Here is a 62,256-nt window from a genome sequence, read left to right as displayed (position 1 = left end):
TGCTTGAGCTTGGGGTCATTGAGCAATCCTCTAGTGGGTGGTCCAGTCCCATTGTTCTAGTACCCAAACCCAATGGCTCTTGGAGATTCTGCAATGACTTTAGGAAGCTAAATGAGGTCTCTGAATTTGATGCCTATCCCATGCCAAGGGCTGACGAATTGATAGAAAGTCTTGGGCCAGCAAGGTATATTACAACTTTAGACCTCACTAAAGGTTACTGGCAAATTCCTCTGTCTGAGGAATCCAAAGAGAAGACTGCCTTCTCTACCCCTGAGGGTTTGTTCCAATATGTTACCATGCCTTTTGGGCTACAGGGGGCCCCAGCCACATTCCAACGGGCTATGGACAAGGTCTTGAGGCCTCATAAAAAATATACTGCTGCATATCTAGATGATATTGTAGTCTTCAGCTCAGGCACTTAGGCAAGGTTCACTGCCAATCCAGAAAAATGTGCCATAGGCTTAGAGGAAGCCAAATATCTTGGCTATATTGTTGGCAGAGGAGTGATAAAGCCCCAAGTAAATAAAATTGAGGCAATACTAAATTAGCCCCGTCCCACTACTAAAAAACAAGTTAGGACATTTTTAGGTATTGTGGGATACTATAGAAGGTTTGTGCCAAATTTTGCCACCCTTGCAGCCCCACTTATTGATCTAACAAAAGGGTCTAAGCCTAATACCATTCACTGGACTCCTGACTTAGAAAAAACCTTCACTAAGTTTTTTTTATTATTATTCAAATCTTTATTTTTACAATTTTATTAAAAATTTACAAAAATATTGTACAAAAGGGATGGGAATATAAATACAGATTCAACAATATATGCACCCCTAACTTGGATGGCTCAGAATAAGGACCGTAATTCCAGACTGACCAGGTGGTTCTTAGCTCTGCAGGAATATAAATTTAAAGCATATAAATTTAGAACACAGATCTGGGAGAAAACATCAGAATGCGGATGTCCTTTCAAGGGTCCATTGCCTGCTAGGAGGAAGTGTCCAGACATACGGCCTGGAGCCGGGGGGAGGGATTGACATTATGGAATAACTTTATGTAAACGTATCAAGTAACATGCTTTAAGAGACTCAGTTAGAACTATAGATTCCTCTTAAATTCAGTATACCCGCAAAAGCAGTGAGTGAGTCAAGTGTCTAAAGCGTTAAATTAATATTGCCAGCAAACTCTTAGGCTATTGCATTACTGCACCTTGCGTTCAAGGACTCTGTATTATTGTTGTACTGCACCTTTGAGAAAATGTCAGTAAAAGTTTCAACCAGTCATTTTGGACTCCTCTCCAACGCATCACTACACCACATGGAATAAAAGTTCACTTATCCCTTGAACTGGCTTGCATGTATCCCTATCTCTCAATGTAAAACATTGATGCATACACTTTCCTATAAAATCCTAAAGTGTCGTCATAACTTTCAAGATCTGAGTCAACAGTAAATGTAATATAAAGCAATTTTACAATTTACATTCATTATTATTATTATTATTATTATTATTATTATTATTATTATTATTATTTTTTACTTATCATGGAAAATACGGCCCTTTCTGGGTTTAGACTCTCTGAAATAAAAAGATACTAAACAGAGGAAGTCCCGTGTTTCCCAGGTCATCTGCGCTCACAGAGAAGGCAGTCATGTCATTGACGGACACATTGAGCCGTGACTCTTTGTACTGGCCGGGACTTCATTAGAGATGAGCGAACTTGCCGGATTTATGGTTTGTACGAACCAGAAATCCGGCAAGTTGGCTCATCTCTAGACTTCATGTGTTTAGTCTCTTTTTTTTCAACCAGCACAAGACTAAAAGCTGCTTACAGGAGACTGGACCTGGATTACAGATGAGTATAACTTTGCTTTATAGCATGATAACTAAAAAACAAAAAATGAATGTAAATGACAAACTTTTTTAAAGTTATAATGACAGGAACACTTTCAGGTCTATATTTTTCTTGCCCTTTATCTAGTAACACTGTGAATAATTGTTAAAGATTAGAAAATTATCAATATTTTCTCCCTTATGTGATTATAGGAATAAAATAGACATGTTGACATAATTGTAAGTTTACCTCACCAATTTCTTTTTTTTTTTTCAGCAACATTTTGCTCTGCTTTGAATACCTGGTTAAAATAATTATGTTATATGTTCTATATGAATTATTTTTCACATTATTTTTCAATAAAATTTATGAATTATTTTTCTAATAATTAATAAATAATTTCTCAACTACCCAGATATTGATTGGGGTCACGGTTCAGCTAAAACCACAAAGGGGAGGGAATTTCTTAACCTCCTGCAGGATAATTTTCTGGGCCAGTTTGTGGAGGAGCCAACTAGAAGTGATGCCTTGTTGGATCTGGTTATTTCTAACAACGCTGAGCTGGTTGGGGATGTCACTGTCCATGAACACCTGGGTAATAGTGACCACAATATAGTGACTTTTAGCTTAAAGTGTAGAAAAGAAAAACATGTTGGGAGGGCAAAAACTCTTAATTTTAAAAGGGCCAATTTTCCTGGGTTAAGGGCAGAACTTCAGGGCATAGACTGGGAGCGGCTGCTGTCACATACGGATACAGCTAATAAATGGGAAATCTTCAAATCCACATTAAATAACTGTACTGCCAAATATATTCCTATGGGTAACAAATATAAACGGTTAAAATCCAATCCCACATGGCTTACAATGGCTTAGAAGGGCTATAAATGAGAAAAAAGGGGCATTCAAAAAATATAAATCAGAGGGGTCAGCTGTAGCATTTAAACATTACAAAGAAGTCAACAAAACCTGTAAAAATGTAATAAAAGCAGCAAAAATTCACAATGAAAGGCAGGTAGCTATAGAAAGCAAAAGAAACCCCAAAAAATTCTTCAAATATATTAATGCAAAAAAACCAAGGTCAGAGCATGTAGGACCCCTGAAGGTGGTGAATAATGGTGAAGGGGAATTAATAACTGGGGATCAGGAGAAAGCTGAGTTACTTAATGGGTTCTTCAGTTCTGTATATACAAAAGAGGATGGAGCTGTGGTGGGTGGGGCCAGTACTGAGGTGGGTGGGGCCAGTGCTGCTAACACATGTAATGTACTGAACTGGTTTACTATAGATATGGTCCAAGATAAATTAAACAAACTCAATGTAACCAAAGCTCCAGGGCCTGATGGATTGCACCCCAGAGTTCTTAGGGAACTCAGTTCTGTAATTTTTCTACCCTTGTATGAAATATTCCGTGATTCTTTGCTTACTGGTATTGTGTCGAGGGACTGGCGTAAGGCAAATGTAATGCCGATCTTCAAAAAGGGCTCTCGAACTTCCCCGGGTAACTATAGACCCATAAGCTTAACGTCCATTGTGGGGAAACTATTTGAGGGGCTTATAAGGGACTACATCCAGGAATATGTAGTGGCTAATAGTATTATAAGTGATAACCAGCATGGTTTTACTAAGGACAGAAGCTGTCAAACCAACCTAATATGTTTCTATGAAGAGGTAAGTAGAAGCCTGGATGGCGGCGCGGCTGTGGATATCGTGTACCTGGATTTTGCAAAAGCGTTTGACACAGTTCCTCATGGACGTCTGATGGGTAAGTTAAAGTCTATCGGTTTGGAAAATTTAATGTGTAACTGGATTGAAAACTGGCTTAATAATCGTACCCAGAGAGTGGTGGTCAATGATTCCTACTCCGAATGGTCCCCGGTAATAAGTGGTGTACCCCAAGGGTCAGTACTGGGCCCTCTTCTGTTTAACTTGTTTATTAATGATATTGAGAATGGAATTAACAGCAATGTTTCTATCTTTGCAGATGACACCAAGCTTTGTAGTACAGTACAGTCTATGGAGGATGTGCAGATGTTACAGGATGACTTAGACACACTGAGTGTTTGGGCGTCCACTTGGCAAATGAGGTTCAATGTGGATAAATGTAAAGTTATGCACCTGGGTACTAATAACCCGCATGCATCATATGTCCTGGGGGGAGTTACTCTGGGAGAGTCGCTGATGGAGAAGGATCTGGGTGTACTTGTAGATAATAGACTACAGAACAGCATACAATGTCAGTCAGCTGCTTCTAAGGCCAGCAGGATATTGTCATGCATTAAAACAGGCATGGACTCACGGGACAGGGATATAATATTACCGCTCTATAAAGCCTTGGTGAGGCCTCATCTGGAGTATGCCGTCCAGTTTTGGAACCCGATTCATAAAAAGGATGTTCTAGAGCTGGAGAGGGTACAAAGACGGGCAACTAAACTAATAAGGGGAATGGAGCATCTTAGTTATGAGGAGAGATTAAAAGAATTACATTTGTTTAGTCTGGAGAAGAGACGTATAAGGGGAGATATGATTAATTTATTTAAATATATAAATGGCCCCTACAAGAAATATGGGGAAAAGATGTTCCAGGTAAAACCCCCTCAAAGGACAAGAGGGTACTGCCTCCGCCTGGAGAAAAAAAGGTTCAATCTCCGGAGGCGACAAGCCTTCTTTACCATGAGAACTGTGAATCTGTGGAACAGTCTACCACAGGATCTGGTCACAGCAAAAACAGTAGAGGGCTTCAAAACAGGGCTAGACAAGTTCTTAGACCAAAATAATATAAATGCATATGTATAGAACCTATCACCCCTTCCCTGTATCCATCCCCTCCTTGGTTGAACTTGATGGACATGTGTCTTTTTTCAACCGTATTAACTATGTAACTATGTAACTATGTAACTATGTAATAATCAATAATCAATAAAACTCTGTTTTGTTTTTTTCTTTGGGGTTTTGTGATTTTTCTATTTAACACTGGTTGGGTATCTGCATTTACTATGATAAAAACAGACCCGACAAAGTAAAGAATAAAGCAAAAATACAGCTGCAATTTAAAACCAACCATAATACTAGATGTAACCTTTTTACCAATATAAATTACAGCTGTTCTGCTTTTTTTAATTATACAGTATAAGGCCATGTTCACACGACGTAAGTTCCGCAGTAATCAGGGCCGTTTTTGCAACAAGCGAGATTAGTACGAAACTTATGTTGTGCTGAAGGCTAATGGGAATCCCGGCCGTATTGTATACACAGTACATACAGCAAGTACACTTACTTAGGCTATGTTCACACATGTGTTGTAGAAATCATGGCCGTTGTGGCAAATTGCCACAACGGCCGTGATCTATACAGCACACAAGTTGTATGTGAAAGCATAGGATCCTGGCTGGAGTGTATACACATAGCTCCAGCTGCACACTCCATTGTGTGCATGTGTGCAGTAGGGAGTTCTGATGTGGGCGCGCACGGATGCGCCTGCATCAGAACTCAGCGGCGCTAAAGATCATCCGTCCGGTACTGCAGTACTGGCCGGGATGATCTTTTCTGAGACCAACCGTTCCGTAACCCGGCCAGGTCACGGAACGGCTGGTCTCTTACAGCGTCTGAAAAAAAAAAAACAGTGTGAGAACATAGTCGTGTGTGTGTGTGTGTGTATATATATATATATATATATATATATATATATATATAAATAATAAAAAAAATTATAATAATAAGTCAATACAAAACGTAGGATGATACAAGAAGAAAGTTTATTAGAAAATACTAAAAAGAATCTAGAAAGTCTAAAATACTAATAACTACAATTTCCTAAAGTTACATTTTCCCTTCACCTATGAGATTGTCTTTTCCTTAAAGAACTATTAGCATTCAGCTGTTTCCATTGTGCCGTCATCTTCAGTTGTACTGTAAAGAGAGAGACAGGTTTATTAAAAACCCTGATATCTCCAATGTTCTGGGATGCAATAAAGGCCTAATCACCTATATATGTTCAAGATAAAGGGCCCTATTACACCAACAGATTATCTGACAGATTTTTTTTAAGCCAAAGCCAGGAATGGATTTGTAAAGAGGAGAAATCTCAGTATTTCCTTTGTTACCTGCTCTCTGTTTCTAGTCCATTCCTGTCTTTGGATCAAAAAAAATCTGTCAGATAATCTGTTGGTGTAAAATGTGTAAAATGTGATATTACGAGAGATGAGCGAGTAGTACTTGATCGAGTAGATATTACGCCGTTCGATCTACTTGTTTTTGATGGAGCATCCAACCAAATACTCAGTAAAAATGTGTTTCCCTCCCATCTTCCCTGCCGCCTTTTTTAGACAAATAACTATGCAGCAGGGTGTGACAGGCCCTAGGTGCACACTGGCAGCTCAAGAACAGCGTCTACATTCATTGGCTGGCTTACTCATGTGACCTCCAAAGTATAAGAACTTGGGATTTCCTGGTCGTTGTCAGATGCCATTTTGGACCTAGATTGGGAGAGTGTGTGGAGCAAGGAGAGTTAGGTTTTAGCAGATTTTAGGCAGGAGGGACCCCCAAAGCCCTTCTAAGGGCTACAACTATACACAGCACAGTTTTATCACTTGATTTACAGAGATTGTATCAGCGACTAGCAGACCATCAGTGTGTTCTCACAGACAGGCAGCAAAGCATGATGGGAAGAATAAGCTGCATTTGAACTACGTCCTCATTCAGTGATATTTTAGCAGGTTGTGCTTTTGGAAAGAGGATAACCCCACCCCACATAATGTCCTATACTGTATATATTAGTAATCCTGACACACCATGGCGGCTATCACTACCGCTACAGTCCCTCAAAGAGATTACATTGCAGTTAAATGCAGTGACTCACAGGTAATGTCTTATCTGATTGCTTCTTTTCACTTTTTTTTCTCTCCTCCTTCCAGCCCATATAGAAATGACGATTTCTTCTTGCCAGTGGACCCTGAAGGAACTGCCAGACAAACAGATTAAGTTTTGCAGTATTCCAGCACCTATCGTGCCCAAACAGTAATTTTGTCCCTTTTGTTGTCCTAAACAGCAAATTGGGTACTTGGGTAAGTGGATTCTGGGTGGATCTAGATGAACTGGGCAGACGTGGGGAGTGCCCAAATTTCATAGGTAGGTCACTCCAGTTGGAAGAAAGAATTACCCAGTAGATATTTCCCTAATTACATAGGTTCCACCGAGTAGCTAAGTCTTTCTAGGTCGCCATGTTGGATGGATCTCCCTGTTAGTATGTCCCCTGCAGATTGCATCTACCCTTAAGGTAGCATACCCCCTTTAGGTAGGCCCTTCAGTAGGCACTATCTCCCAATGTATGTAGGTTCCCTCGTAGTTTGTATGCGCCATGTAGATATAATCTATTATACAGTATCCCTCCGCAGACACCCCCTTGTGAGTATCCTCTGCCTACTTCAGACTGCTACAGGCGGAATATGATCATTCATAGAGTCTGGCGATGTCAGCCTGTGCTTGAAAATTTTTTTTGGGGGGTAGCCTGGATTGTTAAATGCTAGAAGCTACTACTAGAGCTGTCAAAAATTGACTGCACCGCACAATGAAAAGTGATGGAAAAGCCATTCCTTATTAATACTTATCACTTGGGTTAAAAATCCTAAAACACCATTACTTATCACTGGTCATGGTATAGACCAAAATTAAGCTAAGCAGATTTCCCTCAATCAATGACAAAAATTGTCTCGTACTATGGATGAGGGAGTAAGTGTTTACATATTAAGGCACATATATTAGGTTCTAGTCATAAACTAACAAACCGATAAAGAAGCAACTGAACCTCAAAATGATCTCAACATGAAAAATCTTTATTAATTAAAAACACGTGTGAACAGAAAGAAACAGGAAGAATGCGATGGATCACAACTGAAAGAATGTTAAAAAACACAATGACAACGAACATACAAAAAACCCTAAAACACCATTACTTATGACTGGTCATGGTATAGTCGAGTGAGACCAGATTTATTATAAATGTATACATTGGGAACAAAACAATACATACTGTACATAAAGAATACATTATTATAGAATAAATTAATGACATTACTGTAGACTATTACTTATGGTGAGGTGCAGTCTATATTTGACAGCTCTAGTAGTAGTTTCTTACTATGTATTGGGATGTGATCTGTGAGGATTAGCACTTAGTTATTATTACATTGTTGGTACCAGCTTATTTACTATGGGTGAATTGGTAAGTTGGACACATCATTTCCACTGTCTCCCCCTAGTGGCCTGGTGGTCGGGGCTTTGGACAACCACCCTTGTTGCACATAGTCCTTCCATGTGTCTTACTGTGCCACAGTCCTGCTACTGTGATACACCAGAGGTCAGTGCACAGATATCAAGGTCCACTGTAGGCTCCTCTGGTCTCTCCATGGGTCAGTACAATGCTGGTCCTAGCAGTAGCTCACAGCAGATGGTAAGGAGCGTATGGATGATACAATTATTAAAGGACAAGTGCCATGAAAAACTTTTTCCCAGTAATTAAAGCACATTACAAAGTTATATAACTCTGTAATGTGCTTAAATCACCTATCTACCTCCCTTCCCTGTCTTTTCCCCCCTCCACCCCCCACCAGGAAGTGTCCTAACTTACAGAGACCTAATGACTGTCTTCACCAGCACCAAGCTCTTCTCTCAGCTCCTTCTCCTGTTACACCAGCCTCCCCCTCCCCTGCCTTGTCAGGTGACTCAGCTTGCTCAGCTCCCATTGGCTGAACAACTGCAAGCCATCCCTTTAATGGGGAGGGGGGGGCTGGTGTAACAGGACCTAGAGCAGCCCTCCTGCTGATGACTCATCCTCACAAGAAGGAGCTGCCTGGTGACGGTGACGACAGTAATTAGGTCTGTGTGAGTTAGGACACTTCCTGGTGGGGGGTGGAGGGGGAAAAAGACAGGGAAGGGAGGCAGATAGGTGATTGAAGCATATTACAGAGTCATATAACTTTGTAATGTGCTTCAATTACTGAGAAAAAGTTTTTGTCCTTTAATTAATTCTTACAACCCAGCGATATGTATAATGTGCTACCTATGTGACTATATAACCATGAGGTTGTAGTACTCACCCATTACATATGAGGCCTTAAACCCTCTAAACTCATAAGATCCATTGCTAACAAAGTTCATCTTTAGGATATTGGTTTCAGTTGTAATTGTTTTGGAAAGTCGAGTACCACAGAGCGGACCGTATTTATAAACATCATCAGTCAAAAATAAATAGTCTAATGGGCACCATTTGAGATACTGCACTTCAAAATCAGTATAGGTAAAACGAATCTGTAAGGATAGGAAGCATACATGGTATTGTTATTGTAATACAGCAAATCTGATCACATTGTAATCAATAGCAATTTATAATGAGGCAGAAATTACTGATGCATTTTGTTTTGCTTTGTCAATTCATATTATTATACATTCTATATAATTACATATGTTATGAGAGAGAGACAGAGAGAGAGAGAGAGAGAGAGACATAGGAAGTCCACCTGCTGGCTTAGGATTATGTGTGATTCAGAACGTTACCTTGCTCCCTATATTCAGCACATTGCACACAAATCCCACCTGAGCCTCATGTATCTCAAAAGCAGAAACTTTAATAAAGTAAGGCCATGTTTACACAACAGATGTTTAGCATACATCACGGCCGTTGTTGCAATTTGCAACAACGGCCGTGATTTATGCTAAACGTTTTTTGTATTGGAATACACATAGACACATAGAGGGAGATTTATGAAAGGGTGAAAATATACACCTGGTGTAAATTGCCCATAGCAATCAATCACAGCTCCTCTTTTAGTCTACCAGAGCTGAAAGCTGAGCTGTGATTCGTTGCTGTGGGCAGTTTACACCAGGTGTATATTTACACCCTTTCAAAAATCTTCCCCAAAGTGTATGTCAGTTTTGCAGCTGCTATCCATTGAATAGTGGCAAGACAAAAGATGTCAGTTCACACAATGGAGCGTGCGGCTCCGGCCGCACCCTCTATTGTGTGCAGCAGTTAATTGTGATGCGGGTGCCTGCATGAAAAATAAAGAGAGAAAGAAAAAAAGAAGACAACCTTACAGAGAGTAAAACTTACAATGTAATTCTCAGGAGCTCTGATTGTGTAGGAGCAATTCAGATTTGGGGCATAGTTATCAGGATAACCAGGGGAAGTAATAGTGCCTGTGAGATTGTAGAATGTTCCTCCACATTGCACTGTAGGAAAGATCATTAATATAGTGAATACAGTACAAGGGTATATACAATAGATTTTAAACAGATTTAAAATCTTTAGTTTTGGTTGATTCCTACATTCATGAAGTCTATGGATTTAAATTTATTTTCTTAAATGGAAAAAGAAATATCTGGCATTAAAGTATAACTGTCATTTAAAACTGATTTGCAGAAATCAATAGTGCAACTCAGTAATAGGTTTAATTAGGCAAAAAGCTACTTTTGTTCATTGTTTTCAGAAGGAGCCCTTCATAATCACAGTATTGTTGGAAACACCATTGGCTCCACTTGAATGTTTTCAGAAGCTTAAGTTGCAAATTAACTTGCCAATCCATCAGATCGGTGCTCTATTATAATGGTCTGCTGCAGACCATCTTAATAGATTGCCGAGCCGGGATCAGCGTCATTCAGATGCTCAGCCACGGCCGGCTCATTAGAATGGATCTCCCCTCCGCGATGCGATCCCCCACTAGACACCAGGGACAGGGGCCACCACTATTTAAATGCAGCTGTCAGATTTAACAGCTGCATTTGAATAGTTAATTAGCAGCTTGTATTGTAATGCTGCGTTTACACTTAACGATTATCATTAAAATTTTTGCAATAACTATTGCATTTGAGCAATAATCGTTCCGCGTAAACACAGCAAATAATCAAGCGACGAGTGAGAAAGATGGGCTTAAGCAATCTTAAAAACTATCGCAATAACGATTTTTCTTACGAATTTTCTAACTATTTTTCTAACAATTTATTGGCCTAAATGCTGATCGTTATTAAAACCAAATCGTTGCTTAAAAAATCATTAAACGATCGATTTGGTGAATTATCGCTTCGTGGAAACGCAGCATTACATTGTAATGTAATATTGGCTGAAATTATTTTTGTAATTTTTGAGCAAAGAATAAATAGCATAAAAAATGACCTTAACCCCTTCCCCCCTGGGCCACTTTTCAGTTTTACACTTTTTTCACTTTAAACTTTTTTCCTCATTGTGCTTAAAAGGCCATAGCGCTTAAATTTCTTCACCTACAGACACACACTGCCCCTTATTTTTTGCAACCAATTGTACTTTGCAATGACAGACTTAGTTTACTAAAATATGCAGTAAAACTGGGAAAAAAATATTTGCGCAGTGAAATTGCAGGAATTGCGCAGGAAACTTTTTTTTTAATCTCTTTAAAACCTTTTAAAAAAAAAACTAAAAGGGGTTTAAAAAATGCTCTATTACCATCCTTAAGATTCTTTTATCTTTTGGTCTATGGGACTGTGTGAGGTGTCATTTTTTGCACCATGATCTGTACTTTCTTTTGCTAGCTTGCTTGTTTATATGCAACTTTTTGATAACTTTTTATCACTTTTTTTTTTTTTTATTAGATGGGAAAAGGGGGGGTGATTTAAACTTTACAACCACCGATGGGCTTTGTAAAGCTTTTAAATGCAGTTGTCAGTTTTGACAGCTGCATTTAAATTGCTAATTAGCCGGGTGTAGTTACTGGCTAACAGCAGCAGTCCCAGGTATTACCCCTCTCTGAATCCCAACCCACCACAGGACTTACAAGTACGTGATTAAGTGGGAAGGGATTGACATTTTTTTTTTTACCAGTTTTGACCATTTTCCTCCTACAGATGTAATTGATAACTGCTCTTATCTTACATAATTAGAAAGCCCAGTGTTTCCACCCCCTCCCTTCCATCCAGAAAAACACAGGTGACAATCCAAACAGAGAATTTTTTACTTTGGTCAGAAAAAAAAAAAAAAATCCAAGTCATGAAATATTTTTAGTAAAATACAGTATTTGATCAGAGTGCGGTCCAACCCTTATGGGACATTGTGTTTGCTGGAGTGCTGTACACACTCTGTGCTGTACAATATGGCACTTCTGATCTATATATTAAATGGCTGATACTATTTCTATGGCCCTTCTCAAGTTTAACTACATTTACTTTAATAAGAGCTTCAGTACTGGGAAATGTTAAAGACACAACTATCTACACAATTGTATCTAGATCTCATTTAAAGTGGTTGTTGAGCTGCAGTAAGGTGGTAGTTTACCTGAGTGATATTCAGCACGGAAGCCTCTCCCAGCAATACTGCTGTCACTGGAAAACTCAATCAGTAGGTGGCTAGTAGATGCAATAACAGGCCAAGGTGTATCAGTCCCACAGGCTCCCCTCCAGACCAAGCGGCTATAATCCTTAGTTGGACCATCATAAATATTAATATAGTCTGATTCACAATAAGGAGATGACTGGAGATCAAAGTCAAGAAAGGTTACTGCAGCCTAGAAATAATAAGAATAAGAATAAAAAAGTTGAAAAGAGTTGAAAATTCCAGGAGAGGTATCCAACATTATAGATAGACAACAATGCCGGTTATATCTAGAGATATTAGAGGAATGTTGTGAACATCAACAATAGCAAAACAGAAATGCTGGTGTGCACTCTCTGATCTTCAAAAATCTGGATTTGTTTATTTCCATCTATCTCAGGAAGATGTTACTTTATCATTGTTTGAGCTTTTCTTCCTAATATACTAGACGTAGTGATCAAATATAGTCCTGTCTAGAGATGAGTGAACTTTAATGTACAGTTTGGGTTTTCACTGAACCGAACTTCAACGAGCTGCTCATTATACTTACATGTATGCGCTCCCCCAGGGTAATTTTTCTCTGGTCCGGTCTCGTCCGGTTGTCTTCTCCGGTGAAGGCCTGCTCAGGTCGCTGCGCTGTCCTGTCCCAGTCATCATTTGATTGGCTGAGCAGGCTGCCACTCTTGTTTTAGGAGTGACAGCCTGCTTAGCCAATCACAGGCTCACTGGGAATAGAAGGCATCATGGCCTGTGATTGGCTGAGAGGCCCCTCAATGAATGTGACTGGAAGGGACCAGAGAGCAGCAAGAAAACTCCAGTGGAGCACGGAACTGTGAGAATAAAGTTTTTGTTTTTTGAGAGGTGCGGTCTGAACTTTGCAAAAAGTTTGATCCGGTAGCGGACTAAACCTTTTGCAAAGTTTAGAACGAATCTGGGTTTGGAGGCTTGGCTCCCTCATCTCTAGTCCTGTTATCTTTCGGTCCTCCTCCTATATAGGCAAACAGATGCTATAACTTTAGTACCTCTCCATTTGAACTATGAAACTACTGTGATAAAGTGTTGTTTCTGCTCTTTAATGATCACACACCATACTACTGATACTATAAGAGGGGAATTTAACAGACTTTGTTGGTGAAAAATAGAAGATAAAATCGGATTGGTTGGTATCAGCAACTGCTCCACTGTTCTTCTGCAGAAGGTTTGTAAATCTCCTTTATGTCTTAATACCATGATGACATCTGTTGGACAGTCTCTTGTGCTGAGTACACTGCTGTCTGTAAGCCACTATACACACTATCTCTCTCTCTCATACATTTCTATGTCATTATGAAAAGAAGTGTGGTTGTCAGTAATTCTGCTTCTTTATTACTTTACCTGCCCTGATGGTACTCTTATAAGCCAAAACCAGTGGGTATTATCTGGGTATTCTGATGGGTAGTTGGGTGAGGTCACATATCCCTGTTTTTCATTAAGTAAAGTTGCAGGGACATCTATAAGGGAAATGATATAATTGTATAGACGTTTTAGATTTTGGAAAGAAGCTCCTGAATAGAACTGCAGAAACTGCAGGAACTTACCACAGTCATACAAACGGTTGATTTTAGCCACATCCAGAGGGCTTAGTCCAACCCTTTGTCCAATTGGGACGTTTGGGTCAGGTTTGGGTACAATAGTGGCATTTCCGTTGCTACTGAATGAATACCTGTCATACACAAGAGGAAAGAACAGTTTAGGTTGTTATAATAGTTTTGGCCTTCATAGTAACACACATTATTGTTTGTTAAAAAAACACACGTACCCATTATAATGCATCACGGATCCGTAGTCATACGGCAGGTCTAGATTGTCGGTGTCTGCCTTGTTATAATTATACCACTCATCTATAAGATAAGACCTCTTTATTAGACTGGTCAATGTAATGATGACACCAAATGCATAAAAGAATATTTAGGTATAGTTTCTTGGTAAAAGTGTTACCTGGTGAAATATTCTCATACATGACGGTAATAAAGTCATCCCGGTCATTCCTCACGTGTTCATGCTTCAAGCCCAGAGCATGGTTTATTTCATGTTGTATAATTCCTCTATACATACAGCCAGTAGAGTCTAGTGCAAGGTTCTGACCTCCACCTACTCGTCCCATTGATGCCCTACACCTAAAAAAAAAGGGAAAAATTACATTATGTTACAAGTTTAGAAATATTGCTGGTAATTCTTATGTAGATTTAGTATATAAATAGTAATAGTAATAGTAAGGGACAAAACCCTGCAGTGAGTGGGGAGTTAGCTTCTCGGAGTGTTTGGGAGCCGCATCGGGAGATGGCAGCTGTCAAGTGAGATGAAAAGATCCTCTTGAGAAAGAAGGACGTATCCTTTGAAACGCGTCGAGGAAGAATCTTGCCTCCTGTAGCGATCCGTACAATCTGTGACGTCACAGAAGGATTCCCATCCGGGATTCCTGCAACTGGGGTCTAACGCGCCACCGGCCGGGGCGCGCACCCTATCTGGATAACATCCCGGTGTAAAGAACTGGAAAGGAATTAGCGACTAATAAATTCACCGAAGGAAGCCACACAAAGGAAGTCACACAAGGGAAGCCACACAGGTCTACAAACAGGGAGGACTACAAATCCAAGCCAGCATCTACACGCACTAATGGTGAGTGCCTTGGTTTAATATCCTGCACTGGTTGTACTATGCACTAACATTGGTGCCTCCTGTTGTTGTTTTTATACTAGTACTAGCGCGGCACGGCACTTTTTTATAGATTTAGTATATGTTGTAGGTGTAGAGTTGTGTTTTTGCCTAACCTGCTGCAGAGCTGGAGGAGAAAAAGGGTTAATTGTTTTTTTCTGTATGTTGTGCGTTAAGCAATCTTAGGTGCTTATTCTTACTGTCCTATCTTTTCTCTCTCTCATACACACTTAGCACCATAACTCACAGGAGGGTTTAGTTTAGCCCTTGGAAGAGGAGGTAGCTTTGGTGGAAGGAAGTGAGCAGTCTAGACTTGGCATTCAGTGTGAGAGGATGCAAAACCGAACTAGTCTCTGCAGAAGTTAAGCCAGGGCCTGGCTTTGGCCAAGACCCCTGACAGGGATTAAAGACTTTGTTTATACAAGTAACTAATATCAGTATGCAGTGCTAAACTCTACTAGAGAGAAGACACCAAGGAACACATTGCCCACACCAGGAACCTCTCTAAAAAGTTACTTGAAGCAAGAGGAACTGACTCCAGAAGGACAAAGCTACTGTGAAAAGGCCTACGTATCCTACTGTGCAGCACAAGAAGACTAGGAAACCTTGGAAGTCTGCTACACCCAGATAACTGATAATGGGGGCTTGTATTACCCTCCTAGAATGGGTAGTCTGCACCTAGGGGGCATAAGGCGGTTCAGAGCCACCATAGGCCTCCGTGTATGAGTATCTTCTTATCTCTTCTGTATCTACACCTGTTCTGGCAGAGCACATTCATAGCTCCTCTGGAATCTCCTCTTTTTTCCTCTCTTTCTCTACAAAGCACCTACTAGTACAAGCACTGGTTCAACCTAACTTTCAGCACCTACGTTCTGTGTGAGGAATTGCACTGTTTTCACCACATGTACTGTTCATCTTGAGCTATTATACAGTAACCTACTACATTTTTACTAAACGCATGGGACTCCAGTCTGCTCTGTTAGCACCTGCGCCTTCACACCACCGTATACTTAGGTTATTTCCTCTTTCTGTGAGGGGGGTACTAACAACTTGGGGTGGGTCTACTACACTCCAGGCTACCATTACAATTACCCAAGAGACCCTAAACAACCCTGGAGGTTACCGACTACAGGGGCAGCCAAAGACCATCAACGTGTGGTCCCAGAGGCATAGCAAAGTTGCTTACTTCAAAAAAAAAAAAAACATGTGGGGAAAATTTGGAGATTATGTTGGAAAAAGTAGAGAGCCTCAGATGAATTATTATTGCTTTAGCTTACAATAAGATTTTTCTTACAATACAAGATTTTTCCTATTTTTGTCTATATTATATATATTAATAGTTCATGGCATGTGCAATAACTGCCATAATATTTAATCAAAATGAATACCAATCATAATAGTAGAGCTTACCCCTCTGAAGACTTAATGTTGAGGTAGTCGGTTTCTGTTGTCCGAGGTATCAGTCTCACACAGGTGAGTGTTGTATATTCAGCCATGCTAGACTTAATCAATTTGTAGTGCAAATCACCTAATGTTTAAAAAGTAAAAAAAAAATATATTCTCTGCTTGACAGTTTGTATGGTTAATAAATAAATAAATAAATATATATATATATATATATATATATATATATATATATATATATATTATTTAAATTTAACAATAAGGAAAAACTTACTATAGTTTGATACAAATGTGTAAGGCACATTAACCGTCCCATCTTCAGATTTGGGCCAGTATCCTGAACGATCCTCATATTTGATAGCACTGCGTCTGCTTGGGAGCAGCATGTCATCAATCCGGACCATCATGTTTTCCTCTAAATGAAGAATAGATTGAATAATAAAAATCCTATTTATATAACAAATACTCATGATATCGCCTACAGAATGTTATCATGGACAAGAGAGATGAATCGATGGTTAACTATGAACTTCAAATTAAGGGTACAAAATAAAAACTACCGTCCTATATAATACTGCTGTACATTTTATTCTGCTGTATACTTTTATTTAAAAAATCTCAAGCCTTCCAGTACAGCTGCTGTATGCCCTGCAGGAAGTGGTGTATTCTTTCAGTCTGACATAGTGCTCTCTGCTGTCACCTCTGTCTTTGTCAGAAACTGTTCCGAACACTACAAGATCCCTATAGAAAACCTCAGTTCCTGGCACAAACAGAGAGCACTATTTTTGACTGCAAAAGATATACAGTACCACTTCCCATCAGGGGGCCATTTACTATTTTAGGCCATGTTCCCACTAAGTAAATATTGGCAGGAGACGGCGGCCTCACTAATAATGATCATGATCAGAGATGAGCGAAAAAATTTCACAAGCGATTTGTGACCAAAATCGCTAAATATATTGTCCGCAAAGGCAGCTGCCAAAGTTAGCTTACAGTACTGTCACTAAGTGGGAGATAGTCACTAGGTGTGCATAAAAAGTGACTGGGTGCAGGTTTTGCATTATAGCAGGTCACTGGGTGTACATTATACCAAATCACCGGGTGTGCATAACAAGTAACTGGGTGCTGGTTGTACATTATCCCAAGTCACTGGGTGCTGTTAAGACATTTTGCATTCCAATAAAAAAATTTGTTTTATCGATTGTCGAGATATGGCCAGTGTCAGCGGCCAAGGTGGCCCAGAAGACTCGAGGGAGTGGTGATTGGTAGAGATGAGCGAACCTGCCGAGGTTTCGGGTTTGTATGCCATAGGCTGTATCCCAGTTTTCCAGGCGGTCCTCCGGCTGTATCCACCCTCTTCACGGAGGCTGCAGACAGCGGAATCAGACGCCGAGAGTTCAGGTTCATATGATACCGAACCTCGGCAGGTTTGCTCATCTCTAGTGATTGGATGTCTGAGACCCAATTTGAATTGTCAGTGCATCAGCAAGAAAGCTCATGGTGAGCCTAGCAGATTAGTTAGACTCTGGATTTGGCGGATCTATTAGAGGAATCTCCTGAGAAGCAGAAATTTGGAAGAAGCAATGAAACTCCCAGAGTTGATATACCACAGAGCAGTGAGGAGAGCCAGGCAGGGACAGCTTCTAGATGCAGTACCGGATTGTATTGCATGGCCATGGAGAAAGAAAGCTTGGGAGAAGACAAGTTTGCCCCAGATTACTATGATGATGATGTCGCAGACCCCACATCGAAAGACATCACAAAAGACCTGGCACTCAACAGGTAAGACAAGCAGGCAGTATCGGCAGTCTAAAGGAGGCAACTAGTGTGACTGCTTGGAAGAATCGCCCACCGGCAACAGCAGTGTTGCAGTTCTTCTGTCTTGGTGGTGGATAAGACCGTTCCGCCATATGTAACATCTGTGATCATAAAATGGGAAAGGATTTTGGATCCAAACCCAGGCACCACTTCTATGTGTCAGCATATAGAGCACCACCACCCAATGACTGGAAGAAACAGGACCCTCAGGGCACGGGCCAGTCTTAAAGTAAAATCCCAAATAAAATATTCATCCACCTTATATCATTTTTTTTTTGTTTTAACATACTAAGTATTTTCCCTCTTATGCCAAAAAGTTATAGGATAATCCTGTAGCAAATACCCACAGTCAATTTGGATATATAGCTCCACTTCCTCCTCTCTGAATCTATCTCCACCCAATCTACCCATAGGCCCCGTTCACACTGAGCAAGAACGTCGTCACACTGAGCAAGAATGTCAGAATTCCGCGGCGGAGCTTTCTGCGGTGGAATCCCGTGTGCTGTTATAAGTGAAGGAGAGGGCGCACGCACTTCCGCTTCCTCCCCTCTCCGTTCAAAGAAATGACATCTTATTTCTTTGAGTGAAGAGCAGCGCAATAGCCCCTCTCCTTCACTCAAAGCAGCAGACTGAGCACGGCGGGATTCGACGGCAGAAAGCTCCGCCGCAAAATTCCGAAGTTCTTGCTCAGTATGAATGGGGCCATTGGCAGAAAATGTCTATATTACTACAAGGGTATTTATAGCAACATGGTGGCTCAGTGTCTGTCAATTACTTATTTTGTCAAACTCGTGTTTTTGAATCATTTATCTGTTGTAGGACTACAAACCCCAGCACACATGTACATGTTAGGAGTCCTGGATTACATATGCATTACAGTAGCCATCCTACAGGTGGTGGGGTCTCAATGACCCAGGATTCTGTTGCAAGTTTATCTCATCTCAGAGATAGATAGATAGATAGATAGATAGATAGATAGATAGATAGATAGAATGGTGACTGACATGAGGTAAAGTAGCATCTCTCCTCTCCATATAAGGCTCCGTGCACACAGAGCAAAAGTGGTGGAATTCCACCAGCGTCCTTGTCATAACGACAGTCTATGCGAGGTTCGTGCGGCTCCTTTTTCCGCGCTGAAGAATGAATTCTCCGCCGCGGAATTCCGCCACTTTCACTCCATCTGCATGGAGCCTTACAGACAACAGGATCACTGCCTGAGCACTGTACAATAATAACAATATAGGGGAGATATATCAAAGCCTGTGCAGAGGAACAGGGAAACAGTTGCCCATAGCAACCAGATTGCTGCTTTCATTCTTATAAAGGCCTCTAACATGAAACCTAGAATCTGACTGGTTGGTATGGGCAACTGTTACCTTGTTCATCTACAAAATCTTTGATAAATCATCTCCAATAGTTCCTTTATTTATATATCTCCAACCTATACTGCAGTGCTGTACAGAGATTGTAGTCACTCATAGTGTTTGATAAAAATCCATGTAAACATAGGGGGACATAAATGCAGCTGTTATCCCAGGACCCCAAGACTACAAAGCAACATGACTAACCTTTGTGCCCCCAACACACACACACACACACACACACACATACACACATACACACAACATAGACCAACAAAACACAACAATCACTGAGCTCAGATCAGTTAAAAAAAAACTTTAATGGAGTACTCATTAAATAGTCTCCACTGATTGCCCCCAACAAAATTTGTAGCCAAGGGGTGCCTCTCAGTGGGGAGAATACCAAACCACCCCGATATGTAGCTCCTCAAGTCCCCACTCTGTTGAGAGCATTGGGACATAAAAAGGGAAATACCAGGGTGGCCCCTTTAAGTCAAAATCTAACTCTCTTGCGAGTATAACGACATAAGAAAAGGGTTACCAAGGCTAGACATCCATCCACAGACAGCTGTTTCGGGGTATTTGCCCCTCGTCAGCGTGGAGCCGGATTCTGGCTAGCAGGGGCAACGAAAAATATACCAACAAAACACAACAATCACTGAGAGAGGGAGATCAGTGAAAAAGGGGAGTGACAAAAGCAAAGTGGGAAGGTCACTCTCCCTCTTACCTGTTCACTTAAGCTAGAGACAGCTCAAACACTCCAAGAGATAAATGCATGGGTTGTGTCTTAAAATTTGTTAAATTAATAACCCAGTCTTGATATGTATGCGTGTCTTGGAAAAAGTATGAGGGCCACATTTGTGGTGTCCGACTAGGGGTGTTGCAAAAGTCTATACTTATTGTGTTATTATGGTGAGGAAAGTAGTACTAAAGTTTGCCATTAGATGTCGCTATATTATGTATGTGTATATGGAAGCTGCACAGCTGAAGGATTGCAAAGGGTTATTGTTTTCTATGTGTCACCTGAATCTGTAGACCAGTAGGAGTCTAGCTTTCTTTTTGCCTATCATCTCCTCTCTTTCTTCTTCTATTGCACTCTTTAACCCACTCACAGTGCACCTAACACGCTGGGGAGGAAGTAAGACACATGGGTGAAGGAGGAAGTTCTTTTCGTTCTGGACGTTGTGGAGAGGGGCACACACTAGATAGCTCTCCACAGTGGTCCTGTCTGGGCTCTGGCCCTCTGCCAGGTCCCCGTCCCTCAAGTCAGTCTTAGCTAGTATCCCGCATGGGAAGGACGCAAGACAGCACACTTCTACAAACTTTTTCACTAGTTACACTCCAAAGTACTATGCATTGTTAAACTCCTCTTAGGAGAGGACAACCAGAGACAACCTCAACCCATGCCGTGGACAAGGAGAAGTCACAGAGCAGGACAGTATTCACAATAGAGCCAAAGAGCTAGGAACTCATCTGGACACAGCAAAGTTGCACTAAGCCTAGGAACTCTGTCTCGCAGCGCGGGTGTTAGCAGGGAACCCTTAGCATTCCACTCAACCCAGTTAACAAGGTCTGGGGCCTGTGTCACCCATTAGGAAGGGTTTTTTAGGCTTTTCTCTGTTCCACTCTTTATCACATGGAAGATGCTTTTGTGGGTGGTCTTTTCCAGTCCATTTAAGTTTATCCCAATTGACTAGGTGTTCATTTCCATTTTTTGGTGGCCTATATAGCTCAACTGTCAGATTACAGTAATTTTACTTGACATGTTAAAAAAAAGAAAAAAAGCTCTGTCTGTGTCTATTCATTGGGGGCTTTCTTTCTTTACTTTTATATTTTAAAGATAAAAGGAAGGTCCCGCTATAGTAACCCCCCTCAACTTTGTATTTTGTGGAGTGGTGGGGCGGTGCCAGTGACAGTTTTTTTTTTTATTGGAGATATGCTTTACACACATTTAGGCTGGGTTCACACTATGTATATTTCAGGCTGTATTTGGTCCTCATGTCAGGTCCTCATAGCAACCAAAACCAGGAGTGGATTGAAAACACAGAAAGGATCTGTTCACACAATGTTGTAATTGAGTGGATGGCCGCCATATAACGGTAAATAACTTCCATTATTTCAATATAACAGCCGTTGTTTTAAAATAACAGCAAATATTTGCCATTAAATGACGGCCATCCACTCAATTACAACATTATGTGAACAGAGCCTTTCTGTGTTTTCAATCCACTCCTTGTTTTGGTTGCTATACAGCCTCAAACATACAGCCTCAAATATACGTAGTGTGAACCCAGCTTCATAAAGAATACAGAAAGACACAAACATCAAATAATAGCAGAAATAGCACTAATAGAGATCTTACCATATTCACCGGCGCCAGGAACAGGAGTCTGAGAAAGAGACATTTACAATCAATAGTAACATTTCAGTAAATGTGTAACAGACACAGATCTATACAAAAAATATTTTTAAATATATATTGTATATCGTGAGAAAAAAGATAGATAAAACGAACATGAGAGAAGATAATAAGATATAATATATCTTACCTGTAATGGTGGAAGCACAGGGACACTTGTCACAGGTCCCAATGCAAAGAGTAGTAGGGCAAGGAGGTGCATCTTCTCCCCTATGTTGTAGAGATATCTGTAGAATATTGGAGGGATCGGCTGCTTTCCTAGTTGAGTGATAACCTTAATGTCAGAGAAGCCTTATATACCTGTAACTGATACAAATCCATCCAATCACAAGGCAGAAATAATAACATCTGTAATGGTCAGAAGAAACGCCTGTGGCAGATATATTATTAATTATCTTTATAAGAGTAAAGAAATATACTGCTCAAAAAATAAAGGGAACACTTAAACAACACAATATAACTCCAAGCAAATCAAACTTCTGTAAAATTAAACCACTCACTACGGATCCATTTACACAGAAAGATTATCTGACAGATTATCTGCCAAAGATTTGAAGCCAAGGCCAGACTATAAACAAAGATCAGGTCATAAAGGAAAGCTTGAGATTTTTCCTCTTTTCAAATTTTTCCGGGTCACAAAATGGCCGGTCTCAGAAAAGATCATCATGGCCGGGTACTGCAGTACCGGCCGGATGATCTTTAGCGCAGCTGATTTCTGATGCGGGCGCATCAGTGCGCGCCCATATCAGAACTCCCAACTGCACACAATAGGGCATGGGGCCGAAGCCGCACTTCCCATTGTGTGAACTGACAGGGTTTTCTGCGGCCGCTATTCAATGGCCTCAAAAAACTGACATGTCAGTTTCTCACAGCAACGTTAGGGATCCTGGCCAGAGTGTATACTATGTGTATACACTCCAGCTGAGATTCCCTCAGCCTTCAGCACAACCTAAGTTCCGTACTACTCATGGCCGATGCAACAACATCAGTGATTACTGCGGAACTTACATTGTGTTAACATGGCCTTAGGAAGCAAAATTGATTGACAATCAATTTTACATGGTGTTGTGCAAAAGGAATCTTAGGAATTTACCTGTTGGGACCTTGGCGCAGTCCTCGCGTCATACGTTGCAAACAAGACTGCTCTTTTGGCCATAAATTGTAAATATACTGTGTTTGCATTCTGAGCTGTGTCTGAACTGTGTCTTACTCCTTCTGTTCTGCTAATTGTTTTGCCTGCCCCACTTGTGTCTGCTCTGCTATTTTTCCTCTGGTCATGTAATGGTTAACCTGGTCTTGCCTCAGTGATTGACAGCTGGTCCCTCCAATCAACTTCTGGACCGGGTTCCTTGTCTTCTATTTAAAGCGACTATGTACCCACAATCTGACTCCCCCAAACCACTTGTACCTTCAGATAGCTGCTTTTAATCCAAGATCTGTCCTGGGGTCCGTTCGGCAGGTGATGCAGTTATCATCCTAAAAAACAACTTTTAAACTGGCAGCCCTGTGCTCAATGGCCAAGGCTTAGATTGTGTATGCATTAGCCTGGCACAACCACTCTGTCCCTCCTCCCCACCCTTCTCATTATTAGGAATGTCCCAGGCAGATTGTCTCCTATTCCTCACCTGGGTCAGCACGGCACATGGGCTGGATCATTAAGGCACCTGTTCAATGTTCAGACAGGAGAAAATGTTCTAGTGACATTCCTAATGATGAAGAGGGTGGGGAGGAGGGGCGGATGGGTGGTACAAAGTTAGGGCACAGATACTCTAAGCCCCGGCTTTTGGCACAGGGCTGCAAGTTTAAAAGTTGTTTTTTTAGGACAATTACTGCATCACCAGCCAAACGGACCCAGGAAAGATCTTGGATTAAAAGCAGCTATCCGAAGGTACAAGTGGTTTGGGGGGGGGGGGGGTCAGATTGTGGTTACAGTTCTCTGTGTTTGCCTGTACCTTCCCGGTTATTGATTTAGTCTTTGCCTGCTTGTAGATTCTGTTTCATGGTATCTCCTTATTAGTGATGAGCGAATAGTGAAATATTCGAATATTCGATATTCGTATGAATATCTCCCGAATATTCGAATATTTGATCGAACATTCGATCCCATTAAAGTCTATGGGAACAAGTATTCGATTATTGAGAAACATCTATTCGACCACTTGGAGGTAAAAACCGGAAGCTGGGGGATCCAAACGCTTATTCAATATTTATTCTGCGAACTATTCGATAATACCTTACTATTCGATCGAATATCTATTTGATCGAACAGTATTCGCTCATCACTACTCCTTATTCCTATTTTGTGTCTTTGATCTCTCTTGCTTGCTGCCGGCCCCTGACCATATTACCTGTTTTTTCACTATGCCTTTTGGATACTGATTTTGTATTTTTGCTGCCCGACCATTGGGACCCAGATTGCTGACCATTATTATTGTGTTTGTTCGCAGATAGCGGCAAGTAGGCAGGGACAGTGGACTGGGCTGAGCTTAGGGTACACTGTCCATGTCTCTACTGCATCTCCCTGTGACCTAAATCATGACATGTAATAGAAAAAAGGTGGAAATTATTGGCAATTAGCCAGACACACTCAAAAAATGAGTGGTTCTGCAGGTGAAGACCACAGACCATTTCTTAGTACCTATGCTTTCTGGCTGATGTTTTGTTCACTCTTGAATATTGGTGGTGCTTTTACACTCGTGGTAGCATGAGATGGACTCTACAACTCACACAAGTGGCTCAGGTAGTGCAGCTCATCCAAGATGTCACATCAATGCAAACTGTGGCAAGAAAGTTTGCTGTGTCTGTCAGCATATTGCCCAGAGGTTGGAGGCGCTACCAGGAGACAAGCCAGTACACCAGGAGACATGGAGTCCCTAGGAGGGCAACAAACCAGCAGCAAGACCACTACCTCCATCATTGTGCAAGGAAGAACAGAAGGAGCACTGCCAGAGCTCTGCAAAATTACCTCCAGCAGGCTACAAATGTGCACCTGTCTGCACAAATGATTAGAAACCGACTCCATGAGGATGGTATGAGGGCCACAGGTGGGGGTTGTGCTCAAACCAGCCCAAAATCATGCAGGACACTTGGCCTTTGCCAGAGAACACCAGGATGGGCAAATTAGCCACTGGTGCCCTGTGCTCTTCACAGATGAAAAAAGGTTTACGCTGAGCACATGAGACAGATGTGAAAGAATTTGGAGATGCTGTAGAGAGAAATTTCCTGCCTGCAACATCTTTCAGCATGACCAGTTTGGCAGTGGGTCAGTAATGGTGTGGGGTGGCATTTCTTTGGAGGGCCGCACAGCCCTCCATGTGCTCACCAGAGGTAGCCTGACTGCCATTAGGTACCAAGATGAGATCCTCAGACCCCTTGTAAGACCATATGTTGGTGCGGTTGGCCCTGGGTTCCTTCTACTGCAGGACAATGCTAGACCTTATGTGGTTGGAGTGTGTCAGCAGTTTCTGCAAGATGAAGGAATTAAAACTATGGACTGGTACGCCTGATTCCAAGACCTGAATCTGATTGAGCACATCTGGGACATCATGTCTCGCTATATCGACCTGTCCAGGAGTTGGCGGATGCTTTAGTCCAGGTCTGGGAGGAGATCTTGCATCAGACCATCTGCCACCTCATGAGGAGCATGCCCAGGCATTGTTGGGTGGTCATAAAGGCATGTGGAGGCCACACACAATAATGAGCCTTTATTTTTACTTGCTTTAATCCCTTCAAGACCAAGTCCATTGATGCACGGATGTCCGTGTCAAATTAATGCAATGTTCCTCCCTGCCTTCTAAGAGCCATAGCGCTTTTATTTTTCCACCTACAGGGCTGGTTGAGGTGTCATTTTTTTGCGCCATGGTCTCTAGTTTTTATTAATATCATACTGGGGTAAAAGAAAAGTTTTGATCACTTTTTATAATTTTCTTTTATATATAATTTTTAAAAATTAGCAATCCTGTAATAATAATAATGTAATATTGAAATAGATTGGACAATTACGCACACTGCACACTATATATATAATATAATATATTTATTCATTTAAAAAATATATATTTTTATTATGGGCAAGGAGGTATATTAAACTTTTATTGGCAGGGGGGGTATAAGGGTTTTTTAATACTTTTAAAGACTTTTTTCATTACACTTTTTTTCATTCTTATTATACAGTATAACATGCAATCATTAGATTGCAGGTACTGATCTATGCCATAGCATAGATCAGTGTTATAGGCGATCTATGCATAGATCCTGTCTGAGACCAGACTCTATACATAGATAACCGATCCAACAGGAAAGAGGTAAGTGGATTACCCCTACCCATCGGTACAAGCGATTGGCACAGGAGTTTGTCTTGTCATTGAGTACCTTAAATGCCGCAATTGCTATAAATCGCTGTGTTTAAGGGGTTATTGAGAGGCAGCTGCGAGATCGCAGCTGCCTGTCATTATGCTGGCTCCCAGGTCACTGATATGTGCGGAACCGCTCTCACTGCCATCAAACCCCTCACAGTCAGGAACGTATATGTACATTCCTACTGCACGGGGTATGTGCAGTAGAAATATATATATATATATATATATATATATATATATATATATATATATATACATATACATACATTACACCAGAGTTGAATCAGCCTGTAGTGATTTTTCCACATAAACTTTTGTGTGACTCCTACTAAATTAGATTTTTATTGATGATTTTGTTGTCAGCACATTCAAGTAAAAATACATTGAATAGAAGTAACTTTATATGGCTATGTTCATACATCATTTTGTGTGTGTGTGTGTGTGTGTAAAGAACGGACGCTGATTGCAATGGCCTCAGCGTCCTTTCTTTACTGCAGGGGCGGCATTGCATTGAAGTCAATGCAATGTCGCCCGCTGTGTTCACATATCGTTATTCTAATGCCCGTTCTTTAGAACGAGTATTGAAACAATGAGCCTGTCAAATATTTCCGGATGCTGTTCACTGAACAGCATCCGGAAACAGCAGCGGTTCACACAATGCAATGTGCAGCAGCGGCCGTACATTGCATTGAAGTAAACGGCTAATTGATGTGCGGTCACACTCGACAGTGTCCGCAAATGAATAGTAACAAAAAAAAAAGAACATTCCTGCAGTCGATAGAGAGGTATCAGATGCAGGTACGGGCTGAGTGAAGCCCGGCGGCCGGCTGTTTAACAGCACACCACTGTTCCCAGCACACCTTTCTTTGACTCTTATGCAGCTAATAGAAAAATTATTTCTTTATGACATGTTCTATGTTTTTTGTAACACTCTGTAGTGCGATAGTCCTGCAAGTTCATAATTACAAGATATTTTAACATTAAACAAAAAAGCCGAAAGTGTTGCTATGGTATGGAAACCACTTCCCAAAATACTGTGTGCAATCATAACCTGGAAGTCTTTTAGTGGAAATTAGATCAAAAAAGTTTGTTTGCAAGGAACAGTTTTCACCTCCCTTTCGTAGATTTTCCACATTCACAAAACCCACAAGAAAAGAACTTATTTTTCTAATTTACTTTTATAATCTTATCTGCATTGTGGTTATATACCAAAAATCTATACTTTTGAAAGCCCCCTTATTGATTTGATCCAACTGATATTTTTTTCTTAATATTTCAGTTTCTTCCTTTAACCCTTTGAGGACCAGGCCCTAAATGACCCAGTGGACCGCGCAAATTTTGTTCTTTGCGCTTTCGTTTTTTCCTCCTCCCCTTCTAAGAGCTCTAGCACTTTCAGTTTTCTATCTACAAGGCCATGTAAGAGCCATGGCCTTGTTATATATATATTTTTTTTATGAAATCCTTTTTTTTTGGCAATTAATTATTAATAAAATGGGCCTATTGTGAAGCTTAAAGCGCTTTTATTTTTACACCTATGGGGCTGTATGGGGTATCATTTTTTCCGCCATGATCTCTAGTTTTTACTAATACCATATGTCTAAAGATCGGACGTTTTGATCACTTTTTATAGATTTTTTTTATATATAATGTAACAAAATCGGTAATCCGCGCATATTTTTCCCTCTTCTCGTGTATGCCGTTCGCCATTCGCAATGACGCTTGTTATATTTTAATAAATCAGACAATTACGCACACTACCGTATATTATATGTTTATTTATTTTTATATGTTTTATTTCTAAAATGGGAAAGAGGGGTGATTTCAACTTTTATTGGGGGAGGGGCTTTGGGGTAGTGTATTAGAGATTTTAACTTTTTTTTTTTTTTTTTACACATTTTAAGTCCCTATGGGGGACTTCTACATACATTACTTTGATTTTTACACTGATCATTGCTATGCCATAGGCATAGCATTGATCAGTGTTATCGGCGCTCTGCTCATTCAGCCTGCCTGTGCAGGCTCAGTGACCAGAGCGCCGATCGGACAGCACGGAGGCAGGTGAGAGACCTCCGGAGGTCCGTTTTAACGATCGGGACACCTGCAGTCACACTGTGGGGTTCCTGATCGGTAAGTGACAGGGGACTCCCCCTGTCACTTACACTTAAACGTTACAGCCGCGGCGTTTAAGGAGTTAATGGCACGCTACAGCGTGATCGCTGCAGCGTGTCATTAACGATGAGGTGCCGGCTGCTGATTGAAGCCGGCCCTCACCTCCTATGAAGCGCACTACGCTATGGAGTGCGCTTCATAGCTCAGGACGTACTGGTATGTCCTTGGTCATCGGGGCAGAGACTTCCAGGACGTACCGGTACGTCCTAAGTCGTCTAGGGGTTAAAAGGTAACCCAGAGAAAATCTTTTTCTTTCAAATGAACTGGTTTCAGAAAGTTATATAATCTTGTACTTTCATTTAAAAATCTCAAGTCTTCCTATACTTACCAGCTGCTGTATGTCCCACAGGAAGTGTTGTTTTCTTTTCAGTCGGACACAGTGCTCTCTGCTGCCACCTCTGTCCATGTCAGGAACTCTTCAGACTAGGAGAGGTTTTCTATGGGGATTTGCTGCTTTTCTAAACAGTTCCTGTCTCGGGCAAAAATGTCATCAGAGAGCACTGTGTCGAACTAAAAAGAAAACACTTCCTGCGGGACTTACAGCAGCTGGTGAGTATGGGAAGACCTGAGATGTTTATGGGGGGTGAGACTTTTGGCATATTTTTTAAAAACTTTAAAAATGTTTTACACTTATTAGGTCCCCCTGGGGGAATATGAAATGTAATCAGTGCAGGTAAGTCTAACTTCTCCGGCAGTCAGGCAAAATGATTGCGACCCCCACAATGACATTTCGGGAATCCTGATCAATAAGTGACGGTCTTCTCCTGTTGTTTACTCTTAAAAGCTGCAATTGTGCCATTATTAAAGCTATACAGTATGGTATGTTGTCTTTTAACGGTTGTGACTCTCATGTACAGTATCTTGATCAAAAGTATGCTTAAAAAGTCTATATTTTTGGTCATAATGCATTCCAAACATACTTTGGCACGTTTTGGGAAATATTTCCAATATGTTCACCAACAATTATCGGTGTAGTCATATTATAACTGCCTTAAATTAAGCCTGAAAAGATATGTTGGTGGTGGATCTGAGTGTAACCTAGACCAGTTACAAAAGCCATTAGACAGTGGTGACAGGCACATGGTACATGGCACACTAGGTTACACTGGGTAGTCAGGTGAGGCTAAGGCGTTACTTGGGTAGCAAAATTACCCCTAAAGACAGAAGGGACTTTTCGTGAGACCCTATATCCCTAGAACTATCTAGTTCTTCTAGTTTCTAATTTGCTGTTGTATTTCTAGTTGTATTTTATTTATCTCTTCATGCCAGTGCCAATGAAGAGGTCGAAATAATTTCGACGCTGGATTCAAAGCGCAGTTTGCAAAAATTTGTTTTGTTGACAAAGCAAATTTTTGCAACCTTCATTTAAAAATTAAAAATAAAAGTTTTGTTCACCTTTTCAGACTCGCACATTGTCCTCCTTCTGGGGTTTGCCATCTTCAGCCATCTCCAGCCCGCTTAACCATTAATTGGCTGAGTGGGCTGTCACTTTTGTGTCTGGAGAGTGCCAGCTCCCTCAGCCAATCACTGGCTGCAGCGGTGTTTCTTCGTCAGTAATTGGCCATAATTGGTCACGCTCACAAGGGAACTGTCCCGACTTGTGGGCCAAGATCACACCAAAAAGCTTATGACTGAAAGAATCAACTCATAATCTGATATCCATTTTAATACACTCAAAATCCATGGGCCAGAATAAATACCTCAGACAAGCCATTTGCTATTTAAAAAAAAAAAAAAAAAAGGATATACAGTACAGGTCGTATGGAAACCACTTAACACTCACCCACTCTCTCATACTACTGTCCAGGCCACTTATAAATTAAAAAAAAGCACAAGAAAGTGCTTCCTTGTCTCACCCTTATCTCACTTTCACACATTCAAAAACAAACTTCTTACAGTCAAAGGTTAGTTTAAAGCGACTCCGTACCCACAATCTGACCCCTCCAAACCACTTGTACTTTCGGATAGCTGCTTTTAATCCAAGATCTGTCCTGAGGTCCATTCGGCAGGGGATGCAGTTATTGTCCTAAAAACAACTTTTAATCCTACAGCACTGTGTCTAACGCCCGGGGCTTACATTTGTATATGCATTAGGCTTGCACACCCTCTCCGTCCTTCCTCCCCACCCTTCTCATTATTAGGAATGATCCAGGAACATTTACTGCTGTTTGAGCTTTGCACAGGTGTAACGATCCAGCCCATGTTCATTATGCACAAAGCTGGGGAATAGGAAACAATCTGCCTGGAGTATTCCTAATGATGAGGAGGCTGGGGAGGAAGGACAGAGAGGTTGTGCCAGCCTAATGCATATACAAATGTAAGCCTCGGCTGTTAGACACAGCGCTGCCAGATTAAAAGTTGTTTTTATGACAATAACTGCATCCCCTGCCGAACGGACTCCAGGACAGATCTTGGATTAAAAGCAGCTATCCGAAGTGGTTTGGGGGGGGGTCAGATTGTGGGTACGGAGTCGCTTTAAATCTCATTACACCAGGGACAGTATCTTGGGCTAGCATCAGTGGTGTAGCTACCATGTAGGCAGACCACACAACTGCTACGGTGCCCAGACATACATAGTAAGCCACTGACAGGAACCCGGCAGCAAAAGATTGCAAAAGCACCCCCCCCAAAACCACACACACCTACTCAACTCTGACCTGGCGCAGTCCCCTGCCGGGAAGCCAGGTGGGCGAAGGGACCCTTGAGGACACTGCCAAGCCAGGTGAGTATATGAGAGGAGGGGGGGGGGGCTTTACAGAATTCATAAGGCCCCATACAGTTTTTTGTTATAGGGCCCCGTAAATTATAGCTATGCCCCTGGTCAGCAGCTACTACAAATGGAAAAAGAAGGCAGAGTGCAGTTAGAATAAAAATAATTCTACTTACTGGTGTTATATATTGTTCCCAGTTGATCTGTGGGTATGGTCCACCTCAACGACTGTTCCTCTAGGAATGCAGATGAGATGCTGGACTGATCTTAAACTGAGAAAAGCCAGTTATTTATAAGAAAAATTGCCTGGTGTTTGCCATACAAAAGTGTTAATTCATAATCATCCAATCAAATCAACCGTTAGTGTATCAAAAATAGAAATAATGATTTTTACGTAGGTAAAATAAAGCTGATTAAAGAATTCTTAACCATACATAACTCTATTAATAATTTTGCCTGTCAATATCGAAGAGACATGACTTTAAGTGGGCGAAGGGTCAGACGATGGCTCATAGGGCATTTACATCATATTTCATCTAAAAAATTCCCCTTTTGTTTGAACATGACCGACGGTTTTATTTCCCTATTTTACTTACATCGTCACCTTTTATTAACACACAGTTACGGCTTGCGACATTGTTTCCAATTTATCTTGACATAAAATTTTCACTTATTATTAAAAATATATTTCTGCAAAAGCCATGCTCATATTAACCCTGAAAATTATAGGTTCAATACCTAGAGTAAGGCTATGTTCACACTATGTATTTTTGCACAGTGAAAAAACAGCCGTGATTATTACAAAAAAATACATTACCCTGCCATCTATGGGATCTTGGCCGGAGCGTATACACATGGTATATGCTCCGGTCGGGATCCCTAAGGGCGCCGCAAACAACTGACATGTCAGAAAACCCTGTCAGTGCACACTACGGAGCAGTGGGGAGTTCTGATGCGGCCGTGCGCAGATATACGCCTTGAGGCTAGGTTCACACTATGTAACTGTGCGGCTGTATTTTTTATGCGGCTGTAAATGTGCGGATGAAACTACGGCCGTGGGAAAAAATAGACATGCGGCTCAAAACATACGGTCATTTACTTGGAAATCTGGTTCAATTAAAAATAACAAATAAAATCTTAAGAAAGTGATGCAAACACCTCTGGATGCATCTGGGAAAGCAGGGAACACAGTTTACATGAATTGCTATTACCAGGGTTTGCTATCCTCTGCACTAATGCCGATGTCTCTCATGGTTATTAAAATAATAAATAAAAATAAAAATATTATTAAAATAGTAAAACACATTTTCGTTGTAATAAAGTCCCTTAAACAGGGGGGACCCTATGCGGGTTTTTTTTAAAATAAATAAATAATTAAAAAAACCCCGCATAGGTTCCCCCCTATTTTTATAACCAGCCGGGTTAAAAACCAAACGACAGCAGCCTGGTAACACCAGGGTGGGAAGAGCCATTGGTTTAGGCCCTCCCCAGCCTAAATCTTACCAGCCTGCTGCCGCCCGTTCCAGGAGCGCCAATTTTGACGCTCCGGGACCACTGGCACCCGGCTCTTCCCAGTACCCTTGGTGGCATTGAGTACTGGGGTAATAATAGGGGGTTAGTGTTAGCCATTTTATACCGGCTAACACTAGGCCCCAACTTAGTAATGGATTCCGTCTATTAGACGGCTTCCACTACTAAGTCTATAAAGTAAAGAAATAAAGACAAGACACAAGTTAAAAAAAAAATTTATTCAAATAAAAACACCCCCACACCCCTCATTGACCATTTTATGAAAAAATAAATAAAATAAAAAAAACGCTGGTCATCGACGTAGTCCACGGAATCCGATGTAATCCCCGGGATACCGATATCTGAAAAACAAAAAGGGAGAAACACACAAAAAACACACAAACAGGAGCACAACACCCATCATTGTGAGCGGTGTTGTGCTCCTTACAGTATGCAGCCTCTTTACAGATCGCTGCTTACAGTCTGGCCCCCAAGGGGTTAAGGGAGGATGTATTGCATCCCCCTTAACCCCTTGGGGGCCAGACTGATGTCAGACTGCACCCATCCCAGCAAGGAAGGGGTTAACTGACTCCCCCTTCCTTGCTGGGAGGGGTGCAGTGCTGGGGAGGGGGTGGGGAGAGCTCTAAACTCACCCCGATGTGTCCTCTTCGCTGGTCCGCAGCACAATGAAGTCACTGTACTGCGGACCGGCTCTTTATATGTGCGCTCAGCCGATCAGCCAATCAGCTGAGCGCACATATAATTCTAAATGTTTCTTCTAATAATGCTATTGTGATAACATAATTAGAAGAAACATTTGATGTTTTCATTAAAGTTAAGTGATGATTAGTACAGAATGCTCTTTTGCCGGCAATATGAATTAACGGCTTATGGAGCTTCCTGTACTAATTAATATTTAATTAATAAAACACATTTTCGATGAAATAAATTCAGTTTCGTTGTTCAATAATTTAATTCTAACGAATCTATCATTGTGCAATTAAATATACTGTCAAAAAATAAATATATATATAAATATACATTTATTTATATATATATTTATTTTAACAGTATATTTAATTGCAAAATGATGGATTCATTAGAATTAAATTATTGAACAACGAAAGGCACTTTATTACAAAGAAAATGTGTTTTATTAATTTAATATATTAACTATTAGAGGCATCGGCATTCGGCATCATTGCCGGCTATTTTTGAAGTACTCCGTACGGACCGCCTGTTAATCCACGGCCGCGTTTCCAGCCGCAAACAATGGTCTTGTTCATTTTTTACGGGTCCATTTACGATCGGGCCGTAGATTCATACATAGTGTGCACTGTCCAGCCGTATATCCTATACTTTCCAGCGTACGCATGAACCACCAAAAATACCGCCGCACAATTACAGCCGCAAATACAGCCGCACACTTACATAGTCTGAACCTGGCCTGAAAGATTATCCGGCTGGTCTCTGAGAGATCATCCGGTTGGGTCACGGAATGGCCGGTCTCTTACTATGTATGAACCTAGCCTAAAACTGTATAAACCAACATCTGGATGTCTCCATCTTCTGTGGTGTCCTCTGATTTCGCTGCAGGGAGCAGACCTGAAACCAATGATGATTGGCCGGACCATTTAATTGCCACTGTCAGATTTGATAGAAGCATCTAAATGGTTAAATAATCGACATGGGTGATCACACCATACCGGCTATTAGTGGCAGTCCCCAGCTGTTGAGTCCAGAGCTCGCTCCATTCAGTGTTGAGCATGCTTGTCTTGTATCACCAAAATATAACCATTGACACATGGAATGAAACTTCCAGCATTGTTTTTTTTTTTCCGTTTGCTATGCCTATACAGAGGAATAAAGTTGAAATGTATATCTTTAAAGAGTTTTGAAAGTAAAACACCACAACAAGGTTCTGCTTAGGTTTCATCTTTTTGATTTTGTTTTAACTTTAATATTCAACTATTGTGACTAGAGATGAGCGAAACGAACCTGGTGAATCAAGATTCACTGCAAATTGCGCTGTCAATTTGCTTTGTTCTGTGAAGTAAATTCCTGATGATTCGCTAAGGAAATTCACAAAATAAAACCCAACACAATGGTGGCCTCACATGCTGTCTGGAGCATCACTGGGCAGGAAAAAGGGATTAACCATGTTCAATCAGCTGCAGGCCCCTCTCTGATGTGAGCACCTGCCTCTCACCTTCTATATAAGGTGGTTCTGTAACGGAGGTGACCAGTCGGCTGTGTGTGGAGGAGAGGGCAAGATTGCAGCAGAAAGCTAGAGCAGAGCAGGGAGAGACTAACAGAGCAATTTAGCAAATTTGAGATTGGTCTCATGACAATTTGAATTATCCTGATCTGCAGAGATGGGGCTGCGCAATGGTAACTGCATCTGTTGCTGTTTATGGACAAGATGGGGCTGTAAGGGGGACAACAAGATAGGTTATTAGTGGGGAGGAATGAGTGTGGGGATGGACTTATGGTGTTGTCAGGACGGGGAGGTAGGGATGAGACGAGACAGTGGGCCCTAAGTCTGAACCCACCCATTGTCCCTACCTACTTGCCCTAGGCAGCCCTAGGCAGCCGCAGACAACCATGAAGACATGCCCTATACTGTATAAATGTAAAACAGAACAAGACAGACAAAAAAAACACAACAAAGGAGAGTCAACAAGCCAAATCAGAACCAAAAGGTAAGGCAGGAGGTCAGGTAACAAGTCGAGCAAGCAGAGGAATTAGGAACGGTGATTGCAGGAATAGACAGGGGGAGCTGGGATCAGGGCATGAAATTTAACTGCCATCAGGGAAGAAACTGGCTCTGCTTTTATTTATGAGGATAAATCTCCATTGGACCAGCACTCTGATCCTCAAGGTTCCGAACAGGCAGAGCCATGTGTCAATAAAAAAAACACTGCTCAGCTGCAGCGATCAAGGCCAGCAGTAAGCAGTATAACTTTTGCAATGCCAGGAGGCTGAAAGGCAAGCGGGTGTGTCAGCCAAAAAGCAAAAACAGGCTCACTGCACATTCCTGACCGGTGTGTTTCATAATAATTTGTTAATTTTTATTATGTTCTTAAAGGGAACCTGTCACCCCCCCGTGCCGGGTTGAAGGCCGCCCGACCTCCTGCTAGAGCCCTGGATACTTATCCCATCTCACCAAGTCCCACTCCTGGAGCCGGTCCTGGGATGGAGATATCCTTGTCGGAAGCCCGGCGCGCTGCAAAGATGAGTCCCATAGAGAATAAATGGAGTCATTCTCTAGGGGCATCGGACTCATCTCTGCAGCGCGTGCTTCCGACAAGGATATCTCCATCCCAGGAACGGCTCTAGGAGCTGGACTTGGCGAGATGGGGTAAGTATCTGGGGCTCTAGATCGGGGTCGGGTGGCCTTCACCCCGACACGGGGGGTGACAGGTTCCCTTTAAGTTCTTTAATTTTTAATATTAGAAATACATGGCAATCAACCTGTCCATTTATCAGCTTTTCTGTAGGGTGGGTGCTAGCGTAGTACTGTCTTATTGTGATGGCGGTAATTTCCCACTTATCTCCACATAGGAGATGTTCTTCACCTCTTGCTTATGTGGTGGACCCCTATAGAGATTAACAAAACTACAGTAAGTTTGGTGTCACAAAACGGTGAGAGCTCAACATTTGACTTCTGGTGGCCAAAGAAGATTGATGCCGCTTGCGGGGCTGCCTTAAAAAAACAAGGAAACAGCCCTAGGGCTACATTCATTTTCTCCAGTCAACTTACTGTAGTTTTATCCATCTCTAGACACCATAGGATGGCCTCCTTACTAAAAGGGGTATTATTATTATTTGAATACAATATGGGGTAATCCAATACTAAGCAGAGTATTATTATTAAATGGAATACAATCCTGTCAGACCCCACAGTATACTACACAGTGTAATATGCCCTAATGAGATGTGTGTGGTTTGTAGCTTAGTTAATTATGGATGAACACAGGGTTCCTAACGTTCTGGATAACCCAATGGATAATGAACACTTTGTTACTTTTAACAGAAGGAACATATCAGTCTCACACCACCAATTCAATCAAATTTCTCCTTTCCCCTGGCTGGATGCACCTTACCTGATTATGGCCCAGACTTAGAAGGGAATTATTTTGACCCTTGGGGGGAGATCTCGCCATAAAGCCCCATCAGTCAGATGTTAGTATGTTAAAAATAAAAATAATCAATTCATGTAGATTTGGAAAAATAAAATATTGTAAATGTAGCTTGCGGTGGCTGATTAAAGAATTCATCAAGAATTCAACCATACGTATTCCTATGAATAATTGTCCTGACTTGTAACATCATCATAATAAAGTCTGTGATTATTTTTATTGAAGACACAAGACTACAGTTGGGTGAGGTATCAAATGGCGGTCAACATGACTGTCTGGTGGTTTTATTTCCCTGTTCTTTTCCCAACCTTGTTCCTTTTTTTTTTAAGCACACATTTGCAGCTTGCAACATGCCTAATGATTTATCTGAACATTAAGTTTCCACTTGTTATTTAACCCCTTAACACTCCCGGAACGAGCCCTTTCTGCAGCCCCTGGTCCTCCGTTGCTATGTGGGTATTAGCTGGTGCGGCCAAAGCTGACAGCTGCATTTAAATAGTATCTGTGCCCCTCTCCCTGGTGTCTAGTGGGGGGATCTCCCCCTTGCAATGTGATCGCGGAGGGGGAAATCCATTGTACTGAGCGGGCCAGGGCTCTGCATTGGAATGACGCTGATCCTGGCTCGGCACTTTATGCATCTGGTCTGCTACAGACCAGTATAATAGAGCAGTGATCTGATGGATCATTGCTCTATTATATACACAGCATTGATTTCACTGGGACATCAGTGCTGTGTATAAAGAAGTCCCCCTGAGGGCTCCTAATTACTGTATGTGAAAAAAATAAAGTGTTTTTATTAATAAAAAATTCCCTCCCCTAATAAAAGTTTAAATCACCCCCCTTTTCCCATTTTATAAATAAAAAAAAAATAAGTAAATTAAAAAACTAACATATTTGGTATTGCCGCTTGCATAATTGCCCAAAATATGAAATGATCACATTCCTGATCTTGCACGGTAAATGGCATAAGCGCAAAAACCCACAAACCTGCAAAATTGCACTTTTTTTTTTTTACATCAAATCCAGAAAAAATGTAATAAAAAGTGACCAAAAAGTCGCATATAAGTAATCAAGATACCAATAGAAAGTACAGATCATGGTGCAAAAAATGACACCTCACTTGGCCCCATAGAACAAACAATAAATCGCTATAGATAGAGCGATTTTAAACACATTGTGGGAGATTTATCAAACATGGTGTAAAGTAATACTGGCTCAGTTGCCCCTAGCAACCAATCAGATTCCACTTCTCATTCCTCACAGACTCTTTGGAAAATGAAAGGTGGAATCTGATTGGTTGCTAGGGGCAACTGAGCCAGTTTCACTTTACACCATGTTTGATAAATCTCCCCCATTTAGTTTTTTTTAAAGGTCTTAATTTTTTAAAAGCCGACAAACAATATAAAAGTTATGCAAGTTACATATGTCAATTTCAACATAGGGCAAACTGCGTAAACACGAAACCTCTTAAAATAAAAGGAATTGCGCCTTTTTTTTTCCAATTTCACTGCGCCTATAATTTTTTCTTGGTTTTGCAGCAGATTTTATAGAAAAATTAAGTTTGTATTTGCAAAGTATAATTGGTGCTCAAAAAATAAGGGCTCATGTGGGTGTGTAGGGGAAAATATGAAATTATAGATAATTCCTTGCTTCTGTCATAAGGCAGTTCTGTAAGCTAACATGTGGGGCCCCATGTTTTGTGAATTGGCGATGCTACAAAGCAAATTTAATACCCGATTCGCTGCGCACTGTGCTGTGCGCTGTGCACACCTTTATTCAACTTCATTGTTAACTTTGCATCTGGAATGACTTTATTCCAGATCCAAATTAAAATACAGGTATATACACAATGATGCAGCACACCACAGGCGTACACGTGACCCGTTTCGAATACATGCGCGTTCTTGATCATTGACAACAGAATAAATACACATGTCTGCTAATTTACAAAGTGCAAGATAAGCAACTGGTGTGTTACACATTTCAGGCTGCGTTCACTCTACGTATATTTCAGTCAGTATTGTGGTCCTCATATTGCAACTAAAACCAGGAGTGGATTAAAAACACAGAAAGGCTCTGTTCACACAATGTTGAAATTGAGTGGATGGCCGCCATATAAGAGTAAATAACGGCCATTATTTCAATATAACAGCCGTTGTTTTAAAATAACAGCAAATATTTGCCATTAAATGGCGGCCATCCACTCAATTTCAACATTGTGTGAACAGAGCCTTTCTGTGTTTTTAATCCACTCCTGATTTTGGTTGCAATATGAGGACCACAATACTGACTGAAATATACGTAGTGTGAACATAGCCTAAAAATGGTGATGTCCATACCAGAAAAAAATACTACATAACAATGCTAATGGAAATATAATATATTAAAGATTTATACTTTTAAATGCAATATAATAATCAATAAATCGCAAGAGATGTTTACACTAAAATCTCACATATTAAAACTATTTTTATTGACGGACCATTTAGCAATAATGAAAAAGTAGCTCTCTAGTGTATTCATGCCCACTGGCATGATATGAAATGACATGATTAATAGTGGATGTAAGATATTGTACCTAACCAAAAAACGCATAAAAAAAACGCACCATGTCAGAAATGCCAATCTGAACAATGTCTTTATATGAAAATAATGAAAACCACAGGAAAATGTGTGTTTTCACACTGACATTTTGGCTAACAATAAAACAGGAAACCACAAGAACCTGTATATAGATCAGATAGTAAGGCAATATAATATTGCTGGACCTATATAGTATATAAATATGATGAAATGAAAAGAAAAAGTAACCCTATTGAATCAACATGATGTTAGTAGTGAAAAAGTAATTCTCTATGAATGTTTAAGCCGTATGGCATGCTAGTTTTTAACATGTACTGCCAATAAGCTTCTCTATCTCTAAGACTTTTTACCGTATCACCTCCTCTCATTTTCAGGGTTACCTCTTCAATTCCATAGATAAGGGTGGGTTCACACTGCGTTTTTGCAATTCGTTTAACGGATCCGTTTTTCTTAACGGACAAAAAAATAGTGTCAGCAACTTTTTTGTGTCCGTAAAAAAACCCGGATCCGTTGGTCAATGGAAAAACAGATGCACACAAATGCATCTGTTTTTTGCAATCCGTTTTTCATCCTTTTTTTGCAAAAAAAACGGATGAAAAAAAGCGGATTGCAAAAGTGCAGTGTGAACCCAGCCTAACAAAATCCTTTATGGAACCTTGATGTGATTGTATGAAATGCAGTGATGCTTCCGATTTCTGTCTTGGTAAATTACCTGTAATATCATTAATGTGTTCTAAAGCTCAAATTTTTAATTTACGGGTTGTGAATCCTACATGTTTTTTGTTGCAACATTTACATTCTTTTACATAAACTACATTTGTAGTGTCGCAATCCATCTGTTGTTATATTTCATTGTTTTTGTTACCTTGTGCTTTGCTTTTACACAGTTTCGCAAAATTGCATGTCCTGCACGGATGTCTACCACACTTAAAAAACCCCAATTGTTGCAACCACGTTGCTCCGTGTTTTTAGTAATTACCATACTTGATGATAACATGCCATCAAGTGTATGGGCTTTTTTCGGGACTATATGGCATCCATCAGATAAAATTGTGGCTAGTGTAGGACCTCTTTTAGTATGTATAGATTAGGGATGGTCCGAACCTGCCGAGGTTTGGGTTTGTATGAACCCGAACGCTCGGCAGCAGATCCCCGCTGTCTGCCCGCTCCGTGGAGTGGGCGGATACAGTGGGAGGAACGCCTGGAAAACTGGGATACAGCCTATGGCTATGGTTGTATCCCAGTTTTCCAGGCGGTCCTCCCGCTGGATCCGCCCGCTCCACAGAGCGGGCAGACAGCGGGGATCATTACCTCGGGTTCGTACGAACCCGAACCAAACTCGGTTCGGACCATCCCTACTATAGATGTTTATTAATAATGGATTTTACCTTGTTAAAAAATTGGTTATATGTCATAGACATCACTGGCTTCATTTTAGTATCAGTTTTATGTTTTTTTTTTTTTTGTGAAATTAAAGTGTGTCTTTGTTTTCGTGTGACTATCTGTTTTGCCTTACTACAATGCTGATAAGTGTATCTTCTTTGTTTTAATCTAATTTTTCTAAATCAGAGACTTCCTTATCGTACGTTATATTGTCAGAACGGTTCCTCTTTAATCTAGTACATTGGTGGTTAGTATCAGCCCTCAAAATTGTATTGCCAGAAATTGGCTTACAATGTGTAGAGGTGACAATGGCACTCCCTGTCTATTCAGTTAGCTGAAAATCCAAAAACTTTTCTCCTGTAAATAAAAAGTGAATTTTAAATTATAACTATTAGCATTTAAGTACTCCATGAACAGTGGTACGGGAGACACATCGCCCGACCATATAATCAATATGTCGTTGTTGAATCTCCCGTACCACTAAACATGGATCGAAAAAGGATTGTCAACCGAATAACTACTATATCTTGTCAAATGAAATTGTAAAGCAGGCAATGCCACCATCCAGGGTGTGCTGGTGTACAGCACGGCGACATCGCATGTCAGCCGGTGCCACTCTGGCTGCCATTCGTTGTCGCCGAGCGACACCAGCACATCCCTGGAATCCTGGAGAAAACCTGGAACCCGTCTGACTGAGGGTTGTAACGGGGAATCCACCCATGCCGAAAGTTGTTCAAGCAACGAGTCCGTGCTAGAAACTATCGGACGAATGGGAGGGAGATTTAACCCCTTATGCATTTTTGGAAGTGCGTACATAATGTGTGATGGGATTTTGCGCCACTAAGTACTCCGCTACTTGTTCTGTGATTACATAAGTACTCACACCTTGGGCAATAAGTTCTTTTTAAATTGTCAGCAATTTTATTTCTTGGATTGTAAGTAAGTTTAGTGTAAGTACTGGTGTCATCCAACAACTGATCAATGGTAGCAATGTAAGATGTTTTATCCATGATTGTGACTAGTCCCCCTTTGTCAGACATACATATTACTAGGTCCTCATAAGAGACAAGCTCCTTGAGGGCCTTTCTATCTGTTACAGACAAATTGTGGGGAGTATTCACATTCTTTTTTGTGTTTTTCTGCCAATGGAATAACTTTTCTCTCAATACAATTTTGAAATCTATCCATGCACTAAGACCTCGACTGCCCTGGATAGAAATCAGGATTTTTTTTTTTAAACACAAAATTGGACTCTTTACCCATGAATTTCACTACTTCTTCATTACATTTGTTCTGCAAATCATGTAAGGCCAAAAGGCTCTGCTGTTCAGAAAAAAATATATTTACAAATTCATTACTTATACTAATATCTGCATTACTTATTTGATTACTTTCTACTCCCAAAAATCCCGTTAGATTCCTTATGAACTTATTACATTACATAACACAGAAAATGAGTCCAAGCAATTTGTAGGAGAAAAATGTAGTCCTTTTGAGAGAACCAACACCTGATCTTGCGTCAATTCCCTAGACAATAAGTTCATTACCCCTGTATGTCCTTGTCCTGGTTCTGACTCTGCGTTTGTCTAGTGGTTACGTTTCCTGTGTTTCCCATCGTTTCCTACGTATACCTAGTAGGAAGTATGGGCTGATGCCTGTGAGCAAGGGCGCATGCGTCCAAAACGCGTCATCAGAGACTAAAAAGTGTGTTGCACGATGGTGTGAATTGTTGGATCGGTTTTCCTTTCTTATGGTTCCTTTTTTAGCACTGTTCACACTCAATGATATACACTATGCTAACTGAGTTGCAGTGCTGCTACTTTCCCGTCACCTGGGGAGGAGCGGCACAGAGCGGCAGTCAGTTATAAGGCAGCAGCTTAAAAGCAGACTGCCGAGATAACTAAGCAATTTGCTTCGTTGTTACTTTAAATCCGCTCATCCCTACTTTCTAGCACTTCCTGGGGCAGCATCCAACTTCTGCAACCGAGGGGAATCCATTACCAAGAGTTCACATTTAGAGAACATTGCCGAACCCAAACAGTTTGGGCTTATTTCCACGTCCTATAAATTCCATGCCCTACGTACAAAGAAGCCCTGTAATTTTTCTCCCAACTTTATAAAAGGTGTTTTTGGTCACGGCTGTTTCCTGATCACCCAAGACAGGCCAAGAAAGAGTCATTTCCAGTGTGGTTTCCGCTGTGGTTTGCACTTTTCTGCTGAGCAAGATCCTGTCAAAAAAAAAAAAAGAAAAAGAAAAAAATCATGCGGCAACATATCCATTAGGCCAGCGTTGTGTTAGAATCTAATTTATTCTGGAGATACAGCTGACTTTACAGCAATAATTAAACCCTTAAGGACCTATGACGTACCGGTCTTCCACTACTTCTGGAGGCTCTATGGAGCAAGCTCAGGATAGTGAGGACTAGCTGCTATCAGCAGCCGGGTTCTCACTTTTAATGACAGGAGACCGCAATCGTGTGACCACCTGCCATTAACCAATAATATGAGTAAAGGATATAATGCAGTAAAGAGAACTCAAAAGTATTCTACACCCATAGAAATAATAGTGACACCTTTTATATGTGAGTTGTCATGTGTGAATGTACATAACACTTCTATTAATTTATGCAAACCAGGAAAGAAATTACTTGAAAATGTAGGTCGGACACATAGAATTTTTAGAAAAATGCTTTAGAAAGAAAAACTACCACAAAAGCTGTATGAAATACCCTCTTGAGGGGTTTTTCTTCTGCTTTTTTCTTTTAAACAAATTGGGATTTCCAATTACTTAAAGCTTATACCTGTAACATTCTTACTTCTCTATGCTCTCAGATACCTGCTCTGGCTGCCCCTGACCTCCTATAAAGTGTATCAGTGTCCTGATCTTGACACAGGCTATTAGACTTCCTTTAAGAGTTCTGAACATTCTCCTGTACTAATTCTGTATTGATATCTGGCTTTTCCAGACCTTGGCTCTGTTTTCCTGACTTTGCTTTTGGATTCTGATTTTGTACTTTGCTGCCCAACTGATTTTCACCTCGGCACATTTACCACCCGCATATGTGAGTCTGTCTTTTCTTTGTTCTGTTCTATCGCCGTAGTCTCTAGTAGGGACCGTCATTGTGGGTTTCTGCAGTCGCCTAGGACCTGTAGGTCAGCTGGGTGGGACCAGGCTAGGACTCACTGTCTGTGTCCTACCCATCCCTTCCCTCGTCATGCGCTATGTATGCTCTGTGACGCTCCTAGGAAAGGCTGGATTCAGTCCTGGGAAACTGGGAGAAGCCGCCTGCCTTTTAACTCTGTTCCGCTCCCTGACGCTCCCCCCTGGGTGTTGGGAAAAGCTGGATCCAGGACTGGATACAGCTTTCCCCCTCAGGGAGCTGCAAGGAGCGGAAAGGAGTTGAAATACAGGCGGCTGATAAGCCACTTGCTATTCAAAGTGTTTTGCTTCATTTAGACAGGCATTTTGCTTATTTCTAGTTAGAGTATTATCAAAAGCCTTAATTTTTCCAAATATAACCAGTTACAACAATTCCTAAAAATTGTGCATAGGGTGGAACTTGGATTCTGCAAAAGTGATTGTTTATAAAGTTTATCGATCGATTGTTATAGCGAATCTCTAAGGGCCCTATTACACGGAACGATAATTGGCCGAATTGGCCCGATTCGGCCGATTATTGCTCCGTGTAATAAATGCAACGATCAGCCGATGACAACGATTATCGGCTGATCGTTGATATAGGTTAGAACCTATTTTTGTCGGGCGCCGACAGCGCACCGCTGCGTGTAATAGCGGTGCACGAGCGGCGACTAATGATATACATTACCCATCCACGTTCCAGGGCTGCTCCTGCTGTCCGCTTCTCCCGGGGTCCCGCGCGCTCTGACTTCACATCGGCCTGTCAGCTGATAGGCCGCTCAGCCAATCACAGGCCGGGACCGCCGCGGCCTGTGATTGGCTGAGCGGCCTATCAGCTGACAGGCCGATGTGAAGCTAGAGCGTACGCGGGACCCTGGGAGAAGCGGACGGCAGGAGCAGCCCTGGAACGTGGATGGGTAATGTATGCCAGTTTAGCAAGGGCTGTAAGGACATCGGTAACGATGTCCTTGCAGCTCTTGCTAAACGATTATCGGGCTGTGTAATAGGCCCAGTAAACGAGCAAAGATCTAGCAGATCGGCGCTCGTTTACAGGTATTATCGGGCCCTGCTCGGCCCATGTAATACCACCCTAACCCAATAATCATTATGTGTAATAGGGCCTTTAGTTTTATGGCCACACCCGGAAGTGCTATGATACATGTGACGATTATGTGTCTAGTTTTTCTAGCAGATGACCCATTTCCTTGAACAGGTAATTATGTTTGCATTTTCCAATAAATTGAATTTATTTTAATACTGTTAGACTCTTCCTTTTCCGTTGGGGCTGTGCTGGCAGCTTTGGGTACAGCATTTGGCTATTTTTTGCTCTTTAAAGCGTAACTGTCATGTTTTTTTTTTTATTGCAGAAATCAGTAGTATAAGCGATTTTAAGGAACTCTGTAATAGGTTTTATCAGCCAAAAAAGCCTCCTTCTGTACTCAGGAAACAATCTCCCAGCCTCCCCCCCTGACTTCTTATCTGTGCATTATCAGGCAAACACGTCTTCATTACAGAGAAGCCAGTGAAGACGGGTTCTGCTCTCTCCATTGTAAGCCTATGAAGAGGGGAGGGGCTGATGGAGATGAGAGAGCAGGAAGAGGTGACATGAAGGTCAGCTGTTTGTAAACTGTCTGGGCACCTAAAACGCTAAATTCAGGTGTCAGAAAGGTCAGTGCTTATCTATGAACTTACGGAGAGAAGATTACAGGGTATTGTGCTTTGCAGAAATCCTCCGTGCTCAGTCACTCCTAACAGCCCCTCCCCTCTCCATAGCCACATAATGGAGACAGAAATCCTGCTTCATTTGATGTGAGGGGGGAGGCTGGGAGATTGCTTTTTCAGTCCAGAAGGAAACTCTTTTAGTACATAAAAGCTATTACAGAGTTTCTTAAAATCGCTTGTACTGTTGATATTTAATGTTTTCGGAAAAATGGCCCTGAAATGACAGTTACGCTTTAAGTTTATTTGCTAAATGAGAGCATCCCATTTGTACCCTAGTCAGCTCTTTGCAGCCCCCTCCACTACTCAGGATTTCCAGTGTTACTGCATGTTCATTATTTGGAGAACCCTGCTTGTAGAATCTTCACCTGGACCTACTGTACCCAGGGTCGCATTAATAGCTCCTGCTGCCCTAGGCACTAAACCTTAAAATGCCCCACCTTCCCTCACCAATTAGCATAATGATTTTCTAGTTTCTGAACATCATTATATCATATTGATATCATATTGATATCTGATCAGTCTTAGGTGCTGCCTTCCTGCAAGGTGCTCTTTTACCTGTCTCCACTCTCTATGAGTGAACACCCTGAGGTCCGCAACACTGCTAGTCAGGCCAAGCAACATTTTGTACTGCATAATGGCATTACCCTGCTGACACAATCGCTTGAGCATGACGATAAGACGATTGACGGGAAGGGCAAGATCACGTTGCAATGCTTCTAGTCGTGTCGAAGCAGGGTGAGATTGACGGAAGTGGGAGCTAAGACCTCGAGTCTTCTTCAGCAGACAGTCAAGACCCGGGTAGCACTTGAGAAATTTATGCACAACCAGGTTCATGACGTATGCCAGACAAGGCACGTGCCTAAGTCTACCGATCTTATGGGAAGCAAGGAGATTGCTCCCGTTATTGCACACCACCTTACCTGGTGCCAGGTTCTTAGCACCCAGCCAGTGACCTGTGTGTTGACGGTCTCCAAGGCAAATTAATTTATGAATGCCTGGTTTCTTTTGGCACATGATGCGACCTAGAGAAAAGATCTATCTTCTACAAGCATACAATTACACTATTAAGCATATCGGATGAATGAGATAAAGACTAATAGACTGGTATTTACTGCTACTAATCACCATCATTTTCAATCATCTATTCGCAGTACATGTTTTTTCAATTTCTATTGGATCCATCATATCCTCGGACTTTTGGACTCCTTTATTTTTATCTTTATTTTTCATTTTCCATTTTTTCATTTAATCTTTATATATTGTACAATCCATAGTTTTTTTATTGATTTATTTGTGAGACTCTGGTACCAGGAATATTGCTTTTATACGTATTTAAGCTAAATAAATTTACACTGTATTTTATATGTTGTTACTTTATATATTGTTATTTACTCATATAATTCAATTTCACTATTTTATAATTCATACATTCTCCCATACTCTAGAGGACTTTATTTCGTTTTTTTCACTTAATTCTTTTAATCTTTGTGGTACAGGATACAAGGTTAACCTCGACAAGTTAGTAGGCAGTCAAGCTCACACTATCACAGTACATGATGCTACCTGTTAAGGTTGGGTATCCTGGCTCTGCACCATCAAAGCAGTTTTGGAGACTGTCGACGAAGACCAAAGTCAGTGAGCAGCAAGGGATATCTAACAACCTTGACCGTGCTTACTGGTCCCTGTGTCTGTAAAGTCGGAGTTGTGCAAACGCCCTCTCCCTTTCGGAGGTCGGATCTGCACTGTCACCACCCCTATTCCTCATCCTCCACCGATTATGCCCTCAGCAGCTGTCGCTTCAAATACCACATTGGACCCGCAATGTCGTCATCATCATCATCATCATCATCATCATCATCACCACCACAGGCGACTTCCTCTGACTGTCTACATCCTCAAGCTGCGGGCTAGAAGCCACAGGCATTTTCAGGCATTGCTGACCGCTGAGTATTTCTGACAATGGACCAGCTTCTGGATCCTCCTCTTAGAGCATCAGCAATTGGGCACAAGAACAGACAAAATTATTCTCTTTGGCCTCTTGATCTTTTGAATTGTCTTCTGACCCCAACTGCATTGTGTTGTCTAAGAGCTCTTCAGAAACTGAATTATTTACAGTGGTCTGTGTATTGTGTAGTGTCATTCTGCCCGTGTTTGCTTCCTGTTAGACTGATGATGATGATGACGACGATGACATTTGGGACTGTGACTGAGAGGAAGAGGATGCCAAATTTGTATTTGAGACAGAAAGCTGCATTTATTGACTATATGTCTGGTTGCCATTTTTAAGGTACTCCACAGATAAAAGACTTTTACTTTTTGGTCTATAAATTCAGTGTTGAATGATGATACTCACTGCTGACAGGTGACTCACTGGGTTAACTTCACCTAGGAGAGCTGTGGACAGCGTGTAGCCATTTAACAGCTACACAGCTTACACTACTACCCTCCCACTATCCTCTATCCCTCCCTGATAATCAACCAAGGCTGGCCTTAGGGTACATGGCGCCTTGTGTGAAACCATCTTTTGACGCCCCCCACACACTACTCACACTAACTATTTATATATATATATATATATATATATATATATATATATATATATATATATTCACATACAGGGCAGAGGCAGCTGCTGTCCCTGCAGCTGTGCTGTTTCTGCAACAAAGTAGCTGTTCTTTTCCAATTTTAAACAAACCTGTTAAAGGTTCCATTGATGTGAATTGAGCCAAACTGTAACACCTCACACAACTAAAAAATAATATTACATTAACATACAACAACACTCACAACACAAGACTCACAGTGGTTGTCTTCTCTGCATGAACTTTTGCAGGCACTTTTTCTTTTCTTCTGATTTAAACATCATGAAGATTTATCCTGGTGATGCCTCGGCTCCGCAGAATCTGCCAGAGAAACACTTTAAGTTCCTCGCTGCTGCTGGTGCAGCAGCATCATCCTCATCTCTATACAAATCCTAATCTGTATCACTTCACACATAAACAGAGACCCCTCTGTGCCTCCACATAATCAGTATGTCCAATACATGCCCCCAAATAGTAGTCAGACAGCTCTGTGCCCCTACATAAGCAGTATGCCCAATACATGTCCCCAAATAGAAGTCAGACAGCTCTGTGCCCACACATAAGCAGTATGCCAAATACATGCCCCCAAATAGTAGTCAGACAGCTCTGTGCCCTTACATAATCAGTATGCCCAATACATGCCCCCAAATAGTAGTCAGATAGCTCTGTGACCACATAAACAGTGTGCCCAATACATGCCCCCAAATAGTAGTAAGACAGCTCTGTGCCCACACATAAGCAGTATGCCCAATACATGCCCCCAAATAGTAGTCAGATAGCTCTGTGACCACATAAACAGTGTGCCCAATACATGCCCCCAAATAGTAGTAAGACAGCTCTGTGCCCCCACATAATCAGTATGCCCAATACATGCCCCCAAATAGAAGTCAGACAGCTCTGTGCCCTCACATAATCAGTATGCCCAATACATGCCCCCAAATAGTAGTCAGACAGCTCTGTGCCCTCACATAATCAGTATACCCAATACATGCCCCCAAATAGTAGTCAGACAGCTCTGTGCCCCTACATAATCAGTATGACCAATACCTGCCCCCAAATAGTAGTCAGGTAGCTCTGTACCCACACATAAGCAGTATGCCCAATACATGCCCCCAAATAGTAGTCAGACAGCTCTGTGCCCTCACATAATCAGTATACCCAATACATGCCCCCAAATAGTAGTCAGGCAGCTCTATGCCCCCATATAATCAGTATACCCAATACATGCCCCCAAATAGTAGTCAGGCAGCTCTATGCCCCCATATAATCAGTATACCCAATACATGCCCCCAAATAGTAGTCAGGCAGCTCTGTGCCCCTGTCATGATCGCGCCTGAAAAGGCATCAGTGCCACCCTCTGCTGCGAAGTTTCGACCTCTGCGTCAAAGACTGCGCTTTTGGCCATGATCCGTTCTTTGTTTTACTGTATTTTCTGCTTATGTCATCTGTGTTCCGGTCCATGTTTTCTTAGTTCTCCCTGCACTTTCCTTGCTGGGGTCTGTTCACTGATTGTTGTCTGCTGTGTTGTGATTGACAGGTCTCCTCACCTCTGGCTTTCTGTGTTTCTCCTGTTCTATCAGCTTGGAGTACGGGACTTCTGATCCCTTATACCTGTGCCTCTCCCTTCACTCAGGGCTCTTGATAGCGTTGTTCAGCTTGTCTGTCTGCTAGATCCTACCTTTCCTTAGATTGTTTGTGTTCCTGGTTTCCTGATCCTTTGCTTGTTTGTTACCTTCTTTGTATTTTGGTTCAGTGTTCTCCTTTAGTCCTCTGTGTTCCTTGCCTTGTCCTCTAGTTACCTGGTTATTGTCTCTGGTTTCTGTTTCACCGTGTACCTTGTTTACTGTCTGTTATTGCGTTTAGTTCCTTGTACATTTCCTTGTATCTCCGTTCCGTGTTTATTAGTATTTCTGACCTGGATTTCGTGACCTCGACTGTGCTTGTGGATTCTGACTCGGTACTTCTGCTGCCCGTTTGTTGCCTACCTTGCCTGCTGACTATTCTTTATTGTGTTAGTTTGTCTCGTCTTGTTTTGTGTTTTGCACTAGGGAACGCCGCCCAGTTGCGGACGGTCGTTTAGGGCCTGCTCTGCAAGCAGGTAGGGACAGTGTGGTGGGTCTTAGCTATAGGGCCCACTTGTCCTGTGTGTCTTTGTCCCAGGGGCCCTAACAGCCTCCATATAATGGATAAGACCACATATACGTCACTCAAGCGCCAGAATGCCAGAGCGAGAGTGGCCTATTGCGATAGAGTGACCAAAGAGAGGGAATTGGCAGTATCAGAAACGGTAAAGGAGAGGAGGGCAGGGAAGATGGAAATAAGAAAATTGAGGGATACATGTGAAATTAGCCATTAAAAACAGTAGGAGGGATAAGATTAGGGGGATATAAATGTTAAAGGGCAATGGGTGGGAGAGAGCGGTACAGAGAGGAGAAAGTGTATGGGGGGAGCTGTACAGAGAGAAGAGAGTGTATGGGGGGGAGCTGTACAGAGAGGAGAGAGTAAATGGAGGGAGCTGTACAGAGAGGAGAGAGTGGATGGAGGGAGCTGTACAGAGAGAAGAGAGTGTATGGGGGGGAGCTGTACAGAGAGGAGAGAGTAAATGGAGGGAGCTGTACAGAGAGGAGAGAGTGGATGGAGGGAGCTGTACAGAGAGGAGAGAGTGGATGGAGGGAGCTGTACAGAGAGGAGAGAGTGGATGGGGGGAGCTGTACAGAGAGAAGAAAGTGGCTGAGGAGAGCTGTAGAGATCACATAGACCCTTCTGTACATCTAGCTTTCTTTTACACATGAAGATAAATCGGTGAATTTACACCAGAAAGGAAACTGGATAAAACATGAAGTGTCACATATACAGCAAAAGCAGCTTGTGTTATTTCAGCCATATACTGTACATACTATACATGATGAGGGGTCTGTGCAGGATCAGGAGGGAAGTAAAGGAAGAACTGGGGGTCCCCTAAGAGGATGGCCATAGAAACTTACAGATTTTTTTATTGTCCTTAACCTGTTTTTTTTTTTTTTATGTCTGCCCTGTAAGACCTGAGCAGACTGGAACTATGGAGTTGGATAAAGCTCTACCTCCTCCTTCTCCTCTCCCCCCCCCCCCGACTCGACTGCTGCACCTGACCTGTTATAGGAGCCTGACTACAAGGGTGATGAAGAAAGAAGGGGGTAGTTTAACCCCTGGGGGGCCCTGATACAATGAAGGACAGGACTGCAGGGCAGCTATATCACAAGTAAGACCAGCCCGACATTCCTGCTCTCTGCATAACTCATCTCAGGGCTGCCACTGACCTGTAATGTAATGCCAGAGATTACACTAACCTTACTGACCGTAGCTTCTGACTTTCCCCGCCAGTGCTGTTAGCCAGCAAAAAATCTATGGCCTGGATAGAGAGCTGACTGTTATCAGAATGTTGCCTCCTGCAGGCAGGGAGGAGTCCTGTCTTTCCTTATGATTTGCCTTTGAGTGCAGTAACAGAGCTCAGTATCTAGACATCGTCACTGAGCCACAGCAGGAGGATGTGGCACCCCCTAACTTGCCAGGAGTTATGTGCCCTGTGAGAGCGCACAGGTCACACACCCCAAAGGGCAACCCTGTAATCCACCTTCTATGAAGCTCTCTAACTCTGCCTTTTCCTTTCTCTCTGTAGCCAGTGTAAATGTATGTGTTCAGTTCACCGTACAAGAGCTGACTTGCTCCAATATATATAGAGTGAAGGAGAAGGTGTGAGGTCGCAGGGGGGTACCTTGTAGCCCATTGCCTGGCTCAGTGGCGGACATATCACTTTACAGCCTGTTCAGTTGCACAGGGGCTTAGGTCAACAGAGGGGCCCTTCAGGCTTGGACCCTGAGTCTCAGCCTACCAGGCCCCTTTACTGGCCCGGGCCCCGCCGCATGGGTGATATGTATTGTCCATCCACTCCTGCCCTGCCCTACGCGTACCAGTGACGTCACCTAGCGGTTGTAGATTGGCGATCACGGCATCGGCCATCCTGATGACCTGGAGTACCACTGTGGGGTCAGGTGGGGTATTGTGTGTGGGGATGGGGGTCAGATAGGATGGGTAGTGCGTGAGGATGGGAGGCAGGTGTGGAGATGGGGGGCAGACAGGAATGTGGTTGCATGATTTGTTTATGTGGGGCAGGCAAATTGTTTGCACAGGTGCCCTGTGCTGTCTGTGACCGCCCCTGGCCTGGCTGCAAGAGGTTACCCCTCACACCCGCTCTTTATATGTAATGTAATGTACAATGTGCAGTTGCCATTCGTTCCCAAATAAAAAAAAAAGTTGGTGAAGTTTAGAATGAATTTCAGTTAGGAAAATTCAATTTGCTCATCTCTGGTTATTTACCCTGTATGAAAAAGAATCTAAAAAAACACACACACACAAAAAAAAAAAAAAAAAAAAAAAGGACAGCATGTCTGGAAAAGTATACTGATTGAATTTACCATTCAAATTCCATAAAACTATTAAACATAGGACATATTTGCATTTCATGAAGTCAACTTACTTTGCATCTTCCCATTTCAATGTTTTCCATAATGCGTTTGCAGAATATAAGCATTTCTTCAATGTAAGTGGCTACGACTGGTCTACTAATATCAGAGCAAATATGTCGCTCTTTTTGCAAATTATCGTAGTGGTTATTGACTTCATTTCTTTATTGATAACATTCCCTGGATACATGTTCATATTAGTTGTTAATATTTTGGATTGGATAAAGGACAAAAGACTGGATATAAATGATCAACTCATTTCTGGTATTGGTTTATTAATCCTTATTCACAGATTTCTTTTAGTAAGCATTAACTATGACGTGTTCATTAACGGGTTTGACTCAATGAAGCACAATAATCCCTTGATTAATCTTTTGTATCTGTCTCTAATATTCAGCATTTTGCTCTTTTCTACATGGCTCGCCATTCACTTTTGCCTGAAGATTGTGAATATCAACCACAAACTCTATATTTATATGCAGTGTATGTTTCCCAGAATGTTTCCGTGGATCTTTTTCCCTTCCATCTTCGCATCACTTCTTATAAGTGCACCGGCTACTCTAAAGTGGACCCAATTTTTTCAAAATTTTCGAAACTTAACATGCGACCAACAGAATTGCGACTTCAATCTTTTCATTAACTTCACACCTTTTATTGTGTTTTCTTCTTTGTGTCTGGTACTGTTTTTCAGTTCCGGTCTCAATATAATTTTATCTCTGTACAAACATATTAAGCAAATACATAATAACACAATGCAATTTACAGCACAGATTGTTAAGGCCCATGTCGTTGCAATGAAAACAATTATTTCTCTACTCACTTTTAATCTCTTCTATTTTGCTTTACTGATCTTTTTGATGGTAGCACATTGGTACAACACGTTCTCTTATTATTTACCATACCTTTATGCATTGTGTCATATCTTTTGCATACTGATATTAATACGAGGAAGCAGCAAGTTACATAAGAAGCTACATTCTATTTGTTGTAATTGTTTTCACTTAGAAAAAATTTTGACAAGAAATTCTACTGTGTAATATGACAATTGCTGTAGTAATGTAGCCTGCCCTAAAGCTTTGTAGCTGATTCTTATTGAATTGGAGGCTTATCATTAATCTTCAAAAATACAATCTTTGCCTTTGAGTCAAATAAACAAAAAACATGAAAACTTGCTTTTGGGACTACACTTCTTTTTTTAATTCAAACTAGTGTCAATGGAATTTTCCACCACAAAGGGCTGGGAGGCCATGATTTTGGAGAAAGGAATAACCTAAGGGGTTGCCAAAGGAGCAGAAACAATCTTACCTGTTCTGCGCCCTGATGCTCATGTTGTTACTGCAACATTAATAGCGTTAATTGGTCATTGCAAGTAACCACGGTGTCATGTGCACATGATGAATATGACCTCCCCTTCATCTTGAGAGGTAGAAAGCTGGGGGACGTAACAAGTAGAGGCCCTATTACATGGAGGGCTTATCTGCCAAATAAGGCGTTTTGGGCATATACAGTTAGCTCTGTGTAATGAAGAAAATGGTCGGCCAAGGAGCCAATCGTTCACTGATCATTGTCTATCAATGATTTTAAAAATCATTGCTATGTAGTGATACACGGCCAATGACTGATGACTGTCTAAATAAAACTTTAAAGACATACACTTACCTCTCCAGACTTTTCACCTGCTTACCGCTAAAGCTGTAAAGTGGCAAGCCGCTCACTGCGTTGTCCCATCTCTGCCAGTGATTGGCTGAGCAGCTTGTCACTTCACAGGCGGCTTCAGAAGCTTCAGTGGTTGTTGCAGTCAGCAGGGAAAAGGCAGCTCGATTCCGGGGGGTGCCTGGACAAGTAAGTATAACTTAATTTTTTTCTTTACACTGTCATTTTAACTTTATTATTTACTATATAAAGTAAGGGCTGCGTGGACATTGTTAACTTTATAATAAACTCAGTAAGCAAGCACAGATCTTGCCTACCTGGTGCACCAGGCTGTCTCATATGGCCCTAAGACCTTTTCTGTCAATCATAAAACTCTTTAATAACTACTCATTAAAGGTTTTAAAGGGTTAAAATAAGCTTCTAATGGCTAGTACAACAGGCCACTTGTCATATTGACTGAATTCAGCATTCAAATCCCATCAAACTATCCAAAGAAGGAAAGTATTTGCATTTCATATGGACAACTGTGATATATTTAGCATCTTTCCCTTGTAGTATTTTACTATGTCCCCTTCTAATGTGTGTGGAGAAAACAAGTGTTTGTTCTTTAAAGGGGTGCTCTGGCGGCGGGGGGGGGAGGTGGCTGAGGGAAACGACGTCCACTCACCTCCCCCGCCTCCGTCACTGACTGGAGACGTCACATCTCGGGCCCGCTTCAGACCCCAGGAAGCGGCCAGGAACTGGGGACCGGAGCGCAGCAATGCGGGACCCGCCGCTGAAACCAGGGAGGCTAGTAGACGTCGTTTCCCTCAGCCACCTACTCAACGGTGTCAGAAAAAAAATGCCCCCCCCCCCCCCGCGCCGGACTACCCCTTTAAGGCGAGTGGTCACTTCCTATTGCCTTTATATGATCTTATAATGTACTGTAAATATCGCTTTATCGGCACATTCTAGAGATGAACGAGAAGTGAAATATTTGAAATCTCAAAATTTGATTCAAACAGACTGCGGTGCTCGACTATTTGATCGGATATCAAGCCCTATTAAAGTCTATGGAAAAAAATGCTTGTGACTTGGTGAACTCCAAGTGGTCGAATTTAGGTTTCCGAGTCCACAATGGTAACTCAGATGATGAACATACGGACAAGAAGAGAAAATAGCGCTGCACCTCACACCTATGGCTGATACTAATGCTTCTCAGCTACATTTAAAAAACAACTCCAGGATGTTGGTATATAATTTGATCAAACCATATTGCCCCATGTACCAGCGTGCAGGTCTCCCGGCTCACATGGGTCCCTACACTAACTCATCACCGTGTCAGTCAGCGACCGCCATCCCCGCAAGGCGTGCACAACCAGGGAAGGGAGGCCGTAGAACGGCCCTGCAACCCCACTGTCACAGGACCAATACCCAGAGGCCCCCTCAGGGCCTGATGCACACACCTCTGATGATGCACACACCTCTGGAATGCAACAGAGGTGTGTCTACAATACACTCCAAACACAATATAACCTCTATCTAAAGTGAAAAAAAAACAAAACATGGACATTTTCTTTCTTCTACATTAGCATGAACCTAAAGCCAAATTTAAAACAAAAGAAACATTTTCATGCATCCCTTTAAATCATGTTGCCTATGACGATGACATTGGCAAGGAGGAAATCAAACAGCACCCACCTCTAACTACACATTAAGTGCAGTTTGCACACTATGCCATTTCAAGTTGAGTAAGGACTCTGAAAAGAGTGACCACCACTGACATGCGGTGGCACTAATGTGGTCATGTGAAATCCCTGGGCTGGCAAGATTCAGAATTTCAAATGAAGTCCAATCACGAATGACCTGAAAAAGACATAAGCAGAAACAATTAGCATGATGACAAATAATGAACTAAAGCAGTGGAGACTGAATCCCTCTGCGACCTGATGGTGGCCGCAGCACCTTGCTATTTGGTCCCTAGCCATCACTACTTTTTCCATTGTGCAGTGTACTGTAACATCAGGTAAGCCCTGAGTTACACGGTTAGCGCAAAGGTCCACTTGACCACCAAAACGTGGACAAATGCTTGTGGCCAGGGATGCTACATCTCCCTGACGGTACACTGGGTCAACGTTGGGGAGACGGGGACCAGATGGCACTCAGGGATGGGCTACCTGCTAAATCCACCAAAGTTTTCGGGCCCTGGTTTTGTCAGGGTTTCCGCAACCCTTATAGACAGTTCAGAGATACCCTCCTATTTTTTGTGGTGTTGTGATCTTCTGAAATCACTTCTTATAAATTCTAAATCATTTTTAACAAAGTCTGCAAAATAAAAAGCTTTTAACAGCAACAAATACAGATATAAACATTGTTACACGTTGTACACTACAGAACACGTAAAGTGCAAATGACAAAATCTGTGATAAAAAAAAAGTCCCTAAAAAAAAAGTGATATGGTGTGTGACAGGGTCAGGCTAAGGGGGAATTCACATGGGGCAGATTAAATGCAGATATTTCCAGGGAAGGGGGAAAATTTTATATATATATATATATATATATATATATATATATATATATATATATATATATATATATTACTATGGGTAATATAATATAAGTTAGTCAGAATAAACCACACAGAAAGTTATTGGTGGAGAAGTGGTGAGTCACATGATGACGGGAATGTTATGTATGAATCCTTACTTAATGGACGCAGCATAAAATTAACTAATCCCAATTCATCTCTAATTTGGACAAGGGTCACATTATCGGAGATGTTATTCATATAGTGTGGGCTGCTATGGCAGAAATATGTATTATAAAGTAAGTGTATGGATCATTCCCAACCGGCCACTCAAACAAAAAAAAAAGTAAAAATACTCTATAATTTGTAAAAACACTGACAGAGCTGAAACAGACTTCTCTTATAGTCTTTTAAAGTTTCTTATAATGGCTCCCAGGACTCAGATACCCCCAGGACATTTAATAGAGGGAAATAGGATGACCAGTCAGGATGAACAAGTTTGTATTCAATGCCAGAAACAAAAACAAAAGGCAACTACATGTCAGCGGCCAGGGGAGATAATAGTCCTACAGGGAGTTATACAAGTTTTGCAGGACGGCTCAGATAAGTGCAAACAATTAACACTCAACAGGACATCAATGACTAAGTATATGACCATAACAAGACCAGAAAACTCAAAAACACAAATTAAAGAAAAAAAATCAGTAACACATCAAAGCAACTCTCACAGCCAGATGGTAACAATAATGGATTAGCATATCCAGCACCTAAGGTTAGTAGCTAGGCCTTTAAAGAGAATTAAGGCTGGTGCTACACTAGTATTTCTGGTCACAGTACTAGGAAACAAAGTGTTGTACTGTGCTGTAACTGATAACCACCATCCAAATAATAAACATAATCATTATTTATTACCTGCTTTTGCAAATTATGGCCTTTTTTTCATCTCCACACAAATTTCAATAAAAATTACAGTCGTATTTCACTTTTATTTCATTGTCTGTAAACATGGCCTAAAAGCTGCGATTTAAAATAATAATAATATTAATAATAATAATAATATTTTTTATGCCCCCTCCCCCCCCCCCCCCCAAATGCCCCCATTGTGTTGATAAATTCCCACTACTGTCAAATTAGAGTTTTGTAAGCCTGGCAGACAAAATCCTATTATCATCCCATTCTTCAGTACATGGAACATTCATGTGTCAACCTTCTATTGCAGGGGTGTCAAACTCAAGTACACAATGGGCCAAAATTAAAAACTTGGACAAAGTTGTGGGTCAACCTTAATATTGATTAAAGTGTGAAAGCAGCATTTCTTGCCCTTTCATTGGGGCGTCTCTGACACTGTCAGAGCGGTGTGCGTTACAAAAATGTTACAAGAAAACCCCACAATAGTGTCTCACATGGTAATAGTGCCCCATACAGTAGCCAGCCCCCACAATAATGTTCCATACAGTAGCTAGCCCCCCACAGCAGTGTTGCATACAGTAGCTAGCCCCCCACAGCAGTGTTGCATACAGTAGCTAGCCCCCCACAGCAGTGTTGCATACAGTAGCTAGCCCCCAACAGCAGTGTTGCATACAGTAGCTAGCCCCCCACAGCAGTGTTGAATGCAGTAGCCAGCCCCCCACAATAGTGTTACTATACAGTAGCCAGCCGCCCACAGCAGTGTCCCATACAGTAGCCAGCCACCCACAGCAGTGTCCCATACAGTAGCCAGCCCCCAACAGCAGTGTCCCATACAGTAGCCAGCCGCCCACAGCAGTGTCCCATACAGTAGCCAGCCGCCCACAGCAGTGTCCCATACAGTAGCCAGCCCTTAACAGCAGTGTCCCATACAGTAGCCAGCCCCCCACAATAATGTTCCTATACAGTAGGCAGCCCCCCACAGCAGTGTCCCTTACAGTAGCCAGCCCCCATAATAGTGTCCCATACAGAAGCCATATCCCGCTAGTAGTGTACCCCATATATAAATACAATAGTTCCAAGCGACACTGAATATTTACCTTGGTCTCTGCCTAGCAGAGTTAATTAACCACAATTAAGTCCCAAAATATATCACAATCAATAGCCTTACTATAGAACAATTACACAACACAAAGCTAGATTCTTACCTATAAACAATTTTTATTAACATGATTAAAAAAATCACATAAAAGATATTTTTTGTGCAAAAAAAAAATATGTGATTTTTTTAATCATGTTAATAAAAATTGTTTATAGTTAAGAATCTAGCTTTGTGTTGTGTAATTAGTGTACCATATAGTAGCCATCCCGCCACAGCAGTGTCCCATACAGTAGTCAGCCAACCCACAGTAGTGTCCCACATAGTAGCCAGCCCCCCAATCAGTGTCCTATACAGTAGCCCCCCACAATAGTGTTCCTTACTGTAGCTAGCCCCTCACAGTAGTGTCCCATAAAGTAGCCAGTCCCATAATAGTGTCTCGTACACAGGGCCGTTTCTGCCATGAGGCGGAATGAGTATTCCGCCTCAGGCGGCAGATTCTGCGCCCCTGCAGGGGGCGGCAGACAGCAGCCCTGCAGCCGCTAACCTGTCCTGCCGCAGCTGTCCCGTCGCCAACGCTCACCGCTGTCTTCCCGGCCCTGCAGCCGCTCACCTGTCCTGCCGCAGCTGTCCCATCGCCAACGCTCACCGCTGTCCAGCGCCGTCAGCCAACAGCTGTCATCGCCCTCCAGCGAGTCATGAGTGCCCGGGGTCAGTGGGGGCATCACGGCCCCTGCTGACCCCGGGCACTCACGACTCGCTGAAGGGCGATGACAGCTGCTGGCTGACGGCGCGGGAGCACGGAAGGGAACAGCGGTGAGCGTTGGAGGCAGGACAACCCATCGACGGCAGGACAGGTGAGCGGCTGCAGGGCCGGGAAGACAGCGGTGAGCGTTGGCGGCGATGACAGCTGCTGACTGACGGCGCGGGACAGCGGTGAGCGTTGGCGGCGGGACCGGACGGCTGCTGCAGGACAGGTGAGTGGCTGCAGGGCCGGCCGGGGAGGGGGGGGTTGTGCAGGCGCGGGGGGGGGGGGGGTTTGGGGGTTGTTGCTAGTGAGGGGGCGGCCGCCTGAGGTTTGCCTCAGGCGGCAGAGACCCCAGAATCGGCCCTGCTCGTACAGTAACCAGCCCCCACAGTAGGTGTACTATACAGTAGCCAGCCCCCGCAGTAGTGTCCCATACAGTAGCCAGCCCCCATAATAGTGTCCCGTACAGTAGCCAGCTGCCCAACAGTAGTGTCCTATACATTAGCCAGCCCCCACAGTAGTGTCCCATACAGTAGCCAGCCCCCACAGTAGTGTCCCATACAGTAGCCAGCCTCCATAATACTGTCCCACACATGGGCAGCCCCCCACAACAGTGTCTAATTAGAAATATATGTATATGCTGCAGGTGGTAGGTCTGTATGTGCCCTGTATGTGCACTGCCACTGGCCATTGGTGGTCATTGTGTAATCGGCAACTCCTGTTGCCTAACCACCGTTTAATCCTCTCTATATGTGCGGCAGTAAAATGAATCTTCTATCCTGTCTCGCACGCAGAGTGCCTGTCACCTAAAAGCAGCTAGAACAGAAAAGATTCTGAGCTGACAGGTGCTGCACTGAGGTGACAGGTACTCTGTGTGTGAGACAGGAGAGAAGGATTCCTTTCGTGCCCGGCACATAGGACGCCCAGCAGCGCTGCAGCACTACTTACACGGGGGGGGGAGGGCGGGGGGAGGTGGAGGATTGCATGCTGGATAGGCAACAGAAGTTGTGATATGCAATCTTTCCCTCGGTGGGCAAAAAAAATGGCTTCGCAGGCCAGATTTGGTCCATGGAACAGAGTTTGACATGTCTGTTGTAAACTTTCCTATTATTATTGTATACAAAGGATATACTGTGAGAGAATTTTGTGTGCAACATTTTTTGTTTCCATACAGAATAACCTTTGATTTTGTTTGGCTTGTGGTTCATGGTGCATGGTCTAGCTAGGGGGCCCGCATAGTGTACAGCATATACAGTAGGTATAGGGCTCATGTACAGTAATTAACAGTCATACAACATCTTGTGGTTAATTATCTTTTTATTTATGAGCTGAGTTTACTTAAAGTTGCACTACTTCATTACTGGTTGGTCAAGATTTACAAGGCAGTGTAAGCTCCTACTGTGATTGGATAGCCATCTATTTCTATGTTATGAATTATGATATAAAAGCAGCTGTCTTTCATGAACATATTTAGAATCCAGAAAGCAGAAAGAGTGGCTGTACATGGCGCTCCTGAAACACTTCGAGAAGCTTTACTTTTTTTGCTGCTAGCATATATAGAGTATTCCAGTAGATTCCATACAGTAGCATGCGTCACCTGTTATAGAAAGAGTAAAAAGTCTCTCTTTTTTTCAGACACAAAGTGGCCAAAAAAATTACTATGCCAGCAAGTAATGGGTGGTGGTGGTGGTGGTTGGGGGGGCTATATCCAGATCATGGCCACCATCTCGAACACCACCATCTTGGATCAATGACACATTTTTCCAGTGAGAAGGTTGTCATTGTCTTGTCTCACATGTACAATACTGCCCGTGGTTCAAAAGCATTGCCACTATTTCCCCCTCTCGTCTCCAGTTCAGGTGTGGTTTGCAATTAAGCTCCATTTACTTCAATGGAACTGAGTCTAAAACCCAACCCAATCTGGAGACAAGAGGGGGGGGGGAGTGGCCATGTTTTTGTAGCGCTGGATAACCCCTTTAATGCCAACTGGATCCAGTGTCTTCATCTTTGTGTTCAGCACCATGGACAGTTCTGCTGAAAACAGAGCTGAGGGCTCATTATAAACTTTTGGGCTAAGTTCACACAATGTATCACAGGGGCCGTTCTATGACGTGGCCGTCGTATGACAGCAGCCGTTTTTTGTTCTAAGTTTGCAAATATTGTTTTCACTGAGCACTTATATTTACAAATTAATTAAACCTCAACCCCGGGGGAGGAGCTTGCTATGTGAGCGGACGTGACGTGCGCTCCTCCATGCACCTGATAACCTAGGAGCTGGTTAGCGGTGATGTCTCCGGGATGTACCTGACCTAGGGCGGCGTGGTTGGTGCTTGGCTGCGGTGTATCCTTTCTGTGTGGTGAGGGTCCATGCCTGGCGAGGTCTGGAGGCGCCGAGGAGTGATGAGGCATGACGAGGGGGTGACCGCTTCCTGAAGACCACGTGGGACGCCGGAGTACAGTGCAGGGATCGTGAGGAGCCGAGCCGCTGAGGTTTCGAGACGGTCCTGCTGATCGTGAGGGGAGTAGAAAAGCACCTTGGAGTTGATAGTGCCTGATTTGACCGTGGGAGAAGGAGAGCGGGAGTGCGTTGGAGTCAGCATGGGCAAGCCGAGGGCCGGATGGATTTTTTTTTGCTTGCTAGGAGACTATGGATGGGCGACAACGCTACTAGGGTGAGATCTGCCTAATTCATT

General features: G+C 42.1%; 1 protein-coding gene and 1 long non-coding RNA gene across 3 annotated transcripts; both read right to left on the bottom strand.

Moving 5' to 3' along the window:
• Nucleotides 1–5,656: 5,656 nt before the first annotated feature.
• LOC138770851 (embryonic protein UVS.2-like) lies at nt 5,657–16,667 on the bottom strand. Of its 2 annotated transcripts, none has more exons than XM_069950109.1 (11): nt 16,532–16,667; nt 16,264–16,381; nt 14,137–14,315; nt 13,958–14,039; nt 13,737–13,861; nt 13,534–13,649; nt 12,124–12,352; nt 9,934–10,052; nt 8,921–9,131; nt 6,685–6,786; nt 5,657–5,735 (listed from the first exon to the last, which is right to left on the bottom strand). In XM_069950109.1, the coding sequence occupies exons 1-10, from the start codon at nt 16,662–16,664 to the stop codon at nt 6,713–6,715; spliced, it is 1,386 nt and encodes a 461-aa protein (XP_069806210.1). In that variant the 5' UTR covers nt 16,665–16,667; the 3' UTR covers nt 5,657–5,735; nt 6,685–6,712. The 2 variants fall into 2 exon arrangements, with proteins under 2 accessions (XP_069806210.1, XP_069806212.1); XM_069950111.1 differs by having other exon boundaries at nt 12,124–12,319.
• A 5,131-nt stretch (nt 16,668–21,798) lies between these two features.
• LOC138770937 (uncharacterized) lies at nt 21,799–31,345 on the bottom strand. Its single transcript, XR_011359529.1, has 3 exons — nt 31,269–31,345; nt 21,986–22,161; nt 21,799–21,826 (listed from the first exon to the last, which is right to left on the bottom strand). It is a non-coding gene; the product is annotated as an uncharacterized lncRNA (long non-coding RNA).
• Between the last annotated feature and the right edge of the window lie 30,911 nt (nt 31,346–62,256).

The sequence above is a fragment of the Dendropsophus ebraccatus genome, chromosome 13, assembly GCF_027789765.1.
Source record: "Dendropsophus ebraccatus isolate aDenEbr1 chromosome 13, aDenEbr1.pat, whole genome shotgun sequence".
NCBI lineage: Eukaryota > Metazoa > Chordata > Amphibia > Anura > Hylidae > Dendropsophus > Dendropsophus ebraccatus.
The sequence above is the reverse complement of the archived record's forward strand: the minus strand, read 5'-3'. Positions and strand labels throughout refer to the sequence as shown.

Excerpts from the sequence above, each read along its gene's own strand:
- LOC138770851 (XM_069950109.1), bottom strand. The coding sequence starts at position 16,664 with ATGATGGTCCGGATTGATGACATGCTGCTCCCAAGCAGACGCAGTGCT. Across the intron at positions 14,316-16,263 it reads AACATTAAGTCTTCAGAGGG|GTGTAGGGCATCAATGGGAC; the intron begins GTAAGCTCTACT and ends CTTTTTTTTTAG. Across the intron at positions 10,053-12,123 it reads CCGTGCTGAATATCACTCAG|TGCAATGTGGAGGAACATTC; the intron begins GTAAACTACCAC and ends TCTTTCCTACAG.